The following is a 65,141-nucleotide window of genomic DNA, read 5'->3' as shown; positions in this document are numbered from 1 at the left end:
CTACGGTTTAATGCCAAGGTGAAGCTGGAGAGCTACAGTCGAGGTCCGTCCGTAGGGAACGGGCGTTTGCGATGGTGTGTAAACGAATTAGGGGTTCACTCGAGCAGATACTTTTACGAAATAGAAAATTTATAGGTAAAATACGATGTGAAGCCCTACATTTTTCGTGAAGGAATGAAAGAGTAAATATAAATAATTACCAACAATGGCAGCATATTGAAATGATTTAAGTGATAATGAAAGTATTGTATGTGTAAGTGTGCTCTTCCACTATCCTCGTATATACGTGTACCCCCATCGCTGACGCGCCTTCTCCCTATGGACGCACCCGCTCACTATCACTCGGAGTCGCCTGATGCGCTCCTACCATAACTCAGTTAGGTAGCATTCGTGCTTTTAGCCACATAGCACAGATTGATTCGTATCTTATGTACTGTAGTTTTTATGTTATACGCCCACACTGTATTTATACTGAGCCTTCCTGAAGTTAATCTGCAGGTAGTAATGGAGCTCTTCATACAGACATACTTTGCTAAAAGAAATACAAAGCTCTAACCTAACCTGAAAATGTAAGAAATGTGTCAAAATTTGATAGAACTGTTTAATCGAATAATGATCAAATTAGTATAAAAAATATGCATCTATCTGTAGTAGGTGGTCACTAGAACCTAGTTTTCCATTATAATTGCATAATTATGAGCCATACTTCTTAACAGTTTCCATAATCACGTGAACCGATGCATACTTTGAGCAATTACAGCGCGTCGATACAGGAGTTCGATGATTTCCACTTGTCTTTCCTTATACGCATATCACCAACACTAATGTGCCTGCTTCCGCGGACAAAATCATGCGTGATCCCTCAAATTGTGCCCAGCTTGGAATCGGAATAAATGCAAACTTATCCTGTGCTGGACATGGTTTTTCGCACTTATTTATTTATAATATATAAGTTTGCAAGCATATTATAAATGTGTACGCAGCTGGTGGTCAGGTAAGAAACCAAGAATGCAGAAGACGTTAGATCATTAGTGAAAAAAAAAGGGAAGTTAGCGCTCCTCAAGTTTACCTATGCTAACTGAGAAATGTAGGAAAACACCAACAGGGAGAAGGATGTAAAACACATTAGAATAACATTTTCAAGATGAAATATGTGTAACTATTGAGTCAATTTTTCCCATCAGTGATGATTCCTTTTTTTTTTTTTTTTTTTTTGGCGATTTCAATATACTGCGGATGAAATGTATTAGTAACGAAAATACTGAGAATTCACATTGAGCACGATAGGCTATGTGGTCCTGAGGGAATGTCATGGTTCTCGGGGAGAAATTTCTTCCCCTCCCCCGGCCGATCCTTGAAATCACCACTGGACCCCTAGAATCAATTCTGAAGCTATTCTACAATCGAATCTAAAATTTACTTCAGTACCAATACTGTAACAACAAGTATCTCTCGTTTATTTTATTTCAGGTAGAAGTTGTTAGTCCATTCTATGACCTTGTATTCAATATTTGTACGAGCGAAAGCAAAATATCCTGTAATCTTCTTTCAGGAATTGGTATATATTTTTAAACTGGTTGGCATCAAAATATGTCATTTATTATAGCTTAATCAACTCAACGAATTCGGTAAACTCATTAACATACTCAAACATTTTGTCAGCACGGAGCATATGCATTTTATACAGCAACAGAAACTGCTACGGGCTAGCAAAGGGTGCGTTGAAGCCACTGTTGCCAACTCGCCAGTGTGAAATGTCGCTAGTTTAGTACTCTAAAGTCGCTAGAAGTCACTAAACGCCTCCTGCCAAGTCGCTAAAAAAAGTCGCTATATAATTTTACAAAGGAATTAAAATAATTTAAATATTTTTCATGTACAATGGAAGACTAGAGTATTTTTTCTTTAAAAAATGACCATCTTGACAAAACCACTGCACTATGCGCTTTCAAGAATACAAAATTAATAAGTATAGCGTTAAAAGTTTGCAAGAAATACTTAAAATTTTGGATCACTTTTTCCCATTCCTTCTTATAGAGTACGATTATATTTTCTGGAGGGGTTGGGAAATTCATGTTGCTTTCGTATTGGAACAATTCACCGAACTTACCCCACGAAATTTCTGTATAATTTATATTAAGAACAACCGCAGTCAAATTAATGTATAAATCACACGCACTACACTGAACTAGAAAAGCACAACGTTCTCCAACGTCACTGCCACTGTAAGCACTTTGTAATGCAAGAGGTTACCAGCTATTAAGCAACTAGTTAGATACGGGAAATTCCCAGATTTCCGAACCGCAGTGAAGAAGGGCATAATCTTCATAGCAGCGATGAATCCAAGTCGCTCATAGCAGTAGTGCAACCGAGTGTGTAAAAGTAATTATTAGTATCACAACTGCAAAATTTTGGAAACTTTAATATAATGTAATGAAACCATGAACTGAGAATTTAAAAAATCATTTTTTCATAAAAATTATAATGGCAATTTGGTAGGTGAAGATGGAACTAAGTTTTCTGTAATATTTTAACTTTTGGATACATGCATTACATTATTTTTAAAACTCACAAGGACAGTACTTGTAATCAAAAAATCGTTGGAAGCAGAAGCAAAATAGTCAAGAATCACCTGTAGTCAAATAACATTGCTTGTCAGTAGTAATTAACAATTCGGATAAAATCACGAAAAAGATGAAAGCAAACCTCAGGGTAAATTAAAATTCAAAAATACTTATTTTTACATCATTAGAGAACAACAATATTTTGTCAGAAAATGTAATTAGGACTTTCCTAAGATTTTGTAAATTTTTATATTGGCTTTTGGCGAAGTTAAAAGGAAAAATAATTAAAGTAAACAAGGACAATAGTCCATATAAAATGACCAAGTTTGCAAGTAAAAAATCATTCTGCATTCTGGGTCCTGAATCCAGAATCGCAATGGAATGGTCTATACGAAATTACAAATGCCGCAAGAAAGACCATTGTCCAGTCAAGACCAAGCGAAATATGCAATAAGGTAATGTATGACTACAGGGAATTTTAACTGTCTATTTTGCATGTGACATGAAATTAGGAGGTCTCTGAAAGTGACAGGCAGATTTGGATGTTTAAATATTTAGCTTATTTCCGTTTGGTTAAGCATTGAGTAAAATTATAATGATCTGTTATACAATTAATCTGACATACTATGTCTGGTTGTGAATTCAGTACTCTAGGATGCTCACTGTTAAATAATTTATATTGTTACAAAAATATCCACTATACTACCATTGTAAGTCAGTTGTTTCATCAATAAAATATTGTCATTTCATGACAATGAGAGATTGCAACGAAAAGTTTAATTTTCACTCTTTTGATTTGATTCAAGAATTTATTGTTCCTTTAGTCATTGACTTGATATAATTTTATTTTGATTTTTATTTCTTTAATATTTAAATTTTTTTGACTTACGGTACAATAAATATAGAACAAAATATTTAAATTCCTAAATGTCGCTAGATTTGTCGCTAGGCGCTAAATAAAAATTTTTGTCGTTAGACACTTCCAAAAGTCGTTAGTTCTAGCGACAAAGCCGCTAAATTGGCAACACTGGTTGAAGCACCCCTAGCCTTTCCCTTGACTTACGGGGAGGTTGCGGGCTTGTTTGACCCTGCGGGAGAACTCTGCAACGCAAATTATCACATGTCCCGTACGTAGCCCCTAAGTAGCCCGCAGAATAACTATGCATATGGCCCTCAGACGGTATGACTCATGTGTCTCCATCATATATCTAATGCGGGAAAATCCCGAAGAAAGGGATTTTTGGATAAAAATATCTCTTTTTCAACCCTTTGCCCCTCTGGATCCCCCCCCCCTGTTTTAGCTCAGAAATCTAAAAAAATCAGGTAAATACTACTTGGTGGACTGAATGTTTGTGCAAAATTTCAATCTTCTACGTGCAAAAATAAGCCCGCCAAAAAATAATGAACATAGGCTTAATAAATGAAAATATAGATTTTAGAATTATGACGTCATCACCTCTGTCTCGACGCAGGAAGGTGTGAAACCATACGTAAGGTCTTCTACAATGCCTCTGGACTTGATAAACAAAATAACCCGGACGAAAAAGCTCAAATAGGAGAGTTATAACGCAATGTACCATGAACCACCCGTATGGTACAAATTGTACCATAAAATCCCGAAAGGGTTAAAAGTCCATCGCTCCAAAATTGTGGGACCTACCATAGTCGGATCAAGACTTTATTTAGGAACTAATATGTGAACTAGTATGTGCCCTATCTAAATATCAATGTTTCAGAATCCTGCGGCACTTACGCAACAATTTTTATAGAGGCATTTAGACTACGAGCATATAGCTTGAAGTATTCACTAACTACCTCTCTAAAAATTGTTGCGTGAGTACCTCTGAAACATGGTAGAGGATTTTGAAACATGGATTTTTCGAAAGAGCACATATTAGTTCCTATGTGAAGCAGTAGCGTCTTCTCTGGGTGTGCAAGTCGTGTGTTAACGCCCAACGAAAAATGAAGAAAAGAGTATTTTAATTTAATTAAATGCATCGTCAGAACTTGGGATTTTTTATTTTCAACGAGACAGAATCAACTGTTGAAGTGCAAAAAAACAGAGAAGTGCTGTGCGGTCCCCGTCATGTTTTGAGGAGGCAACTCTGCGAGTAAGTCGTTGGCAACAGTATGGCTGAAGTTTCACTGTTTTAGAAGACCCCTATTGTGCATCCGCTTCGTATTCCTCACCTCGTGCTTGTCTGATCCAAGGCGTTGGTTAGGAAATCAACGTCTTCAGTTTTCTGCTTCTCTCAAGCGTTGCCAACTCTGTAGATTTATTTGTGAATGTACAGATATTTTATAGCAATACGAAAAACATATTTGGGGGGGGGGGGGGGGCAGAGGAGCTATGATCTACGCACTTTTTTATTGATAAACATATCATTTAATTCAAAAGTTAATGGTGCAATCGAGTTCTTCCTAAAATACGTGTAAGGAGTACGGTGAAAAGAAACATTTTCTCTCGATCCAAGTTGTTGGAAGTATCAGTTGATGAAAAAAAAAAGCCTGGACGTTAAGCTACAGAACGGTTTTCCATTCTGCCTTTTTATTTCCCTAATTTCATTTACTTTGTTGTTCGTGAATCATCCTCAAGACTTACGGTTTAGGGCCCCTATTACTGTTTCTAAAGCAGTAATCCAGAGGTTTCTACACAAAGAAAGACGACTTGAGCTGAAATTCACGTAATTGTAAGTAAATAATTGCTTGGATTTTCAGTTTCATATTCTGAGGGTATATTATTTATACTATAATTATTATAATTAAATGTATTCCTTACGTAATAACATCCTCCTTGACTGCTCTTTATAATTTCCAGACTAAATTCTTGCAAGTAAATTGCTATTTATAGGTTGGCGTAAATAGGACATTATGCAGTGACGATCATGGTTCCTTACTTTCGAAAATTGCGAGAACTTCCAGGTACAGACTATATTCAGGAAATCGATGGTTGGGCAAAGTATAGTCACTGTTAAATAATCGTATGCTGAATGCGAATGCCACTAAAATAGTTATGCGTAAATTGAGGTAAATTTATCGCAATATTTTCGATCAGTAAAAAAATGTGGGTGGGGCCACCTTTGCTCCTGGGAAGAGGGGTTCCCCCTCTAGTATCGCCTATGGTTGTGAGGGTTAATATATTTTTCCTTTCTTGACAACGCCCTAACATCCACGTCAGGAGACGCTACTGATGTGAAGTCATGACCCGATTACGGTAGGTCCCATATTTTAGGAACTATGGACCTTTAAAATTCATTTTTTCATGTTTTCGGCAGCCTTTAACTCCGAAAGGAAGCATTTGTGCACCCAGGTTGGTCTATAGTTTTTGTCTTATCTTGATGTAAGGAATCACCTCCCAAACGTTGTCAGTGTTGTTTTGAAATACCCTATATATATATATAGGGTTACCAGACGTCCCGGTTTTCAATGAAAGAATTAACTGCCCCGAAAAAGGCTTTCTGGACGCATGTTTGTTCCGGTTTTCGCTCTTGACGGGAAAAAAACTGCAAGAACTAGTATGTCAGCTAAAAACAGGTTTGTGTAGTCAATTAATTTTACTAACCAAACAAGGAGTTTGAAAATCTCATCCATTCTTTCGTCATATGGTTTGTTTAGCTTCCAGACGGGGAAAAAAGGATTCTAAAATATATTCAAGAGGGGATATATCCTATGATAACATTTTCTTTCATATCACTATCAATAGAAAAGAACGTCTTTTTCCCGGTGACGGGCTTTAAAGAAATTTACTTTTTGTTTGTCGTTCTGAATTTAACGTAAATATAGTTTTTCTTGGTAAATGCTAAATTTATATTACTTTTAGGGTAGCGTTTCTGATTCAGATGATGACAGAACAAAGAAAAAAGTATTATTTCGATCATAAATGGAAGAGTTTGCCGTAATTGGCGTAATATTTACGACCTGTTAAACACAACAAATCTAAATCCGGAATAAAGGACGACAAGCAGCTTTTCTTATGTTACTTTTGCACATTCTTCACATCTCTTGTGGAACTGTATATAGAATGAACTGGAAAATTCTGAGTAGTAACCTGAAAAATAAAGGTAATTAATTGATTCTGACCAAATCACTAGGAACCCTGACTATATATGGCCTGAAATTGGGGTCCTGGTTTATATATATATATATATATATATATATATATATATATATATATATATATATATATATATATATATATATATATATACAGTGGCGTATTTACGATTTTCTTTCGGGGGGGGCTTTGCTAACTTTCGGGGAGGGCTATGCCTGAAAATGTGAAAATTCTGCAAGATATTTCATATACTTTACTATAGTAAGTAAGATTTCGGGGGGGGCTTAAGCCCGGAAGCCCCCCCCCTAAATACGCCACTGTATATATATATATGCGTCACCTTTAGACTTTCAAAAATTTTTCCCGACCTCAGTTTTCAAAATAAAAGAATGAAATTTTGCACACGTATTATGTATGCCTACATAACATTTTTTAAAAAATCAGATCCCTATGTGAGCCCAATTGCAGGCCAAATAGGCATAAAAATTTCTATTTTTTTCGAAAAATCTGTTTTTTCTTTTTGAATTTCCCGTTTCTGGTGTGTAATAACGTACTATACAAGTGAGTAGTACCGTTGGACCGTATGATCTATCTTGAAAAAAACGAGGTATGATCCATGATCCTACGATGAAAACTAAGGAAGGAGTAGCTGTTTGAGTGAAAGTCTAAAATTTACCCAAAAAGTGGAAATCATAAAAGGATTAAAGCACAGTACAATAACCTGCATATATCGATACGATAATTATTTTCATGTAATTTTGGCAGTTAGAAATTTTATCTCGACTCACCTGGTACCACTGTTAACAAAAGGAATGAATCGCGTTGCGAGTTGTTTATGTGAAATGGACTTTGGCCTAATTTTATTATTCTCTTAATAAATCGTCATTATAAGAAATGGAAACATATTCTTGATGTTTTAAAGATTATTATTCATGGTTCTTAAATTTGTGAGGTGTATGTTATGAAGACAAAATGAGTTCTGAAGCCATATTAACATACTTGCATTCGTGGATAACTTTATTTACATGAACAAAATATAGAATGTGATGGCCGTGATGGAAAGAAATATAACTCGTCGAATGGAAAATTTGTGTCGTTTCTGTCTTCGGTCCCTGGTGACTGATGCAAAACTTTATTTGTTTCGTAAGGAAGGTCATTATAGAAATGTATTGCAGAAAGTATTAAGCTGTCTCTCTCTTATTGTAAGTATAAATATTATGGTAGTGATGGGTTACATGTAATCGTAAGGTTTAACTATAGATCTGTGCAAGCTAATACGATTATAGATGATAATTATAAAGATGTTCTTTCTTTTTTTAAAAAAAAGAAAACAATATCTTAGTGGTTTCAAATAAATGTGTTGGGCTTAAGCTGTACCTATCTTAACCTATTGGCGAAGGTGGATGCTGGGTCAGCTGTTAACCGAAGCCACTGTGCCTTTTTGAAATGTGACGTTTGGGTAAGGTAACTCAGTACTAGTACAAGAATACGGAGGCTTTAAGTTACAGGTAAGATCTGTTAATTAACAAAGGGGGAGGTTCTAGGACATAGGTCCCCCCATATAGGTTAGTAACAAGATTGGTTCCTTTCTGGGATATAGTATACATGAAGCTGCATCAGTCCCCGAAGGAGCAGGACCCTCATACTTTTAGGGATTATTCATTGAGTATGTACGAACTTCAAAAGGGGGTTAAAAAGTTACTTTTATTTAGTTATCGACTGATATGAAAACAAAAAAGAACGTGCCTGTACTTTATGCATGTGTAGTGCCCTTGTACTTTATGACTATGTGTGTGTGGGGGTGGAATTTAACGCATATCGCATGTCTTGTGCACATGGATACTTCTTACTATTGCACTACGTAGAAAATTTATAATATTTCATGTAGAAGTGGTAATAGAACACAGAAGAAACGCAGATCAGGGGATTCCCATGTATACTAGTACCTAAATGTAGGAGAAGATCATATAAGTCACCTATGAACGTAGAAACCACGTTCAAAAGTATCCTTTGTTGCCATGCAGAAAATACAAACAAATGTGAATTTAGATTCCACAGGTGTGAGCCAACTAACAAATTGCGTAAAAATGTAATTTCTTATCTTTGGTATTCTTATATAGTTACGTTATAATATGCCCTGGGTTCCATCCGTACAGTTTGACTTTAGGAGAACTTAACTGTTGTGTGTATAAATACAATGTACGAACATACACCTTAAGAACTACAATGGAAAACTGGGTGTCTATCGGTCATGAAATCGGAAAGCGGTCATGAAAGTCAAGAAATTTAGCTTTTGGGTCACGATTTATTTTATTTGTACAAAAATAAGTCCAGATTGGAAAATTTTGTTCTATAAAACGTCAAAATTCCCACCAAAAATGTCTATGGTCGGCTTTAGACACTACCAAATCGCAAGCAAAGCACACTTCTATCGCATGGATGAAAATTCGCTCTTGAGAATGTAACGAAATTTTATGTTTGGTAAAGAAATGATCACGAAATTTCATTTTGGAATTTTAGTAGACACCCTGGAAAAAGAATGTGCTAGGTTTGCCACTAAAAAGCGCGAATTATATCTAACCAAGTCAGCGCAGGGGCATATCAGGTGGGCCTGCGCGGTAGCCCGATGGCAAAACTTTCTTTGTCTTTCTGCGATGAGCTTTTGTAAGTCAAAAATTTTCTGCAGAAGAAACACTTCTGATTGTTAACCCTTAACGAGTTTTCGTAACCATTTGGTTACACATGTTTTGATCTTGCCTATTGCGTTTGAAGACTATTATTTTTAGGTATTGTTCTTTGTGGTTATTTGTGTACATGCTTTCCGCGATCCAGAGAAGCTATTGCTTCCTGGTGACAACTCTGGTAAATTTTACGCGGAAGGTAGTCTGTGGATATATTGTTTTGCAAGCAGTGCCGGAAACAGACAGAAAATATAGTGAACCGTTAAGGGTTAAAATACGCTGTATGCGAGATAAAAAACAGTTCAAATTATATTTATGCCTCATCCGTGCATGTAAGACATCTACACATAGCAGGCATGTTTTATACTTTTCTGTGACTATTTTCTTTTTCCTCTGGCAATTTTTCTGCATCGGCGCAGCAAATTTTCTGCAATCACAACGCAGATCATGGCAAGTTCTACTATGGGGCACGGTATAATTCAAAACTTTTTTTTTTTTTTTAAATTCCCTGAACCGAAACATACACAATGTAAGCTTTTAGTGACCATCTACCACAAATGAATTCATGTTTTGTCATGAATAATCGTTTTAATGTCATATAAGTTTGCAGGTATAATATAAATCTATGCAAATCGTGGGCAGATGCCAAGAAAATATGTCTAGATGGCATTAATGGATACGGTGATTTGGAAACAGTTTTAACTTTTCCGCTGAATTATATCTGTCTCAAGCATGGTATCGGTACCGGTATGCTCTAACAAAAGAAGAGTGTAAGAACGAAAGTTGATTGACTTAAATAAAGTTTGCTTAAAACAATTAAAATTCAATATTTCTGATCGTTCTCAGACACTAATCGAATGTCAGTCTTAAATTAACATCTTAATCCGTAGTATGTGATGATAGAATCAACAAGCTACCAGGCTAACTTTCCTTTCAGCATTGACATTTACAGTGTGTGTTAGGTAGTTAAACCGCCTATAATTAGGTGTCGTAGATTTTCGTTTATTTGGAAGAAAATATGCGGTGGTTGTTGAAATTAAAATTTGTAAACCTTGTTACGGTTGTGCTCTGCTAAGGAGGAGTTCAACAGATTCGAACATGTCACGCTGAGAGAAGGGGTTGTTTTAAAGTGTATACCAAAAATAGAGGATCTCACGAGTTTCTCAATTTCCAAAGCTGAAATTTCGCTTATATATTCTACTGTTTATGAAAAATAAATGGACACGTGCCTTAGAATTCCATTTAGAAAATTCCACTTAGGTGATGGGGGAGGCAAAATCTATAATGTTTTTTTCTTATTATATTAAAATATCGCCGTCCTCTCTCATCACGGGAAAACAGCCGAAGTGCTTGGAATTAATATTGGAAGTAGACTTGAGCCGAGCTTTTATCATGTCATTTTCATTAAAATGTGTATTCTTAAGGGCGAAGGGGAATTAAACGGGCACGCCAAAAATTAACTATCTCAAGCTCCTCTAGTGTTTGGAAGATGGAGCTTGATATATAAGCTCTTCATTTAAAATAAATTATCGCCTGCAGTAAAAACAGTTAAACCGTTTAAAGGGAATTCAAAATCGACATGGTTAACACTTGGGCTGACGTTAGTTGTATTCTTTGATTGAAATGCACACCTAAAGCAAGGAGAGGTACGATAAATTTTTCGCAAACAATAATGGACACACCATTGGAAATGAATTTTTGAAGATTTGGTTGAGCTGAATTTTTATTATTTGATTACAATTCAAGGGGGGGGGGTGTTCAAATATACCTTCCATTTATTTACAGTAAACCTGTTCTCCCCGTGCTAAGAATGGAATTTCAGCTAGTTATTAATAAATAAAGTGATTGCTGATTAGAAACACCTTACTGCTAAATTAACTTGGATTTTGCGCTATTACCTTTGTTAAACTGAGTGCATGCAACTTGATATAATTTTTTTTATATTCATGTAGAATTCATGCTAATGTGCAAGTTTTCCTGGAATAATTTTACAATTTTAAAGAAAGATATATTGATATTCTATTCATGATTATCTTTCTTTCGTCCAATCATTGTGAAGTGAATTCGCAAGATCACTGTGACTGCACCTGCTCTTACATGGTCGGTGAACATACTGTACTGCTACTGAGTAAATATTATGTATGAGAAACACATTGCAGGAAACAACTTAACTATCGATAAATTCCTGTTTTCAATTTCATTCTAACATCTCTTAATAAAGAAACCCGAATTTCCTGTAGTTTACCAATTAAGAAAAGGAACATCATTTAAATTTTATTCTTTGATTTAAAAAGACAAAAAGAAAAGCAAGTACAAGTGATTTAAATAAAAACAATAAACAAAAATATTTTTTTAACCCTGATAAAAACCACTAGTATAATATTTCCATGATGAAATGTCAGTTTTTCTGTTATATTAATTGGACTCTGTATTCTTAATCCGTACATGGAGTATTTTGTATTGTTGATTGCAATAGGGAAAATGCCTGGAGCATCATTTATTAGAGAGTTTTAATACTAGATTCTAGATTCATTTATTAATCAGTTTTAATTCTAGATTCATTTATTAATCAGTTTTAATACTAGATTCTAGATTCATTTATTAATCAATTTTCATACTAGATTCTAGATTCGTTTATTAATCAGTTTTAATACTAGATTCTAGATTCATTTATTAATCAATTTTCATACTAGATTCTAGATTCGTTTATTAATCAATTTTAACTCTAGATTCTGAAACTCCTTGAGTGTTTATACTTGTATCACAAATTTGCTGAACCTAGTTCTAGTGATTAAGCAAACGAATAGATATCAGCTAAGTTTAATCAAGCAAAGCATTGTGAAACCAGGAAATTTTTTATAAAATCGTATTAAGTTATTTATTTTACTTCCTAGGTGATGATGATTATTATTATCAGTGCTGTAAGTAATTTAATCTCACCTCGGCGCCATTTCAGAAAGCGACACGGCACAATAATAGAAATCCAATTTGATACATAGACCTACATGTTTTGGTACTTATATTATAGTTTAAACATGTAAATTAAATTAATTAAATGTATTTGAGATTTAAGATAAATCGGAAAATTGAGCTTTATGGTTTTTGGTCCATCGAAGCACATAAAAATCAGAACGATTGGCAGTAAAAAGTTTGGAATTCTAACATCAAAAAACAAAGTGCTAGAGTCCTATATGCAGTCGCCTTAGTGCACTGACATCTGGGATTTTTATAATTATTTATCCATTATCATCTTTCTCTTGTTGCTGTATATGATTCTGATGGGATACATAATGTTGCTTTTGCTTCATGCTGTTCACAGCACTGAATTAAAGATTATTATTGTAACCGAGACATGTACGTGAATATTTAATGTTTTCACTTTACAGTCAGCAGGCTGCAGTTTCAAGTTCAGAGATCTGTTAGGGTTTTTCGTCAGTTTTACTGGTAAATACTGGAATTAACTCTTTAATTAAAACAAGCCTGGCCGACTTCTATATTCTTCATTGTGTTTTATTGTAAGTTGTTAGCACTGTAAAGTAGCTTCACAACTCTTTAACGAAGTCTGAGTTCAGTAGATTTTGCTGGCAAATAATTGAATGCACTCATTTGCTCTGAAAATAAACATTTTTCATTTGTGCTGTGTAGAAGCTTAAAGAATGACTGAATGTTAATTTATCAAGTAAGAACAATTTGCCTTATACCTAGAATTTTTGTGATTTACTCATACGGTTTTACTGTGCTCTGTGACACCCTCTTCAGTGGCGTCCAAAAGTTGCTAAACTGGACATATTGTTCTGGTTACAGAAAAAGGGACGAATTTTAACTTAGCTTAGGAGGTTTAGCAAGTTTTTAGACATCACCGAAAAAAGTGTCAGGAAAGGCTAAAACCACGAACAAGTCACAAAAATTCAAGGTACCAGGCAAAACTGTTCTTATTTGAACTTCATAGCCTGTGTCATATATCAGAAAATATGTTGATTTTACTACCCGTACTTATCATAAAGTATAAGTAGAAACGATTAGTTTCACTTTGAAAAGAAAAAAGTAACTTAAAAATGTTAGAAGAAAGTTATGTATTGCTTGGCGAACTCAAAGCGGGTATCCACTTCTTTTAGTTCATAAGCAAGACATTGTTGGGTTTTTGTATTATTTTTCCCTATTCTCTCTTTGTAGGTTTCAGAAGACGACAGTCTTCCAAAATACATCTGTTTTCCATGTGCAGATAAGTTAGACGACTTCCAAGAGTTTCGAGATACTTGCCATAAATCGGAGAATTTACTGAATAGCTTAGTATCTTTGCAGGAAATATCCATTGAAGATGCTGTACCAAAGGTAAAAAAGAAAAATTACATGAGTTACACTAAGCATTGTAGGATGTTTATTTGTTTGGGGTGAACGAGGGTGATTTAGAAAGTAATACCTCCAAGGTGATACCTTTATTTGTGTTTGACAGATAGCACTGATACAGATATCAGTGGAAAGCTTGCAATGTCAGCTACAAATGGTGGCATCATTTTTAACATAGTCCCCATTACGGGCAACGTACTTACGCCAACACGAAACAAGGTTTTTCATGCCGTCGGCGAAGAATTGTGGTGCCTATTGGCGACACCATTACCAAACTGCTGCTTCCACCTCCGCGTCACAACTGTAGCGTTGACCTTTTACGGGATGAGCCCAAAATCGCAGGGTACAAGATCCGGACTATGGGCAGGATGAGGCAGAATGTCACCAGCACTTTGCCAGCAGATGGAACAACTTTGATTTTTTTCGGAGAAGAAAACGTGAGGCGGTGCTCCGTCGATTGACGCTTCGTTTCCGAGTCGTAATGGTGTATCCACAACTTGTCGCCAGCGATGAATGTTCCTAGGGACACAACCTTCCGCAGTCAGAAATTCAATGACAGCCCGTTGTTTTAACCGGACGTCACCAATGGATGCATGGATTCCTCCATTACTCTGGAACGAGAAGAGATAGGGAGGTGAAGCGAGTGACATTCTGTAGCTTAAACATCAATGCATTAATGGTAAACAGTTCAGAATGTTTTCAGTACTATTCACCAATTAGTGGCTTGGAGGCACTACTTTCTGAATCACCCTCGTATAAAGTGTGGATTTCCAGCATAAGGCTCTTCGTTAAGTTCACACTCACGTTTTTGATCTTCTGTGAATAACCTAAAAGGCCATGAAGAATATTTAAAAAGAAGAAAGAAAAACGTAGCAACTGAGCCAGATAGCGTTTACGAAATGTTATTTAAAAAATGATAATTGTTTCCAAACCTTTTCTCATGGACCGAAATAAATTTGGGTGCATAGATTATGACATCATAATTGTCGAACACCCAAATTTATACATTATACAAAAGACTTTGGAACTATTATTAATTTATATAATGGGATAGGCACAGTGGGCGGTATTCAGAATTTGTTAATCAAGTGTTAGTCACGCGATTAGTTAGTGTCGTATTAACTGTACTAAGGAGGGTGTAATGTTTAGTATTCAAAGTACTTGGAGTTCTGATTTGAGAATGACTAACTAATATAATCCCAATACTTCGAATGAGGAAACTAAATATGGCAAAACGTGCGCATGCGTAGTCTGTAAAAGTGAAACTATATGAAATTCGAAATGTTTTCTTTGTGGTGTGACATCACAACAACTTATAAATAGTTATAATTAATAATAATAATAATTTTTATTGGTATCAGGAAATTACAGACTCTCGTTCCAATTACAATTCCCAAGAATAGTACAAAAATTACAAAACAAACATGCATATAATAATATTAACACATATTAAATAAAACATTACTGAAATTACAATCAAATTATAAAAAATCAACCATGCAAGGACAATGATAAGATAACTAGGAACCAGTGTAATTAAAACATGCAAAAAAAGAAGAGTTGTAATATGTGGTAGGTTATAAACTTCCTTTGAATTGAAGGAAAATCAGGAGTTAAGACATCAATAATACAGGGTCTGTCCTGAATGAAATCAGACTAAGGCTGTGGAACTGGATGTATTGAAAGTAACATAAACTACAACTAATAATCTTCAAAATAACACCCACCGGCATCTACACAGCGCTTCCAGCGATTCTGCCACTGTAGATAAGCTCCCTGGAACTCCTCTTGTGAAGTGCTGTTCAGAGTCCTTGTAACGGCAACTTGAACAGCTTCGATAAACTCGAATCGACGTCCTTTGAGGTCTCGTTTTAGCCGGGGGACGAAGAAAAAGTCACACGGGGACAGATCAGGGCTGTAGGGAGGTTGTGGAAGCGTAGAAATATTTTTCTTGTCCAAAAACTCCTGCACAATCCTTGCCGCGTGACTGGGTGCGTTGTCGTGGTGCAGGGTCCAGTTGTTGGCGATGTCTCTTCGAACGCAGGCGACCCGTCTGCGGAGTCTTTCACGAACCTGGACGTAGAAAGTTGCGTTCATGGTCGCTCCTTGTGGACGACGCCTTAAGCGTCGTGGAAAACGATGAGCACTCGCATAACGTCTCATTCAACACTCGATTCACACCGAACCACTGCTCGCAGCAGACTGAACACTTGTGCGTGGTGTTGCTATGGCCCCCCACTACCTCTCCCGGCAGTTAGTTTCACTGAGCGACGCGAGAGGGCGCCACATCAGAGCTAGTCTGGTTTCATGCAGGACAGACCCTGTATGTAAATAATTGTTATCATTTTACAAACATTTATATATCGGAGCGTCACTAAAAATCGAATCATATTTCAAAACTCTAAAATTTCTTCTTCACCTGTTAGAGACACCAAGTCAAACAGCCTCAATTAATGGTAATTTGCCAGTCAGAACCAGGGTGGATTGATTTAAATCAGTCTGATTTTTTAAATAAAAATCGTTGATTTAAATCGAATTCCGAAATAAATTAATTTAAAGAAAAAATAAGTAAAATCCCGTTTCTAATCTGTTGTTTCGATTATGGAAGTTAATAATCATAATACAATGAGACTCAAATGTACAGTATAGTATGAAAACAAGTGTCATGCAGAGTATGATTAGGGAAAATCCCGTTTTGAACAGGTAACGGAGTTATCCTGCCTTCTTTTCGTAACATTGGGTTTGGGTTTCAAAATCGTTAACTATTCCAACGGGGAAATCACCATCGACATTTAAAACGGAAATTCGTTTTTGTGCGTGTCTGTTTGTTTGTTCCCAGATAATAGGGCGTATTTAGAGGGGTCCTATCCCCTCTCCAAATTTTTTTGTTAATTTTATAACTTTAGGCGAAATTTATGTATTTCATGTCGCAAGCTAGTTCTGAGTTTTTTAAAAAATAGGCCCCTGCCAAATATCAGTAACTTTTGTGAAAGAGAGTGTCATTTTGATAAACGTTGCTGTACTTTTTCCTTAATGCTTAACCTTTTAAATTATATAACCTATTTTTAGGTGGTAGGATAGAATCTTCATTATTCGATTAAAAAAGTACTAATAAGGCTTTTTACTTCGTTTTCTTCAAGACTGGAGGCATTTTAGAACACGTTACATATGCTTTCACGCCTTTCTGCGTTGAGGCATAGTGTGTGATGACGTCATAAATTTAAAAAGGTATTTTTTGTTATGCGTTTTATTATTATTATTATTTGGCGGGTTACATTTTCATTCAGAAGACTGAAAATTTGCACACTCGTTCAGTGTACCCCTTAATAATTTTCAGATGTTTTCAGATCTCTGCGTGGAAACAGCCAGGTCCAGAAGGGCAAAAATGTTTTTAAAAAGGATATTTTTCGTGATTTTCCCGCCTCAGATGGAGATATATGAATGGTACCGTTTGAAAGGCTGTTCTATTCTGAAGAAAATCATGTACATACTATGCTCCTAGGATAAATAGGGATGTCTCAGGAAACTATTACCTGAGATCCTGTTTTATACGGGAATCTGGGGTATTTGGGGAATATTATTTTTCGCGGGCTTACTTTTGCACCTACAAAATTGAAATTTGCACATTTACTAAGTGGACCCCTCAGTATTTTTCAGATTTGTTTCAGATCTCTGCCTTAAAACAGGAGGAGGGGTCCACAGAGGTAAAAATTTAAAAAAAAAAAAAAAAAAAAAAAAGATTTTTAACAGAAAATTCCTTTTTCCGTGATTCACCCGCCCCATATACATGATGGAGACATTTGAAGGGTACCGTTTGAAACTTTGTTTTATTCTGAAGAGAATAATGTACAAATCATGATTCTAGGGTAAATAGGGATGTCTGAGGAAATTTTTATATTACATCCGGGTCATCTGGGGCATTGTGGGAATGTTCTTAGCTCATTGTTAAATAGTTTCCTCACTCTTACTACTTAAGATAGAAGCTTGAAATTTTGTACACACATTTAGTACACCCCTTATTCCCAGTTGTTTATTCCCATTTGTTTTTGAGATATGTGCGTTAACAGGGGAATCCAGAGGGGATCAAATTTTTAAAAAAAGTTTTAAAAAGTAACGATTACTTTCAAAATTACCCGCTTCAGGGACATGATAGGGAAATGTGAATGTTACCGTTTCAAAAGATATTCTATTCTAAAGAGAGTGATGTATGTACCATGATCCTAGAATAACTAGGGATGATGCTGTAGCTGCTTGACTGAAAGTCTATAATTTACCTTTAAAAGGAACCATAATTTAAAAGGGTTAAGAAACATTGTTTGGAATTGATATAGGTTAACGATTTGGGATAATTCAAAATTTAACCCCAATACTTTCACTTAAATGGCATAATTAGCATTTAATACTAATTCCTAATGCTTTTTCTTCAGTTCGCGACTTGTATTGTTCGAGGAGAAAGATTTGATTTAAATCAAAAAAATCGATTTAAATCAAAAAAATCAACAAAAATGATTTTTTTAAAAAAAATCATGATTTTTTTCCACCCTGGTCAGAACGTATGGAGTAATTTAATATCAAGTAAAGTTCTTCGTTCAGATAGTTTAAGTAGATCAAGAAGGTGCTTAATTTCATCCTAAGTTTTCTCTGATAAAAATTTGAATTTCCATCTTAACCATGATAGAAACAAGTTTTGAACTAATTCGATATCTTGGGAATAATAATAATAATAATAATAATAAATAGAATAAGAAAGAAAAAATCGGAAAATGTTTACTGTTTCAATCGCTCTCATAAAAGCAAGACTACAATAACTAAAATAGCGTTAACCCTCAAAAACCCAACTAAAATTTTTAGTGAGCCCTAAATGTTCTCTAAAAACTGAGTATTCCGAATACCGAGCAAGGTAGTATATTTTTCACTATACAAACGATTACCGCTACGCACTAAATAGAGATGTGTTACATGAGAGTGTCTGATGTGTAAGCGCCCTATAATCATAGAGGTACATAAAACAAAACAGTAAAAATGTAACTGTTAATTCCCGTCTTATATAGCCTCGGTATAAGCCTAAAAGAGCATAATAGTGGAACGTTAAAATGAAAGTTTTTGTATTATTTGCAGGAAATGGTCGTGGATTATATATATATTTTCTGGTATCCTCTGTGATCCAAAATAACTGAAAACCCTAAAATCAGAAATTTTGATACGGTAGAACCAGAATGTTTGAAACTTCTTGGTTCGTAACAACGGGGCAATACAGACTGAACATATAAGAGTTTCGTTATCATGTGTTTTGTTGTGCATTTAGTATTGGCGTCGATCATATTTCTTGTGTGACGTAAGACAGAAAAGAACCTGTTTACATGCGTAGTGGGCCTGGGATGAAAGAAACTTTCTTTAATTAAAAAAATATGTTTAAAATATCATAGTTGTAGCAATAAGTGACTAAGTGTATGTTGCCAGTTAATGATGCACCTAGAAATAGTTACCAAGTATGAAACTGCAGTTATTAGATGGAAATCAGTTATTCCTGTTGTTTGCATTATATTTTGTTTATTTTTTTTATTTGTTTAGTGAAAAATAGATTTTCCCAATTCCAAACCTCATATCTATACAGTGTGTTGCAAAAGTTTGTCGTAATATTTTGGGATAGAGTTCACACATCAAAATATGGAAAAAAAAAGAAATTTATATGGACCTGTGGTCGGAAGTGCATGGTTTCGTAGTTATAGGGTTCCGAAAATGTGTAAAAGTGGACTTTAAAGGTCCATAGTTCACTACTATAGGACCGATCGTAGTCGGGTCAAGACATCACTGAGAAAGTAGTATGTGAACTATCCAAAATCCATCTTTCAGAACCTCTGGTACTTGCACAATCATTTTTAGAGAGGCTAATTAGGAGTACTTGATCACTCTCCACCTACCTCTCTGAAAATTGATGTGCAAGTACTGGCGCATTCTTAAACATGGATATTTGGGGAGTTCACACACCAGTTCCTCAGTGATGTCTTGACCCGACTATGATAGGTCTCATAGTAGTGGAGCTATGAATTCTTACAAAGTTCATTTGTTTCACGTATTCGGCACCTTATAATTCCCAAACTATCCACTTCTGATCACAGGTCCATATGAACTTTTTCTCTTATTTTGATGTGAGAAACCTGTTCCCAAAATATTGTGACACATTTTTGTATGAGGTATTTTGTTCCTTCTAAAGATCAGACAGGCTGTAGACTATTTATAAAATTTGCCCAGCGCATCATATTACAAATTATATATGAATATGTTCTTGTTTTCAGGCTGCTCGAAAATCGCGGGATGCTACTTATGATTCTGAACAGACTAATCAACTTCAATCAAAAAACAATGAAAGCAATCTCAGAATCAAAATGGAAAAATATAGTGGAAGTGAATTTGTGGATGATAACTCATATATGGATAGTGATGCAAATGCAACGGAACCTTATCCGACTGAAAGTGTCTGTGTATCGAGTATTAAAATGGAACAGAGTAGTTATTCTAAAACGTCAGATATATCTAACTGCTACACTGAGGACGAAGCTTCTCAACAAAGGAGACTGCCAATTCCCAAAGCTCAAGATTCAATAATTGACATTATAAAGAACCGGAAAGAGCTAAATATAAGTCGAGTTACTTCTAAGAACAAAAAGCATTTACCAAAAACTGATTCGTCTCAGTTTGGGTTCAAACAAGAAACAATCAGTAGTGATTTTCTTCCAGAAGAAAGTGAGCCTGTAGATGAAATTTCAAACTACAGCAATGAAGACTCAGGTGATGTGGTTGTGCTTTCGGATGAATCAGACAATGAAAGGGACTTTAAAGATACTCTTAGAATCAAAAGTGTCGTGGGAAATTACGAACGAGGTCCTTCTATAGATGAAGGCGTAGAAGATAGGTAAGTAAAATTTTAAATACAACAGTGTCACTATTTTTTTTTTTTTTTTTTTTTTTTTTCTGATAGTTCTATACTACTTAATACCAAAGGTCGGTTCATGGTTATGGTAGCATTTTTGATAGTCTTTGGGAGGTTGAAATCGTCGAAGGCTGCTATTCCACGAAGTCATATTATTACGTATTCTCCTTTTGGCAGGTCCTGGAACTAATGAGGATTTTCTTCTTCTTCTTCGTAATTTTCAGTTTGGGTGTGGAAATGTTTCTTCCCTGTTTCTCGATTTTTAGCTTCCTCTTTTAACAACCAGTATTTTCTTTTATTTTTCAAATCATCGATCAGTTGTGTTCTTCTTCGTATTCCTCGCTTTCCTTCCATCTTTTCTTCTATGGCGATATGAAGAAGACAATTTTTTCGCAAGATGTGTCCAATCCAATTGGCCTTTCTACGAAGGATGGTGGCTAGAAGCGCCCTCTTCTCTCCTATCCGTTTTAAAATATATTTTATTTGTTACTCTTTCTGTCTATTTTATTTTCTCCATCTTCCTCCAACACCACATTTTGAAGCTCTCTAAATATTTCTTCTCTAACTTCTGTAATGTCCAAGTCTTTGAATCATAAAGTCCAATACTCCATATATAGCATTTGACCAATTTCCTCCTTAGTGCAATATTAAGCTTGCTAGTTAAGAGTGATCTCTTCCTGTTGAATGCTTATATGGCTATGGCAATTCTTGACCCGATATCTTTGGTGCAGTAAGCGTCTCTCGTCAAAATAATTCATAGATAGGGTAAATGTGCCAGTCCTCGACCACCTAACTCATTTTCTTATGGTCCTTAATCGTTTTTCACTCAATGGAACAACTTAGGAGGATGCAAGTAGCTCACATGTGTTACTAAAGTTATATTTTATGTATACTTTATCTAAAACTGAGATAACTTATACCATTTATGTAATATTAGTCAGAGAAACACCAGTAACCGATTTCTTTTAGTGTTCGACCATTTTTCGTTAATGTTCGACCACCTACTGTTTAGTCATGGACCACTACTCGGTTAATGTGCCTTTAATTACAGTATGAAGGCTAAAGCATAACTTTACAAAATAATAGCATCTGTAGATGTTACATCATTAGTTTTTCAGGTATCACTTCACAGTTTCGCACAATAGTCGCTAAGATTAAGTAATTTTGTGATAGTTTTGTCAAGAAAGGGACTACCAAATTCATTTAAGGCTCAGTGGAATGCAGCACCAAACATGCTTCGTCTTTCTCGGTTGAAGGGGTATAAACCCCATCTTCTAAATTCGTTTTTAATTACTAATTGTGTTGGTACCTTGTATATCACTCTTTTAATTAGTGGTGCAGAAATAACACTGTAACATTTTACTCAGTTTCCATGTAGAACTCTCGAAAACGATTTGAACACTGATACGTCGCAGGGTTGAAGAATGTGTGTACTGTTTGGTAGAAGGCAGTACAGTACTATAGCATGGCTGGCTGGAACAAAATTCGCTGACTTCCATTGCCAAGTGAGTCTTGTGGCCGTCGATTAGCAGAAGGACTGGTTTCTTAATAGAGGGATCATTCACCCATTTTAGGGAGCTGTTGTTTGCTATCCATTCGTAGAACGTTTCACTTCGCATTCAGCCATTATCTTACCTGCCTATAAAAATCTCTGAAGAAACTGCACTGATGACGTCCTTTGGAAAATGTCTTACATACAGATATACGACCATCGGGGATACAATTTCTCCTGCTGCGGAAAAAGTGCAAAGCAGTGTTAATGTTTCTTTCTCATTGCCCTTCACCTTGTACATATTTTTCCACGCTTTGGAGCCCAACGCCTTTCCTGCTTTGTGACACATTTGAAAGCTGGATACATCAGCATTAAATATTCGCTCAGAATCATTGAGAATATCAGATTGCCCCGTTTGTTTCTAGTATTTCTCAAGGTCCTAAAACCACAAGCGAATGTTTCCCCCGGTTACAGCGTATCGCGCCTTGTTCAAAGTTTAGGGGCACGGTTTGTGGGTGACCCTCAAGTAAGTGTACTACCAGCTCGATTGTCTTTGAACGGCGTTTTTCTGAATCGACAATTTTTTAACACTGTTCAGAATATCGTATTTCTTCTGTAGAAAGCCCTTTTGCTCACATTAAGAAGCTAGTTTGCTAATCCCTCTTCTTTCTGTGTTACGTATGATTCTTGATCTATTTTTCGCTTTTTAAGACTGCGACCATGAAATTTATCCATCAGCGTTATCCGAGGAATTCCATAGATTACTGATGCCTTTCGTATGGAGCGCTTTTTTTTTTTTTTTTTTTCGACAAGCCTCCAGAGCTTTTTGTAGATCCTCATTTGAATAAGCTGGCAGTTTAAGCTTAGGTCTACTCACTCATTATCTCTGAAAGAAACAAAAATTCTTAAGAACATGCAAGAAAAACAGATGTATTCCAGACGTAAGCTGATAGTAGCTATTCCGCTAACAATATTTGAATGCGTTCCACGACGAAGCGAATTAGACCAAATATAATAAATTTATTATTCAAATTAAATGTCATACCCTAACAGTGCCGTTAATTATCCATGAAAATGTTGGGAAACTACGTGAATATTTAGTTACTTGAATTTGGATTTATTTTATGGACTTTAGGCATCTACGGTTCCGACCAGGATAGGGTGGGGGAGAGGATGTTGGAAGTTAGAGCCCAGAGCCTATTTTCAAGATACCATCCCTGGTGTGACTGAGGAAAAACCCGAAAGAACTCAGTCAAGATGGTCGACCGCTGGGATCGAACCGAGGACCTTCCGAATGCTAAGCCAACGCTTTATTTTTTTCAAAGTTCGTCTCAGTCGAGACATTAAGCCTGAATAATGTTCCTCGAACCAATTTGAGGTAATCCAATCCTGAGAGAGACACAAACACAGAAATATCGAGGACAATTAAAAATACCCTTGCTCTTGAGAGGGATTCGAACCCTCAGTGGATTGCCTCTTCACCAATACCACTGAGCCACGGCCATTCGGTGAATATTCATGTACTAACGGTAAGACTCAGCAGATGATTATACAAATGTAAATTGATCACTGAATTAGTGTTTGAATCAAGAAATTCTGCGAGAAAATACAAACACAAAGCATGGTCGGACACTGAGAATGAAACAGCTAATCTTCGACCAGTACAAATGTATTACGAAAAGTAGTGGTCGAACACTAGTAAATGTTTTCGTATTCCATTATTCTTCAGAATTGGTAACTAGGCTCTCATTTCATGCAGATGAATCGAACGTTAGTCGTTATTGATATTTCTACAATTTTTCAGTGCTCGCCACCTGTGGTTGAACACTAGTTAACAAAGAATATTTCATAAGTCATTGCCCGACCACTACATTTTATTGATTTATTCTTCATACCTTACAGTTATCGCTAAAATTTAATTACTAAAATGTGCTCTACAGTTCCATGTAACAGAATAATATGTGCATTTCTTACCTGGTGAGATAAAACTATGGAAAAGCACGAAAAACAGGGCGCTGCCGTTCCCATTTGCAAGAGATTAAAGTTGTCGAAAACTCAGAGCATCTTCCGTAGGCATACATTTGATTGGTTATTACCGAATGCATGTGAAATATATTTTAACAGTATCTTTGTGATTGGTTCAGAATAAGCTGGAATTCAATTATAACGGAAAAGCATGTTTTTTTTTATTATTATTATTATTATTATTATTATTATTATTATTATTATTATTATTATTATTATTATTATCGGAAAATAAGCCTAATATATGGTTTTAAAGTGAAAAGTGGTCGGCAACTAGGGGGTGGTCGAAGACTGGCACAACCACCCTACTTAAAATGATCGACCTCTTCAAGTATTCTTTGTTCTACTCTGACCCGTAAGGATGCATTTCCATGGGATAATCTCATGATTTTCGATTTTTCGATATTGATTTACATTCCGTATAGTTTCCCAGTGTTAACTATTTTGTCAATCATCTCCTGTAGTCTTTCTTCGGTTCTAGCTATAATAACCGTGTCATGTGCATCCTGATCTTGTTAATGATCTCCCCTCGAACTTCAAATTTCCAGTTCCCATTAATGCTTTCTTCTCTAAACATTCACTGTAAATGTTGAATAATTGTGACGACATACTACATCCTTGTCTGATGGTTTCTCCTTCATTCAAGTACAACTTGACGAAATCATATAGGTCATAAAAATGTAATAAGTGGAGGTGAGTTTAAGATAATGCTAATCATCAGTAAGTGGCAGCATGTTTTCCCCCTCTCTCCAACATATTGTAATATGGAGCGACATTATTCGCAACAACTCAATCAGAATTAAGAAATGGATTTCGAAACTTTGCCTGAAAACAAAATGAATCAATAACCGGAGAATAATTCGTGCACTTTTTTCATATCTTGTTTTTTTTCAAATCTTGTTTCAATATTTAGTTTTATTTTGTTCTCTTATTTGCTGTGGACATCCGAGGCTGGTTTCTGAGAATTTCATTGAGCTACATGTATGTACACCCTTCTGTCCTATAGTATACCTCTGTTTTGTAGAAACATCAAATGAGCAATTGTATAGCTGTCAATTGTTATCAATTTCTATTGCTACAAACAAGTATATGTGCAATGGTGCAAAGTCAGAAGGAGGTAAATAGATGTAGTTCTCTGGAATCTAAGGAACTAGAATGAATATGTCCACAGCAAGTATGAGGATGAAATATGGTTAAGTATGTACAAAAGTAAAGATCAAGCTAAATAAGAATTTTATTGCATCAATGTATGCATACTACGCTCTAATTTATATAAAAGACAGCAAATGTTGTTACATGTGTGGTACTCTTAAGGTATAACTAATTGTTCTACAGTATTTTGCAAATCTCACTGTTTGCGAAATCAGGATTAAATTTCTGAGCTTTTGGCATCTATGACTATGTTAGCCCTTCGCGTATGAGGGATGACGTCCCTCGACGATCTCACTGTCCGAGGAATTGGGGGGGGGGGGGGCAGTAAGGAAGCGACCTGGTACCATTATGTGAGATATCCCAGTATTTGCCTGGTATGAATGAGGAAATCTCAGGAAAACTTTACTCAGGACAGCGGGCCTCTCTTTGCGTAGGTTTTCTTTTTCTGTTTAAGCATGAGTTTTTTTTCTGATGAGCAAAACCTGTTACTATGTTTAAGTAGATATCGTAGCGGAAAAAGATACAGTGATAAAGAGGCCAAAGGTGCCCTGAAACTATTTGTGTTAATGTACGTATTCAGGATATAAGGTATAAAATCATTTTTTCTCCTATAAATGTTCATAAAATTGTTACCTGTAGAATTCGTGATATTGAAGTTAAGTCAAGAAATAGAAAGAAATGTAAGCAAAAGGCTAGTACTCACCTCAAAAAACGAAGTATTCTTTTAGGTAGCGCTTTCGGAAGATCATGCTCCCATCTTCAGCCCAGAAACAATTTGAAGATGATATTTCTGGGCATTCGGCATCTATAGTTTTTTTAAATGCATCAGGTATGAGGGATGTGGCCCTCGCCGATCAAACTTCCGAGGGAAGTGGGGAAGGTAGGAAGTGGCATGAGACAGTTTTGTTCGATACCATTCCGATATTTTCCAGGTGTGAATGAGGAAAACTTAAGGGAAATATAACTCAGAATCGCTGGTCTGAAAACACCTTTTGAACTGAGCTTCCCCATCCAGAATCGAACCAAGGTCCACTCGCACCAGTAGCGGGAGCATGTGAATATTAATAGAAAGGATTTATGTTAATATGTATTGGGTGAAAAGTGTAGGGAAGAAAGGTAAAAGTGAAATACATATTTAACCAGAATACCTCGACGAAGGATCTTGTATTACTCGAAAAGTTTTGATTACTTACTTCTTTATGATACGTCCTTTAGAAGCAGACTCTAAATATAAGTTTATGAATAGTTACATGTTGAATATGAAAATTTTATACAGTTTCTGACAAAATATATTAAGTAAGATTATCAGAAATGAAGCTATTCATTTATAAGCCGTCATTAGAAGGTTTATTTCAGTAATTTGCGAATGAATAGTATCAAATATATGTCATTCTTGACATTGAAACAAATTAATTAATAAATCACAAATATCTCTGTAGCATATGAAGAACAACAGTATTCTCAAGTAATGAGAAGTTAGCTCTTATTAAAGAATGAAAGTACTTTCAATGCAAAAAAACTGAATTGTATGAAAGAAAGAATAGTTATACTGAAATTCGACTGTTACAAGAGCCATTCCTTGATTGAGATTATAATAATTTGTAATACGGTTTCTCTACAGTAGGTAAAGTTTTTCTTAATGATTATGTATATATATCTTAAGCCATTTTGCTTTTAAGTGGTCTCCTTTACCGTCCATGGCAGTTAAGCTATTTCAGTTTATTTTATTTTCTTCCATAGAGTGGAATGGATTTATGTTGTTTTTCTTGGGGGGTTATTTTGGAAAATTTGGTCACTAACTTTTGTTTTTTTCATGCCTGTTGGCTTCAGTTTTAAAAACATGTTTGCTTTCTATTTTCATTTTGCAAGGTTAATGAGATTTGATGTCTTATTTCTTTTCTTTTCAAGGTTTCTGTCAAAAACATTAATAGTTTAGACCAGTGGTTCTCAATCGATATGTCGCGACCCCCTAAGGTGTGTCGCGAAGTTTTAGAATTTAAAAATCCTGAAGAATTTAATAATATAATTAGTTAAAAATCGAGACAGACTGTACCAGTCAACACTTCCAGTGGTAGAAATAATGCTCAGTGCTATATAAAATCATTATAAAAACTAATAAGTTTCACTATTATTATTGTTATTATTATTATTATTATTATTATTATTATTATTATTATTATTATTATTATTGATGATCATGAAGAAGAAGAAATATCGAACGAGTGTGTCGTGATGTCTTGGATGTTCAGTAAAAGTGTGCCGTCAGTCAAAAAAAAGTTGAAAACCACTAGTTTACACACACTATTTTTGCTGCTGTTTGCCTCTGTCAAATATTTGAAGTGTAATGTTTATTATTATTATTTTAGTTCTGTCACTTAACGCAGTATTCTGCTGTTAATATTAGATATGTTTATTTATTTCCAGTTCACTGCCAACTGTGCCGACTACAATCAATGGATTCAAGGGATTAGAAGAGAATGGTAGCACTCATTTCATGGTACAAGACGAAACGGAAGAACAATTCATGATTTATAATAATGAGTCAGGGATTATTACGGGAGTAGATACTACAGACACCAGTGATGGTTTTCAGTGTGATGGTTGCCACGAAAATTTTGTAGATTCGTTTTACTTAGACATACACAAGAGAGAGTGTCGGCACCATAACGCACAGAAGCGACCGTATGTGTGTAACATATGTGAGGCAAGGTTTACTTTGAGTTCTGTGTTGCGGGCACATGTTAGGACTCACAGTGGCGAGAAACCGTATTTTTGTAAAATATGTTCGAAAAATTTTAGTCAACGAGGGACACTGAATCGTCATATGAAACTTCACACAGGAGAAAAACCACATGAGTGCCACATTTGTCATGAACGATTTTTTCGTCGATATGTGTTAGAAAAGCACATAATTAATAGTCATTAGTCATTTATAACATTAGTCCCCATTAGGGTGTATCGCATTTAGAGATGGAAGGGCCCTGGCGGCTTTTTTGCCTTAGAAATTTTGAGGCTTTTTAGATACAGTGGAGTCTCGTTAATTCGAACTTGGATAATTCGAAATATTGGATAATTCGAACAGAAGTCCATTCCCCTTGAAAACTGTATTGAAAACAATAGTAAAAAATCGTGGATAAATCGAACTGTTGAACCTATGTTTTGGATAATTCGAAGTAAATAGAGTTGAAAAATTTTAATATTGGACGGATGTAAAGAGATAAATAGAGTTTTAACGTGTTTTCAGTTATCCAGATGCAGCCATAGGGAAGAGTAATACAAAAAAATAAATAGAAAATCTATGTAATGATGAAGATGAGTTGGGGAAGAAGTAAAGATAGAGAACGTGTGCCAATCTCATCTTGTTTCAGAATTGATTGAAAATTTAAGATAAATTATTAATAAATTCAACCAAATGTTATTAATATCGTATTCCACGCAATACATGAAGTTCAAGATTTATTGACCGTACAAAAACAATCAAATTTAAGCAAATGAGGTTTACGACTTCTCAAAAGTGAGAACAGATTATTCAAATTGTTACTAGTTTGGGCTATTGTTTGGGCTATTCAATGTATGTTGTAGTGTTGTACGTTAATATATTTTCCATTGTACACGTTGAGTTGAGTTGATTTTGAGTTTAACGTCCCGTTCAGCATCGAGGCTATATGAGACGTGGACCTACTGATTAACGTGGAATCCGAGACACATGAGCTCCCGCCGGGGATCGAACCGGGGTCTCCCACGCCACAGGCGCGTATGCTCCATTGTACACGTTTTAATTATGTGGACTCAATGTCGTTTGTTAGTTTGCGGTATTCGATCACGCAAATAATAAGCTGCTTTAAAGGTAACGTATACACCATATGAATATGTTTTTGATGCACAGTGCTTTGGTTTGTTTGTTTTTATATATGTGAAAATGAATGTTGTTGGATAATTCGAATTTTGGATAATTCGAAGTTTTTTCATGTCCCCTTGGACTTCGAATTAAAAAGAATCCACTGTATTTCAATTTTAATGAAGAAATAACAATACATTCCACCTTACTTTTCCCATTATAACTCGAAAAAGCATTTAATTCCTGCATTCTGAAGGAAAAAAAAACATGAAGTTCACTAACCGCTTGACTACCACTACGTACCACTGGTTCCAACGGCTGAAGAGGAAATACTCTTGCGTGGTAAGCATGCGAATGATTTTGGTCGATAAGGACCGAAGTCTACGCGTTGCTGTGACATCATTAGAGTACATGACGTTTGCAAGCAATGAGCAAAGCATGATCGTTATGCCATCTGTTGCTGAGACATGAGACATGTGTTTTTGTTCTAGAATAAGGAGGAAGAGGAGGGTTATACTTCCTCAGGTTATGTTTCAAAAAGTCCAACGCTCTGACTATTAGATTACAGGGGACCATAATGTTAATTACAGTAATTTTAAAACAATTATGCTATTAGTAACCAATGTGATTGATGATTTGTTTGTACTGTTTGTGTCTAATGCTCTCCGTTTAGCATGGTCGGTTAAGCAGGGTGACTCAAATGGGTTTTCTAGTTCGAACGAATTGTTTGTGGAGCTGTTAGAATAATGTTCCACGACAGAAATGTTATATTGAAAAGTTAATAGTGATATCAATAATCGCTCTGAAAATGTACTAGCTAAGACTTAATGGAACAAAATTACCATTTAGAGGTTATGCGTAAACCAAAATCAGTTTATATATATTTATATATAAAATAAAATTGAATATGTATAGCTAAGTACACGTTTTTTGCATAGGGTTATGCAGAACAATCCTAGCATTTGTGCGGAACAACCTTAGCATTCTATATACGTAGCATGTATTGAAGCCGTTAAAACTAGAACGGGAGAAGATTATAAACGCTATACCGAAGTTCCCTGTGTCAAATATATTAATACGATATAAACAAAGAAAGAATAAATTATGGAAATCTTGAACCTTTGCTACGATTAAACTAACATCATACCCGAAACGGCCATTTATATCTTGAAAACTGAACTTGCATTAAATTCTAATAGAATGTCAAGCCTACAATAAAGTATTTCCCGAACGGAGAACGAGATGTAGCCGAAATTCTGTACCGAAACAAATATGGGTTTGCGTGCCTGTTGCTTGATTTATATTTTTTTTTTTCTTGTCTGCCAGTTTGAATTTAAGCAATCTGTACAAAGCACATGACAAAATTTATACATTAAAGAAACTTGATAGTGGTTAGGCAACCAGCATAACCGTTGTGATGTTGAATTGCATAACTTACACTTGTCGGCCACCAGTGAAATGCCAGTTCGAAAACAAATACAGATATTCAGCCAAGCTCGAACGAAACATAGGACATAAGTAATGAATGTTATCTTTATTTTAAATTGTAAAATCTACTACAGGAAAACGAAGAAGATCCTTGAATAAGAAAAATCATATAAATTCAAAAAAGCTTTAAAATAGGGGTAAAAATTCTCCATCCCCCCAAAAGAGTCGGATTTGTTTGCATCTCCAATCACATTTCATGTTATTTACTGCACGAGCATTAAAAAAGTTTCCTAGTGGAATGCTAATAGTAAGTTTAAGCCAAAAAAATAAGTTTTGACTGAGACATACGAACTTTGAATTTTTCCACTTTTTAATTGGAAAATAGCTTTTTTTTTTTTTTTTCACAGATTTTCTCTCGATGCAGACTGTAACATCTAATATGGGTTCAATTTACACGTATAAACCATATCGTTATTGTAGGTTGCATTAACTTAGAACTCACAACGGGGAAAGGGTATTATTTTCTGTTTCGAATCACTTTAAGAGAAGTACTGTATTTAGTTTTCCTTTTAGAGGAAAATAATTTTTCTTTCTTCGAGACTCCGATTTATTTACTTCATGTCCACGAAGGCCTCTGTCATTCTCAGAATGTCTGTAGTCTTTCCGTTGCCTATTAATGACGCGGAAAAAGACAAAAATAAATAAATTATATATATATACGTATATTTATTTATTTACTTACTTGGGACAGTCCTCTTACATAACATTTTGCGTAGTCTTATTATTGAATCTTGGACGTAGCTAAAGTTATTGTGCTAGTACAGTGGTTCCACAAGTCAGCACTTTTACATTTCCTTCTCTATATCTTGACAGACAGTTGAAAGACTTGTCAGATTAATGACAGAAATATCTGTAAATGTTCGTGCATATGAAGCAACAAAAAACGATCTAAGCTTTAACAAAGAAATTTAAAAAGAAACAGTTTTCCTTTAAAGCAGAAAATGACTATTTCTTTAGAGACAAAAAGACAGTGAACCAAAAAGAGCATAGGGATTGGCTGGGATGACTTCATTGGAATCGATCTCCCTGTAGTGAGTTGGAGGTTAATTTAGCGCTTACTATCTGTTTGTGTGTGTATATATAGGTAGATGCACTACTAAACCGGACTCGAATCAAATCCGTGATCTTCGGTGTACCGTACCGATGCGTTAAATATTACGGTACCCAGTTCGCTCTGAACAGCCATTTATTCCTTCACTCTTGAAGACTGTGTTCATTCACTCAGACCACCTGGAATTCGCACTATAGAGGCATTAGTGTGCTAAAAATCAATTGTTTCCTCTATTAATTAATATAATACTGATTCAACATACCCAGATCAGATTATGTTAGTGTCGCCGAATAATGAAAGTATTTTCTAATCAGATTAGTGCAAAACTAAAGTGATAGTTTGCTTAGTTTTTTTTTTTAATTTAAAGGTCATTATTTGGATTTATAAAGAACATTATTAATGCTATCAGAATTTGATTTTAAAAAAATCCCAAATGCGATACACCCTAGAGTCCATCGTCGCCAGGTTGTGATTGACAAATGGAGGTATTTGAAATTAAGCTCCCTGAAGTTAAAGCTCCAAAAATTTATGGCTGTCTAGATGACTTTCAGTTGAGAGGTACGATGTGTGACCAATATACCGGCTCCCATTGTCATTATTTCCTGGCTTTCTAGACCGTCATTTCGCTGCCCAATCGCCTCGCGATACTGGGTCAACACTGAACTTAAAGGATCTGTATAACGAAGGATAAACTACTGTACAGGTTGTTGCTAAAATGTCTGTAACAAAGAGTGTGTACTGAGCTTCTAGGTTTATAAGCGAATTAAAAAATCATGAATTAATTTTACCTTTCTGCACTTAGCAGTATAGCTTCTTCGAACTATCCTTTCATTGGTTACTGCAAAGATATTTGGTGTGTAGTTTTGCAAGATATCCGGAGAATAAATTATCCGTTTCGGAAGAATCATGATATCGAGTGATAAATATCCGTTTTCTTTTATGAATAATACAATAAGAACTGAAGCTTTTCTGGTGTCGTGATGAATCTAGTTGTTCTCGGGCAATCAACCAGGTGAATTCTACGTCGTCTAACATTTGAAGAACCGACATTGTTTTCGTTTCAGGGTAAATACGTGGAGATTTATGAACATGAACCACGACCTACTACCTATTGTATATTATCCTGCTGCTGTTATGATTTTTCTCTTCTTTTTTTTTTTTTTTTTTAAAAATAAAGATATATTTCTGAGCTTTCCTCTCTCCTTAAAATGGGCCGCGGTGGCTCAGTGGTAGAGCGTTCACCTCTGGTGCATGGGAAAGCTTTTTCGTGGCTAAGTAATTAGTATACGCGCCTTTGGCGTGTGAGGCCCAGGTTCGTTTCCTGGCGGGAGATCATGTGGTTCGGATTCCACGTTAATCAGTAGGCCCACGTCTCGTACAGCCTCACTGCTGAAAGGGACGTTAAACTCAAAATCAACTCTGGTGCATGGGGTTCTTGGTTCGATCCCAACTCTCAATAAGTGAGCTTTGTGGTGAACAAACACCGTGTGCGTGAGTTTTCTCGTTCTCCCGTTTCTTCCCACTTTCATTATTCCACCATTTTATTCATTTCTCATCACCATCTCCTTTAGCATAATCGGCATAATCGTGTGACGTAAAACTTAGATTTCATTTCATTTCATTTCTCTCCCTTATACATTTGTAAATCTGTTCCTGGTTTGAATTGTAATGTTCCTCCTCAGTTTTCGTAACATCCTGAAGTTAGTTACATAGTATTTTTTGTGATTGTAGCGCTGTGGAAAAAGATATGTCGATTTCCTATCTTTTCTCTTCTTCCAGTTCTATCCTAGCTAATTTCTTGAATACAATATACCTAGATATATCATTTTGTTTTTTACTATTTTGTTGGCTATTTCTTCTATTTTCCTGCAGATCAACATTGATTTTACATTTAATGTTCTCAGTGTCAGGTCCTTATTTGTTTTCGTTTCGCCTTCGATCTTCCATCTTTCCAAGACAGAAATTGCAAAAATTATTTTACAATTTAGAGTTGTTAGTGTTGCGCTCATATCCAAACTTAAAAAGAGTCCATGCTTTTATCGGGTCTACTTCCGCTAGACTTTTGTAAATTCCCTGCTAACTGCAAGGCAGCCGTATTCGGTTAATTCACATTAAAAATTTTCAGCACTCCATCTCACCGTCCACTACGTGGGGAGACAACAAGTGGTAGTATAGCATCTACCGTAGGCTCGACTAGTTTGTTAATTTTCGTTCGAATAACTGTAATTACTTCGCGATTCTTGTTCATCATAACGCAGGACCTACGCTCATTAACTAACACGTATATGTTTGTAGTATTTTGCAAACACTTGCTGAAAAAAAAAAAAACTTTCGGTGTTTGTTCCTTGGTATGAATGTAGTCAACACCATAAGTTGGAGGCGGATCTCAATGATTTTCTACCCCTAGTTTGCTTAAAATAAATAAATAAAACTGTGGAGCCAGTTTCTTGGCAACTCCAATAAGGTAGCAACATTAACTTATGATCGTACTGTTTGCTCCTTCCAGTGTGAGTGTAGGTGAATATATAAGTAAAAAAAAAAAATACAGTTTCATAAACAAGATTTATAAAATAAAATCTACTAAAGCTTTAGAATATCAGGGACCTTGAAATATTAGCACTGTCTGAATTTACACGTAGGGTTCCAGAAGCAAATTCCAACAATTCCAGTTTGTGTTTGGATTCTCATGTAATTTTACTGTAGACTGGTATTTAAATTATTTTATATGCACTGTGTAGGCAGGACAATGATGAATTAATGTAGAAAGAATCTGACTTCTAGACTGGTAGGATCACGAAACAACTCACTTTCCGAGCGGTTGTTCTGCCTTTTGAAATAGCGATACTAACCGTGTATCTCTGGTTAGGCACTTTCTTCCCCTAACCCTACTGGACAGCCAACTGTAAGTAATTTGTACAAGATAATCTAACAACAGTCTATGTTTAGTTGAGAGAGGAATAACAGACAACTGCTCAGTAAGTGAGAGATCCAGTTTCAAGTTCCGTCAGTACAGAGGCAAGATTTTTAATTATTTTTTAAATTTCTATTTTTTAATTCCATAATTCATTAAGTGCAAACGATTTCGTAATTTTCACTATTAGATTAGTCTATATGATTAGTGACAAATAGCGTGTACTTTGATTTTTTGGTACCAAAGCGATGTAGGAATTAGTATATATTATTTATATATTTAATATATTTTAAAAAATGTATCTGAATATCATGACTACAAATACATTTATTTATTTATTGTATGCTATAGTTATTTATTTTCCCTTTTCCTAATTTAGACGCGTACTACGAGGGTGATTCAAAAAGCAATGCCTCCAAGGTGATACATTTATTTATGTTTGACAGATAGCACCTATACAGATAACAGTGGAAAGCTTGCAATGTCAGCTACAAATGGTGGCATCATTTATCAACATAATCCTCATTACGGGCAAGACACTTGCGCCAACGCGAAACAAGGTTTTTTATGTTGTCGGCAAAGAATTGTGATGGCTGCTGGCGACACCATTGCCGTAGTGCTGCTTCCACCTCCGCGTCACGACTTAAGTTTAGATCCTTAATCTGGCCCGCAGTTGCTTTGGGGTGTCAGGTTAGACATCTGAATGCCCGCAGTCAGAAATTTAATGACAGCTCCTGTTTCAAACGGACGTCAGCACTGGATGCCATGGATTGTTCCACTCGTCCGGAACGAGAAGAGATAAGAAAGTGAAATAAGTGACATTCTATAGCTTAAACATCAGTGCATTAATTAAAAACAGTTCAGAATGTTTGCAGTACTATTGGCCAACTAATGGGCTTGGAGGCATTACTTTCTGAATTACTCACGATTTATATATATATATATATATATATATATATAAAAGACCAGCCACGACTTTTCCACAGGATTGTCCAAACATATTAGGAGAAATCAAGTTAGGATGAATAATTCTCTCTTACCTCGGTTACTTCTAATGTGCTTGGATAACTCTTTAAAATAGCCGTGGCGGACATTTTTCAATATAAATCGTAAATAACATCAAGTCTCACGAAATACGGAAATTGGCATCAAACGTTAGTCAAACTTTCAACACGACGTTAAAAACTATTCTGCATTGAGCCCATTATACGGGGGCTGTCCAGAAAGTAACATACTTTTTAAAATATAAAAAAGTAACAGAATGAACAAACCAAGTGGTAATATACATTTGAAAGGTACACTCTTAAGCTATTTTTCCAAATAATCACCATTCAAATTATGGCACTTATTATACCGTGGTACGAGTTTTTTCTATGCCGTCGCGGTAGAAATCTGCCACTTGCGATTTCAACCACTGGCTTACACGGCATGAGTTCGGTGTCAGTATCAAAGCTTTGTATAGTGAGCCATTTCTTCATTGCTCGGAAGACGTGATAGTCGCTCGGCGCTAAATCCGGGCTGTATGGTGGGTGATCGAACACCTTCCATCCAAGAGCTCTCAGGTACGCTTGGCCATGTGTGGACGTGCGTTGTCGTGAAAAAAAAACACCTTCGTGCTAAGTTATCCCATGTCCGTACACTTCACACAGTTGGCGATAGATTTAAATTAGCTTGTGGTTTTTTGGGGAAAAGAAAACTAATCACAGAACACACCTCAAAAGAGGTGGGATTTTTTTTATTGCAGCACGCACTGTAACATATCGCAGAAAGAACAGTAAGAGCGTCACAGTCCTCAAGATACCACAGCTGGATGCGTACTGAGTGTGGCAACGTTCTGACACCTAGGTGGCGACTCTAGTCCCGCTCACTGCCGCGATAGGGTCAGAACGTCTGGGACTTCGTGGACAGCCCTCGTAATATCTTTGTCTCTTAGAATTTATTATTATTATTAAAGACGATGAACAAAGTAACACAATGTTCTATAATTTTAAATTAAAATACAAATTGGGTGCAACGTTTCATTTCAACAGTCATTGTCAATTGAAAGCAGGATATTTCAACTGTATGTGTTATTCAGGTGATAAAAGAAATCGAAAACTATATTTTAATGGACACCATAGTAAACCTTTTTATATCAGAAGCGCAGGTACTAAATTCGTCGTTGCATAGTGTATTGCTCCTAAACGAACTGTTGTCACGTATTGTCTTTCACCAAAACTGCGGAAATTCAGATTACAGCCTTTCTTCTTCCGTTAAGTATATCTCTGGAAGTTGTATGTTCACGTTTCATGCCAAATTACGACCTTAAGTGTGTGTTTCAGTCTTTCGAGAGTGTCTTTTTGAACTTTTTTTTAAACTTTAAAAAACATTTGCTTTAGAAAGGAGTCTATTTTGTAATCTGAAATCGAGAAAGTACTATGAGTATATTGTAAGATAAGATTGGTTATGTAGGTATGTCCTGGGGCTACAGTGGCTCAGTAGTAAAACACACACAGGGGTGCCTGGTTCAATCCCAGCTCGCGTCAAGTGAACTTTGTGAAGGACAAACATGGGTTGTCCCTTTTTCCTCCACTTCCGGCATTCCGCTATTTTTTCATTATCATCATCATCGTCTCCGTTAGCATAATCACGGGACGTTAAACAAAATAAATAAAAATGTATTCTAAACTGGTGTAAGAAATAAAACCATCACATCAAATGCACATATACATACATACTTCATGTTTGTGGTTTTGAAACTAAGCTAAAGAAAGCAAAGATTGCACTTTTTTCTACGTTGTGAAACTCGATTGAAATTCTACAAACTGGATACAGATGGATTTCCTAAGGATGTGTTGAAGATTATTTACATATGAAGGATACAGGGAAAAAAACACAAGTCACATTTTGTAGATTTTTCAGGACAGAAAATAAATCATGGACAGAACAAGTTCTTCCCCTTTATGGAATTTCTTTAATCGTTTATAAAATGGGACCAAGCTGTTACTTTCTCAGTATTATTACAGTATTGGAAAGATGTCCCCTTTAGCTGTCTGAAGGGACAAATATCTCAAAATCATGTAATTTGGACTTAACTTGTTTATCCCCTGTATCGTTCATATACAATATATGCAGAATATATATATGTAATTTCTTATAATGTTCTACAACTTTTGGAAGCCTAATTTCCATTTGAAGGTACCTATTTTAAGCACTTTCGAACTTCAAACCTACAATTCCACAGTCTATTGATCACATATCATAAAATGACTTATGTTATATAAGTGGCCAAAGATGGTTGTACTCCATGATAATTTATCATATAAATATCTTTTGAAGAACAATTTGGTTTTATAGTAGTTATTCCTGTATTAAAGTAGAGTATAAATTGCAAAAACGTTGAACTTACATTGGCCTATTCATTCCAAATTTATCAAAATAAAAAACATTTTTAAAAAAATAGGTTCTTTGGGTAGTTGCATATGAGATCATGTTCATGCATCATGCAATATTCAGATTTCTGATGTTAAGGTGGATCACCACCCAGAAGTCAGTACATATTTTAACTCATTCCCTTAACTACTACGCAATGAAACGTTGCATATTATAAATATTGTACTATATGATAAAGTTATGAAAATGAAATGAAATGAAATCTTTAGTTTTACGTCCCACGGTTATGCCGGTTAGGCTAAAGGAGACGATGATGATGAGAAATGAATGAAATGGGGGAATAAAGAAAGTGGGAGGAAACGGGAGAACCCCGAGAAAACCCACGAGCACGGTGTTTGTCCACCACAAAGTCCACACGGCGCAAGCTGGGACCCCAAGCACCGGAGGTGAACGCTCTACCACTGAGCCACCGCGATGATAAAGTTATGTTTCAGCTACTACACAAGACACTGATTCATTTGGTTGTGTCTTCTGATATCGAGAAAGGTAACAAATAAAAGAAAATATTCGATTCGTTCTACAATGAGCACACAAGCTCACTTGCTGTTAGATCTTACTAGAAGTGCTTGATTTTATGAAATGTTTATTTGAATGTGTGAAGTACATTAAAGTAACGAACTTATTACAAAATAGATATATTGTTTGACCATTTTTCGTGTTATGTTTCTCATTTTATTTAAATATTAATTTACATTTAAGGAACTAGATTTTGAGAAGAAACTTGCGCAGAACGCGATAATGCGTTGTTGCCAAATTTGTACGTTTAATTCCTGGATTCTAGCATTGCAGTTCGAGAAGCAGAACTTTGCTGTGAATTGCGGTATGAGTGGAAAACTAATTTGTCCAGTAAGTATGCAAGCAGAATTCCATGATTACTTCCTTTATTATCTGGCACCAGTAAGCACTCGACACTACCTGGCAATGCAGCACTATTCAAGCAGCGTTTAGCATAGTACCGATAACAGCTAGTGATCCACCTTAATGAGAAGCGATTACCGTAACCAAGTTGATGCTGAAAGAAACACAAAGATGTTGATCACTGTTAATGTATGAAAGGAATTCTATGTGAAAGTCGGACGAACTGCTTGAATTTTAAGCAACAATGAAAAGTAAATACAATGTTTATCGAAAAATGTTCTTCAAACTGATATTAACCAAATTATTCCACTACACAATATTAAGTACTTGTGCTAAAGAGATCGAGATCTTCTACATATGGAATTTGGTCAAAATCGAACGAAACCCTGAAGCTCTAGTACGATTTATACGAGGTGCATTCAATCATTTATTATATCACTTTCAATTTTTTTCTCAGGATTGATAACAGATAGAAACGTGCTGTTTGTTTTAAAATACGCAAGCAATCATTTAGAATACTAACAGAGATGGCAACACTGTACGACACACACAACTCTAGCGGCAGCGGTGAGAGCGATGACTGTTTTTGACACGATACTTGTAAAATGATGACTTCATAACAAGAACAGTATGTAATCATTCATTTTCTCCATTGGCGTGGTGTGACATCGCTTGAAATTCATCGCCAGTTCAGTGACACATGTGATGGGTCATGGATGTCTAATGTGCGTTCGTGGGTGCGACAGTGCAACGAAGGCAGAACGTCAGATGACAACAAACCAAGATAATCTCGGCCTCGCCCAAGCCGGTCTGACGACTGATCGAACGAGGAGGATCGCCAAATGAGTGTGAAACACATCGCCTCACCACTTACCACGTAGCACGAATGCTGACGGACGACCACAAGGGTCGCGCGTGGTATATTGTCAGGTAATGGCCGCACATTCATTAGCCTTGCTGCTATTACATTTGCGATTTTCCAGTGATCAAAACACACTTGAAGAAGCGCTCGCTGAGGCCATGGAATCATGACGTCGACGTTGAGAAAAATGTGTACGGCTGCAGGAAGATAACGTTGAGAAGTGAAACAAGTTTCAGTTTTCGTATGGTTAGTTAGTGGGGAAAAAATATTAGGTGTTATAATTTGAATGCACCTCGTACTACTCCTTTTGCAAAATCCGAAGTTGGATTTCCATAACTTTCAAACCAAGAGTCCCCCGCATTATGTAATATTATGATTTATAACAAATTGTTCGAAACTCGAGCATTTCAGCATTTTATATTTTTATTATGCAGGATAAGATCTACTTTATGCAAATTTCGTCGAGAATAGGCTGTCTGAAAAACGTGTACAATTTATACAAGTCCAGTGAACACCCATAACATTATAAACAAAATAATCCACTTCATTTTTGGTCAAGAATCGGATGAAAAAGTTCATACACTGCCCTCTTAAAAGCCCAAAACGTAAAATCTAGATCCTCATAAGTTTGAAACCAATAGGATCGTCCACCGCATTACACTGTATTTATCTAGGTGGTATGCTAAGTGGTAGGACGCTCACTTTTGATGAGAGGAGTCTAAGCCATGTAACTTTGTGGTAGACATAGTCATGTTCGTAGGTTTTCTCCGATTTCTCCTGCTTCCTCCCGAATTCTCATTCCACCAGTTCTTTCATAGTCATCCACTTTAATTAACCTTTATTTTACGGCTTGTCAGCCAGAATAGTAAATCCGTTCTTTCCCGCGTGTCACTGTACTGACACAGGCGAAAGGTCTACTTTGACCCACGAGCACACCGGTTGAGAACCAACGTTTTTGGTTCCTTTCACTATGGACTATCTCTTCATACAATAAGGCACATCATTTTTAAAAAAAATATGTGTGCTCGCGGGTCAAAGTAAACCTTTCGCCTGTGTCAGTACAGTGACGCGCGGGAAAGAACGGATTTACTATTCTGGCAGTGTAGTGACAAGCCGTAAAATAAAGGTTAATCAGTCATCTCCTTAGCCTAAAGGACATAATAACAACAGGACGATTTTTGTATTAATAAGCTTAATATTAACTTATTAGTCCTATTTAGTCCAGAATTCGATGGGTCCTTGAAAGGCAATGATTTATACTGATCCTTTCATTGATTAGAAAAATCAATTGAAGGACAAAAAATCTTTTCTCAGAAAATCGACAAAATTAGTGAAGTACCTTTACAAATAACATATAACCGATCCACGGTTCCATGATTTTTACCCGAATATATAATATATTCTAACCAGCATTTATTTGTTTATAACATTTTGCATGTTGTGTAAGAAACACACTAGGTAAAACATTCTGAAGTCATTAATTTTCATTTTTCCTTTTCGCAACAAACAGCTTTTTATTCAAGAGACCATCTAGGTGCTTTTTCAGACGTTTGTCGCCAGTAAACTATTGATAAGACACAAAATGTGCATGGTAACAATAACATTTGTGAATCCCAAAGCGTAACTGGGCAAAAAGTCAAACGAACAATAACACATTTAGAATTGCCAACATATTATTGTTTTTCGAACTTTTTTTTTTTTTTTTTTTTGTGTGTGTGTGTGTGTGTGTGTGTGTGTGTGTGTGTGTGTGTGTGTGTGTATCGTTAACCTAAAACATTTATCAATTCCTTACATTTCCCATTGTAGTCAGTTGGAAATATTTATGAGAGATTGTGAATCGTGAGAAATACTTATTGAACATATTCTCAAGGAGGTAAAAGCGCATACTGACTTTCAGTGTAGCTCGAACCGAGCTTATCCACCTAAAAGCGATTACCATACATTCATATATATAGATTTTCATACGTCAACTAGTAATATCGTAAGGAGGTTACTACCAACACCAGGATTTTCCAGTTTTACTTATGATGCCCAAACCCAACGCTGAGAAACTTTGTATTTCTCAGGGACAGTGTATCCTTGTAGTTCGTCGATACAGCAATATCAATAGGTCAGTCTTCATGTATACCTATTGAATATAGCGCAGTGGCATCCTTTGTTTCGTATACATATAAATAGTGAAAATGCGCTAAAATGGGAGTTAATGGTTTTCCATTGCGGGAGAGGTTGAATCATTTCCTGCATTGTTCACCGGCTGCGTGGTGTCAAATCGCTGTAGAGCAGTTAAGATGACTGTAGTAGTCCAGCAACCCATCTTCAAAACGCTTGGAGGGCTATTGGAATCATCGTGGTAAGGAGTAGAATTCATCGCAGTCTTGGATAATCACCAATAACCCTACGCCAGTGACCCCCTAAATTATACGCCCTCCCACTTGTGATGTAAATATCTGAGTATTCAAGTGAGTCGGGGTGTTGAGAATACCAACGAAAGACCATCATACTAGGAGCTCATTCGTGGCTAAGTAGTTAGCGTACGCGCCTTTGGCGCGGTTGATCTGGGTTCGATTCCCGGTGGAACTTGTGGTTCGGATTTCACATCAATCAGTAGGTACCGTCTCATAGCCTCGCTGCTAAAAGGGACGTTAAACTCAAAAATCAATCAATCAGGGCATCATAATAGTGACATATCTAATTTTCAACATGGATTTTCTCCACGGAGATCGACTGTTACTAATTTATTTATATTTATGCAGTCTATTGCAGATTTCCTTAATAATGCTTCTTCTGTGGATGTAATTTATACAGATTTTGTGAAGGCCTTTGATAAGCTAGATCATGCTATATTACTTGGAAAATTATCTAGTTATGGCTTTTCAAAGCAATTATTATTACTTTCTTCTTAACTAAAGGGTCGAAAACAATATATACGTAGTGTATAATAATCACAATTCTTCATTGCTTGAAGTTAATTCAGGTATACCGCAAGGCTCTAAATCTTGGACCAGATTTTTTTTTTTTTTTTTTTTTTTTTTTGTTTGTTTGTTTGTTGATTTACCATCTGTACTTGAGCACTCACACATTTTATTATATGCAGATGATATGAAGTTATATAAGCAAATAAGAGAAGTTGACGATGTCTTGAAACTTCAGAAAGATCTGAAAAATTGCCATTTGTGGAGTGTTAAAAATAAGTTATATTTTAATATAAATAAATGTAATGTAATCTGAAAATAGAAAAGCTGTACATTATAATTATACTTTAACAAACACTATTCTTAATATAGTTCAGAAAGTAGATGATTTGGGTGTCATTATAAATACCGATTTTTTTTTAATGCTCATATAGAAAAGGTTGTCAATGAAGCTTAAGTACTAGAGATTTTAATAATCCAATATTGATATTATTACGTTATTTAATTTTCCAGTACGAAACAAATTTGATTATGTAAGTATAGTTTGGACACCGAATTATAAGCAGTAGATTGCAAAAATTGAACGGATTCAAAATAAGTTTATCAGATACTTATATTACAAAACTTATAGAATAAACTCTTATGAAGATAAAATATCATAAGCAACTATTCTAAGGTTATTTAATGTCGGAACATTATCTGCTAGAAGGAAGTATTTTCAACTTATATTTTTTGAGGAAAAGATTACCATTTATTTGTAAAATATCCAAAACAATTACACATTTTAATGCAACTTTGATAAGTATATGTAGATTGTTAAACAAGTTAATACAAAATAACATTGAAATTGATTTTGCTATGCCATTCGTTACCTATGTAAGATCAGTTACAACAATATTACCATCTCTAGATGATCTATACTATAAATATTTCAATTGATAAGTATTGAATTACGATATTTGCAATGTTATGCCTTATTTATATATATAAAATTGAAAATCACTGTGACTCTAAATCTCCTGAACCGCCCGACCAATCTCGATCAAATTTGTAACATGAATGAGGTTCGAGGCTGGGCTGGTTTTAGGCTATTCACTTTGATTGTTGAACTGAAGGATGGGGGAGGAGCAGGGATATAAAAATAAATAGAACTTAATAACTCGTGAACCATTCTACCGATCTTGACCAAATTTCAACATAGATGAGGTTCAGGCCTGGAATAGTTTTTAAGATTTAAATTTGACGGAGCAACGTAGGGGTGGAGGAGGGGGAGATATGTAAAAATCAATTTATATAAGACTGAAAGTGACTATTTTTGTAACTTAATAAGTCTTGAACTATCCGTCCGATCTCAAATTTTCAAGATGCATGAGGTTCGGATCTGGAAACATTTTTGTAAATTCACTTTAACGGTAGATCCTAGGGGAGGGGGGCGTATAAATAAAAACTAATAAAATCTAATAACTTTTGAACCACCCAACCAATCTCGATCAAATTTTCACCATATATGAGGGTTGGGCTTGGGTGTTTTTTTATCGTTTCACGTTGACGAACCAACCTAGGGAAGGGGGAGGGGAAGATATGTGTAAAAAAATTAAAATAAAAATTACTTTCTTTGTGACTTCATCACTCTTGAACCACCCGACTGATCTCAATCAAATTTTCAACATACATGAGTTTAGGGGCAGGGATTACTTTAGGCTATTCACTTTGATGATGCAACGTAGGGGAGGGGGAGGGGGAGAAATTTAAAAATGATCAAAAATGACCGATATTAGTGTTGAATCCATAGTTTTCGGAGGTCAATGAGAGAAACAGTGACACTTCTGATGCTGTTTCAATCCAAGTTCAGCCCTGATAGTTGGGGAGATTTTGAATCCGTTCAATTTTTGCAATGTACTGCTTATAATTCGGTGTACAACGTAGAGAAGACGGATAAACATTTTAAAATGATTGAAAATGACTAAAATTAGTGTCGAATCAATAATTTTAGAAGTAGCTGAGATTAACAGTGACAATTCTGATGCCGTGTGCCGCAGCACGGAGAAGGGGGAGGGGAGCTATATATAATAATGATCGAAAATGTCCAATATTAGTGTCTAATCCATAGTTTTCGGGATCATTCAGATGAACAGTGACATTTCCGATCCGGTTTAAAGCCAAAATCAGTCCTGCCACTTGGAAGAGGGGGAGAAAGTAATATATAAAAATGATTGAAAATGGTCACTATTAGTGTCGAATTTATAGTTTTCTGGGTCACTTAGGTGAGCAGTGATACTTTCGATCCCGTTTAAATTCAAATCCAACCCTGGAACTTGGGGGAGGGGAGGAAGAGATATTTAAAAATTATCGAAAATGACCGATATTAGTGTTGAATCTATAGTTCTTGGGGTCGCCGAGATGAACAATGACACTTCTGATGCTGTTTAAATCCAAATTCAGCCCCTCATCTTGGGGGAAGGGAAAGGGAAATACATAAAACTTGTCAAGAATAACCCATATTAGTGTCGAATCCATAGTTTCCGGGGTCGCTGAAATGACCGGTGACACTTCCGATCCCGTTTAAAACCAAATTCAGTCCCGCAACTTGGGAGGGGGGAAATAATAAAATAATCGAAAATACCCAATATTAATGTCGAATCCATGGTTTTCGGGGTCGCCGAGATGGTCAATTATTTTTCCGATGCTGTTCAAATCGATGCCATTAAAAACGAAAACAGCATATTTCACGTGTACTAAACACATGAGATACGGAGTTGTGCATTTAAATTTTCATTTCAACCCAGCGAAGCGGGTAGTACATGCTAGTGTATTATATAAGGCAATTTAATTGTAATATCATAACAATGTAAGTTATAGCGGGAGACCTGGGTTCGATTCCCAGCGAGTGCTCATGTGGTTCGGATTCCACGTTAATCAGTACGTCCACGTCTCATATTGCCTCGCTGCTGAAAGGGACGTTAAACTCAAAATCAACTCAACTCAACTCAATGTAAGTTATAATATTTCACCAATCCTTCTAATGTTATTTTGAATTTGCCTAGTAACAATATTGTATCTATTAATAATTATTTTTGTTGAGTTAGTTCATGGATTCTGTTATGCCTCTTTATTAAGAGATCGTTTCACAAAATTACTTTAGAAGTATCTTACTGTTCCTATATTCATAAAAACATTGGTTAGACATTGCATGTCTTTATTTTTTCTTCTTTTTCTTTTATTGTTATTAGATAGAATATTAATCTTGTAAGCCTGTTTTAATTGGGATAAACTCCTGTAATAGGCAGTAATAATAAATAAATAAAAAGATAAAAAATTAAGTATGCAATCGCGCTTAATGCATACAACTGTTCGTGTTATATTTTTATATATCTTTTTTTCTGGAAATATACAATAAATATTCAGTATTCAGGTAACGTATTCAAATTTCTTTTACATGATTGTTCTCATTTCATGCACCTTCTACATCTTTGCATGTATGGCATTTACCAGTTCGGAGAGAAAAGAATCTTAGCCTCTCCATATTTAAATTTACATCTATAGCCTTTCCCTACGATTACGAGTACTGAAAATATCCAATTCTCCGACCACTCAGGGTATTCTTTGATTTTTTTTTATCTTTCTTTTTAATATACTAGGTTCTCGAACAGAGATTACCTTGACCAAAGTATGTAATAGTTACTACTCTTCCAGGCCAGATCGCAATTTGAGTGTTCGATTCCTGGTGGGGGGTACAGTTGAACGACGACCGAAGTGGTTCGGATTCCACTATAATCAGTAGGTCCACGTCTCCTTTACCCTAGCAGGCATAATCGTGAGACGTTAATCTAAATCAAACCAAACCCAATTTGAGTGTTACTCTTGGTTCTGAGTTCGACGCAACGTGGAAGTAGTAAACGATTACAAACTCCAGATGGAACTGAGATAGGGAAGTGTAGCGTAAAGGAACTTCAACATTCCAGCAGACTGTACGTATTTCTATGCTTTCCCAATTTTTACTAATGACTGAAATCAATGTCATCAGTCAGAATATCACTTCTTAATTTTATGATGGTTAGTAACTTACCAACATTACCACGCTGACGTTGATGGGTTCTGTGATTAGCAATAGGCTGTTAATGAAGGTTATTAAATGATATAAGGCATGTTTCGGAACGTATATATTTATTTATTGGAAACTACAGAAATACAAGTGACAGAATCCCAAATACAATTTAGTTTTGTGTTTTACCCATTAGTTTAACTAGATAAACCCAATGTATTCATCGGTTTTCTTTCACATTTGAATATATAGTTACATCTCGTACACACTACAGATCTATTATGTATTAGTTTTTTTCTTTTTCGCAATAAAAGATTGATTTTTGTCTAATTTCACTTATTCCGTAAAAAATAAAATACTCCCAATAGAAAATGGTTTAAGAAATACAGAAATGTTTCTATTAGGAAATGGTTGTATTGCAATTTCAATTGATAAGTAAGTGCAAAAATAAAGAATAATTATATAAAAAAATATAGAAATCTCTATTTTTATTGTAAAAAATTACAAGCCCGATATAGATTTAATGCTAAAAGTGATTTAAGAGTATTAGAAAGAAAACTGAAACTGTTATTATAGAAATAAGAAAATATTTAAGAAATACCAAACATACTTGTCATCAAGACAAAGGAATCGAAAAAAAATACTGAAATACAAAAAGTACTACTTTTGAGTCAGAATGGCCAATCTTTTCAATTTCAGGTTTGAAAATGTATCCATAGGGCGTGAATATAGGATGGACAAGACGTGCTGCATTTAAGATCCTCCGTTTTTAGTAGATTATTTAGAATAAATGCAATAGAAAACAACAAAATAACTAGTGAACTATATGACATTTGACTCTTGTGTCTATATTGATTTTACGAGGTAGCTTGTAGTGTGGATATCATGTATGTTTGAATGCTATTAGCAAGTTATTAAGGAGGGAAATGTGGAAATAGAAAGTAAAACTATTTATGGATTAGTTCACATTTTTTTAACAATTTGGATGTTGAATGTATTCATAGTATTAGCTTATAAAACCATACATATAATAAAGTGCACTGCAAGTTACAAATTTTTCAGATCATATGGCCTTTTGGTCGGATGTTTATAAAGATTTTAGGCAAAAATATGTTGGGTAGAAAGTACAGTGGAATAAGGTTTTACACTAAAACAGACAATAAAATTAAAATTACAGTAAAAGACATGCAAATGATAGCATTTATTTACAATATGTGGATTTTTGCAAATGATGGCATTTATTTACAATATGTAGATTTTAAGTTCCTCAGCTTCGCTGCTTTCTACCCAACACATTTTAAAGATAACCCTTTCATACAAACACTTCCTCAAGTTTTTCTCATTTTCGAGTAATATTACGTCTCTTTTAATATCCACATTTCAACTGCTTTATAGAATTTATTTTCCAACAAGGAAATCTGTATTGCGTCGATAGGAGTTTTAAGAATGATAGAACTTCATGTTAGTGTGATTTCTTCAAAGTAAACACTATTTACCGTTGATTCTATTTCACTCAATTTTTTAGATAGTTAGTTACCTAGCGAATCTAAGAAATTTTATACATAAACCATCGTAAGCTTATCACTAGAAAGAATCATAAATCAGATAACTTTAGGCCGTGGACGTTGCAAATTCGCTTGTCATTTGTATTTGAAGAATATATTGAAAACAGAGGTGACAAAATGAATTAAGTCGTATTTATAGTCACCTAAGGATGTTAAAAGACATTAAGTATTTTGTATTCTTTTAAATAAATGTCCCTTATATGACAATACGCTGCGTTGTATATTATCAAAGTTGAAAAATAAAGACTGTTTATTCTTCAATCTTTATCAAGAGGAAAAGGACGCGGAAAAAAGTTTTAAAGTACCTTGAAAGGATTTTTCTTATTATATTAAACACTATCTTAAGTTTGTGTTGGAGCTGGAATTGATTTTAAACAAATAAGTAAATACAATTTTTCATAGAATTCTCTGTTTCTAAAAGTTGATTTCCATATTCTTTCACAATCGAAAACCTGCTGTATATAAGCATACTTGCCGATAAAAGCTATAACGTACAGAATTCAAAATAACAACAGTCTTACTTTGTGTGTAGAATTTTTGTGATTCACTCATATAGCTTCAGTCTCCGACACTTTCTTTTCGGTGAATAGCTCCCTTGTGGCTATATGGTTAGTGTACGCGTCTTTAGAGAACCAGATTCGATTTCTAGCGGAAGCTCATGTGGTTTGGAGCTGTAGGGCCACGTTAAGCTGTAGGGCCACGTCTCATATAGCCTCGTTGCTGAAAGTGACGATAAAACTCTAATCCATCTATCTAACTTTCTTCAGTGTCGTCTAAACATGGCTAAACCGGCTGCTTTGTTAAGGTTCCTTCCTTCCTGTAAAACTCTCCTGAGAAAAACCTCATTCTTCAATTTTATTTTTTATTTATTTACTTATTTATTTATTTTGAAAATAAATGTGTGTTGTACTGTTATTAATATTAATAATTAGTTATAGATCTTTATTCTTGGTATGGAAAAAAACATTAACGAAATTCCAGACAACTATTGATCACTTTCCACTACTTAAACGATACAAGCTTGTTTGAAATAATATGATGCACAGATTAAAATGCTTTCTTGATTTTTTATCTTTCACTCAGGTTTGAGTGTGCTCTGACACTTTTTAATTTCCTCACACAATAAGGAAAACGTAAATTGAATAGCTGGTATTAATTTTTTTGTACTCACAGGAAGGATAAAGATCTAAAACTAGTGATGAACGTTATTAGCTGTGCATGTTTTCCCGAAGAGAAAAAAAAAAAAAACTGTAGTTTTTGAGGAGTGAGATTATCTACATTTTTCTCAGAAGAGATCCACAGGCACGAGGGAATCTTAACACTGTGTCCAGATTAACAAGTTCCAGACGTTACTGAAGAAAGAAAGTGTCAAAGAACTCTAAAACTGTAAGAGTAAATTACAAAAATTCGGGTGCAAAGTAAGACTGTTTTTATGATGAATAAGCAGTTGAAATATTTGCGATTTTTTTTTTCAATCCGCAGAATTATATTATTTAATTTTATATGTCACTTTCCTCACATAAGACTCTGTATTATCTTACTAAAATTATTTTGCTTTTGACATTACAATCAAACTTACACAACTTTCCACTGGGTATTATGTTAATGTAATTAAGGACAGTAACAAAATAACTATTCTACAATTGTATGTTTTCTAGCATGAATTACATATTTAAATATAACATTTTTTTTTTCTTATTGATATGATGATTTTCTACACGACATATTATCATTAAAAGAGAAACATTTCTGTTTAAATACCAAATGACACAAAGAAATGTTTTATTGTTCTCAATGCGGTTTAAAATCTTCAGTGCATGTGGATATTATTGTTCAAAACTAAACTCTAGAATAAAATGTTAAATTCACTAATATTTAACTAGGAGATATTAAAATTATATTAAGAAAATTATTATTTAACTAGGAGGTATTAAAATTATATTAAGAAAATTATTACGTTCCTTTTAAAGACAAAGACAAAGAAAAAATAACAAATATTATGGGTCTTACACTCTTTCTTAATTCTATCTTTTTAGTAGTTTATTTCTGTGTTTTAAAATACAGCTTGGGACGTAAGTCGTTTGACACTACCAGTTATTTAGTTCTAAATTCATAGTGTAGTTGATAGAAGTAAACAATACGCTTATGGTGTTGATCGTGACAATAGGTGGTTCACTGGGGATTTTTCGACAAATATACAGAGTGTATCAAAAATGATTTTACAACTTGGGAAACTCGTATTGATTTATTCATTTATCTTACAGACATGGTGTTGGTGTCATTTTACAGGAAAATACATCAAGTTTTGACTCGCGTAGTACACTATTTCAGAAACAAGCCACCACAAGCGCTGGCGGCAGTTACAGCAAAGATCCCTGCCTTTACTGGTCCCGAGCGTGCTAGCTGTTTTCGTTTGAAGAATCCAAGTCTGCGACAATTGTGCAACGTAATTTTCGTACAACGTATGGTACAGATCCTCCCAGTAGGCCTACTATTAATCAGTGGCGTAAGTGTTTTATTGAAACTGGATGTTCGGTAAGACACAAAATCTTCAGGTCGTCCCCGTACGTCTTAAGACGACGTAGAATAAGTGAAACTTTAGATAGAATGTTTGCCTCATCACCATTGGAAGCCACATTAAACCTCTTTACGTATAAGGTAAAAACAATTTGATATATTTTGCTACAAAATGACACCATGTCTATAAGCTAAATAAATAGATCAACGTGAGTTTTCAAAATTGTAAAGTTCTTTTTGATATACTCTTATATTTAACACACTGTTCCTTCTGAAAATTACCGAACATTTGAAATGTTATATGAGGTGATAACTAAACTGCTGGAAACCAATTGTGAATTTGAACAACTGCAACAAGTTCGTGAAAATATATGGCAACAAGATAGTGCAACTCATCACTCTGGAAATGTTGTGACATACTTTTTAAATGACAATTTTAAAGAATGGTTCGGTGGACGAGATACCACTGAATGGCTAGCGCTTTCACTGGATCTCAGACCAATGACTGTTCTGCGTGGGGAGTTTGGGAATGATGAAAATTTCTATATATATAGCACATATATAGCACATTAAATATATAGCACATGTATATATATAGCACATTAAAAGAGCGTATTACTTCTGAATTTAATAAATCATCATTCTACTACGTTAGTCATGGATATTCTTCAGTACTTAAAAGATGTAATTTGTACATTGAAAATTATATGAGATATTTTCAACGCTTGATTAAGGTAACTTAACTTAATCTTGTAATACAACTTGTAGTAATTCCATAGTTTCGTAGCTGACAAATAATTTTAAACGCATTTTTGTCAAGTGACTTACAGCCCAACCTGTATATGAAATGATGCACTATGACATGCAAAGAACACATACAGTAGAACGTCGTTTATCCGCACACTAAAAAGGGGGGAAAAAAAGGGCGACCAAATCTGGTTAAAAAAATACTTTTCTACATAAATAACAAGTACTAAAATTTAGGCACATATATTTCAAGGTTTTTTATATTATTTTCTTTTTTTCTCTTATATATTTATAAGTATGTACAGTACTATATGCAGTATATATAGTAATGAACAGTAATTTCTTTATATAAAGTACAGTGTATGGTAAGAAAAATAGATCTTTACTATACATGCTTTTCTTTGATTATCCGCACAACTTTTGGTTCCAATTAATGCAAGAGACGACTTTCTACTATATTATAAACTTATCTATATATAAAAACCACTATAAACTTATCTATCTACATATGCAAATGTTTATTTTATTCCCTGATGGTTTTATTTTAATTCCTATCATTAGTAATAATTTCTGTGACCTTTTCTTCTGTCACCTTTATCAGCGCAATTACAAAGAATAGATTATATTTTGCAGCTCCTATTAGATTCTAACATATCGTTTCTAATGCTCTATAACAGTTCGGAAAATATCACAGAAATTATGAACAGTGAAATAGAACACTGCATAGGTATAATTACTGACATTATGCTCTAGAATGCATCTTTCTAAATAAACTCTTACCCTACACCACGAACGTTGCTTCTATTTTATGATTCCATTTTCACGATATTTCGGTCACCTCTGAAATCATGATCCCGTGTGAATGCGAGATAAGTGGAAACTATCACTTTAATTCAACTGACATATTATGTTCGTTGTTCTGACTGCTATAAAAACTACATAATTATTCTAAGTGAATGTAAAACAATGCTTAGGAATTCTATCAATCTATTTACAGATTTCTGTAATTACTGAATATTACTTGTATTTCAGAGCTTTCGATTCTCCCTGGAGTCTTGGTCACGGGCAATAAAAACAAGAAGAAAAATAACATCATCAGGAAATAAAACTGAACGAACATACCAAAGGAAGTACGGTGCTAGAACACACTTTATCAAGTTCCGTGATCACACGTCACACATTTTGACGTGTGATCATTGGATTTGACAAAGTGTATTCCAGCACCACTCTTCCCATCCCTTGGTAAGTCCGTTTCATTTTATTCCCTGATGGTTTTATTTTAATTCCTATCCTTATCCTCCATAACCAAGACTCCAGTGAGAGTTGAAAGTTCTAAAATACAAGTGATATTGAGGAATTATTCTAAGTGAATTTTCGGGCAAATGATATTGAAACTCTTTCGGTAACTTCTCACGAAAAGGAATTTTAGTTTAAGGAAGTGGTTGGGTTTGAAAGCGTTGAATTCAACTGAAAAAATGTGTGGTTCTGGAATACTTGGGTCTCTCTTTCTTTACAGAATAAAGAACATAATATTTCAATTGAATCAAAATTATAGTTTCCGTTTACATCCCATACGCATGAGATCTTGAACACAGAGATGATCGATATATCGTGAAAATACAATAATTAAAAAGTAGAATTCATGGTGCAGGGTAAGAGTTTATTTACTGCATAGGTAGGCTATAATATATGGTATGACAGTTGAAATTAAACATTTCAATATGTTGAAAATAAATTTAAAAAAAAAAAAAAAAAAAAAAAACAATTAAGTAGACAGTAGCTCGAACCAATTATCCTCGTTTCGTTTAGACTAAGGCATGCGTTTAACATAAAATAAGTACATACTATCATTTTCTAAACCTTTAATATAAATTATAGCACTACTATCAAAATTACAATGACTAGCATTAAATTAGAACACTTATCGAGTTTGTACTCTTCTTTTCTACTGTTATTTACGGAAAACAATTAAATGTATCTTCTACTATTTTATAAGAAATTTAAAAGTTAATAATTACTCATTAAACCAAAAACAAACAAATTACTTTCTGATTTAGTTTTATTACTATTTACTTTATTATTGCTAATAAAAACGTAATTTTTCCATTACAAAAATTTTCATAACCAAAGAAATTGTACAATATTTCAGCCTGTTTTTTTTCGAAATACTGAAGAAAATATGTTGAACTGGAACTTCTATAATTGGTGCTGATTTATTTGAACTTTTCTTTGTTGAGCTGTAATAATACAAAAAAGAGAAAAATGTAATTCCATCATTGTGATGATTGAATTTACATGAATAATATTTTTAAATTAGAATCACTTCTCAAATCACACAGAAATATTTAGAATTAAATCCACTTTTGAAAATGAAATTAATTATTAATTTCAGAAGTACAGTATAATCAAAAAGATTTTAGAAAACTGGTAGGCCATTCGTAAAAATAATCGTAAAGTTCTTAATGAAACTCTATATTTTGGCTATAGTTATCAATAAAAATTTCCAGTTAAAAAGGTTTCTAATAGAAATTGAGAAAGATGTTCTATATAAAAACATTCAGATACTGTTTATTATAATTATTTTTTTCATGTAACACATTAATAATACGAGAGTGATTCAGAAAGTAATGCATCCAAGGTGATACCTTTATTTGTGTTTGACAGATAGCGCTGATACAGATATCGGTGGAAAGCTTGCAATATCAGCTACAAATGATGGCTTCATTTTTCAACATAGTCCTCATTACGGGCAAGACACTTGCGCCAACACGAAACAAGGTTTTTCATGCCGTCGGCGGAGAATTGTGGTGCCTGCTGGCGACACCATTACCGAACTGTTGCTTCCACCTCCGCGTCACAACTGTAGCGTTGACCCTTAAGGTGATCCTTAAGTTTGGAGAAGAGCCAAAAGTCGCAGGGTACAAGATCTGGACTATAGGCAGGCTGAGGAAGAATGTCAACAACACTTTGTCAGCAAATGGAAGAACTTTGAATTGTTTGGCAGAGGAGAAGACGTCTGGCGGTACTTATCGACTGACGCTTCGCTTCCGGGTCGTAATGGGGTATCCACAACTCGTTGCTGGCGGCATTTTCGCGGATCCCAAGAGTTTCAGATATTCTCTGATTTTATTGGCCGATACACATAAGACATCAAGAGTCATCACCTATATATAACGGAAAGTAAGGGACAACTGCTGTTGGCCCTCGCAGCCGAGCGTGCTCGTGCAACAGGCTAGTAATGAAAACCGCTTTTGGCGTGGGTTCAAACCCTGGCCAAAGAAGCTTTTTTTTTTAATTTTTTTTTAATTTTCATAACTTTTTTTTCATTAAAATAAGATTGTAAACAGTACTCAAAGAAGTGATTTATCGATTATTTTTTAAAATTTTCATAATGCTTTTTTCATTAAAATAAACATGTAGTTTTACTATACGGATCCATAGTAAAAGTAGTAGTAGTAGTAGTAAAAGTAGTGGTGGTAGTAGTAGTAGAAGTAATAATAATAATAATAATAATAATAATAATAATAATAATAATAATAATAATAATAATAATAATAATAATAATAATAATAAGAGTAGGAACGGGTTAGAAGCCCCGCAGGGGTTGGTTAGGTTCTGTTCTCTTGCCCAAATTTTTCTGTACATTTTACATGACCAACTTCAAACAGTGGCTAGGGTAGCGCACAAAAAGTAATACAGGATAGCGCGCGAATACTGAAACTCTGGGGATCGGCGTAAATGCTCGCTGGCGATGAACATTCCTGGGCGTACAACTTTCCGCAGTCATAAATTCAGTGACAGTCTGTTGTTTCAACCGGACGTCACCACTGGATACCATGGATTGTGCCATTACTCTGAAACGAGAAGAGATAGAAAGGCGAAACAAGTGACATTCTATAGCTTAAACATCAGTGCATTAATGATAAATAGTTCAGAATGTTTGCAGTACTATTGGCCAAGTAGTGGCTTGGATGCATAACTTTCTGAATCACCCTTGTATATATTAAGTTATATGGGAGTACCGGAAAACTTAATATTTATTGATACTGAAACTTGCTTGCTATCAGAACTTTTAAGATAAATTATTTCATGAGGCTGCAGTAGCTCAGTAGTAGAGCGCTCACCTATGGTGTGTTCGATCCCAGCTCCGGTCAAGTGAATTTTGTGGTAGACAAACACCGTGTGCTTTTGTTTTTATTTCTCCCGTTTCCTCCTACTTTCGTCATTCCACCATTATCATCCATCTCTTTATCACCGTCTTTCTTACCCTCGATGCGTAAGCATGGGCCGTTAATTAAAAAAAAAATCATTTTATGTACAGTCCTTTTTCTTCCATATAGCCTTTTCTATTGTGTTTCTTTGTTCTTAATATATACTGCAAAACAGTAAATTTTTAAGACCACTAAAGCTTAATATTCTGTTAGTCATTCGCTTAGAGTTAGTGATTTATGTAAGCTATTTCGTTATAATAGTATTAATAAAACACTACAAAATCATAAGGCTTAGTATCAGCAAACTCTATCAAAGCAGTTGTGGAAAAACTTGCGAGGTTGGCACAAAAATGACTTGGTGTCGCGGAGAGTTTCTCCAACCAATTATGTCGTCTCTTTCCTTGTGAAATTTCGTACGACTGCGTTAAGAAGTTTAATATTAACAAACTGATAGACAGTAAAAAGGATCACGCACTAGAAGTTTCAATTTCGTCCGGATATGAACCGCTATGGCAATTTCGTCCGGATATGGCAATAGATGTCAACCGCTGTGGGATATGCTGCCATCTAACGGTGAGGTCTGGGGTGTGTAACTTCCACTGCCTTTGCTTCAATAGTGGAAAATAGGATTGGACAGCTACCGTTAAAGTCACCGTTATCAGATGAGATATTAACGGATATACTTCTTTAACGAACTTGGACGTGACAATCGCTCTAGACATGGCAACATTGATAAAATCTGGTTAACTACCTTTTGTGTATATTTTGGATCTGGCAGTAGTGATGTAAGATAGACATCACACTTCCTTCAATTCAGCTCATTCTTTCGCACTGAGCTCTGCTCGTGGTATTTTAGCATCCTTTATGTTATATTTATTCTTGATATGTATTCATTTTTCCACACCTTTTTTGTCTCATCCGTTTTTATCCTTGTTACCTTACCAGTGAAGACGGAACTAGCTTGTTTTGATACGTGTGGAGAGTAGTTAGTTTCCCCACGGGAGGATTTATTGGTAAGTAACCAATTTTTGTTAATTTGAATCATACTCTCATGCGCTTACAAAATAATTTTAATTCTGTAGAATACTCCTTTTTTCTACAACCATTTCCAATACATTCTCATTTGGTACCTTGCTGCCCACCTAATTTTCAACATTCTTCTATAGCACCACATTTCAAAGACTCGCATTCTCTTTCCCCTCTTTTTTGGGGTCCATGTCTCACTTTTCAATGTGGAAACTCTTACATATGTACGACCAAGAGGAGAGGATCAAAACTATATAAGAGACTCTGAAGATAAATATTCGGCGGTTTCAGGTCTTTTAAAGCATCTAAGAATGTCCAACTATACTTTTAAAGAGGTTAAAATTATTAGGAAAACTTCATCACATATTGAAAGGAATGCATTTGTATCGTATTATACAGTATGGCGCTAAATTCGTTGTACAAAAGCAGAGGAGTGATTCCTGAGAGTAAAACAAACAAAAAAGTTCCAATAAACATAGGGCGAAAACCCCATCCTTTACGTGTTATAGGCTGCCGAAATCATGAAAAAATGAATTTTAAAGGTTCATAGCTCCAAAACTATGGGACCTACATTGGTCAAGTCAAGACTTGACTTAGGAACTAGTATGTGCTCTATCCAAAAATGCGTGTTTAAGAATCCTAAGGTACTCACGCAACAATTTTTATGGAGGTAGTTGGAGTCTACTTTATATCATAGGCCCGTAGTCAAACTCCCTCTATAAAAATTGTTGTAGAAGCACCTCAGGATTCTTAAACACGCATTTTTGAATAGAGCACATACTAGTTCCTAAGTTAAGTCTTGACCCGATTACAGTAGGTCCCATAGTTTTAGAGCTATGGACCTTTAAAATTCATTTTTTCATGTTTTCGGCAGCCTATAACACGTAAACAATGGGGTTTTCGCCCTATGTTTATAAGAACTTTTTTGTTTGTTTTACTCTCAGGAATCACTCCTCTGCTTTTGTACAACGAATTTAGCGCCTTACTGTATACGAACGAAGAATCCCAAGTTAAATTTGGATGGAGATAAATTTTACAAGAATTGAAATTGTATTAGCAATGGTTCCATTCTTAAAATATTTAAGGTTGATCAAATATGAACTTACTTATGTATAACTTCAGGGGCGTGATAATGAATCAAAAAACGAAATGAAATGAAATCTTTCAGTTTAACGTCCTACGATTATGTCCTTTATGCCAAGGAAGACGATGATCATAGCAAGTGATTGATGATGGAAGAATTGGTGGAAATGGGAGTACCCCGAGAAAACCCACAAACATGATGTTGTCCACCACAAACTTACTTGACCGAGGATTAAACTAGGAACCCTATGCACCAAAGGAAAGTGTTCTACCACTGAGCCACCCTGCTCCCCGTGATAGTGGAGCAGTTGGTCATAGGATTTTAAAAAAGGTAAAAACTTCATGCGTTACATTCTGTGAAGTGATGGTTTGATAGTGGATAAACTACAAACTGTCTTTCACCTATTTACTTTTTAAGTTGGCCAACATATAATACTTTACGTTTTATTTAATGTTAATTAAGGACTCATAAATAATGTGAGTTAATGTATTAATCGTTTCTTGCACTTGGAGCGACTGAGAATGAAAACAGCAGCGGCTCTCGAAACTATTTTCACTAGCATAAATACATTGGCACTGTACAATAAGTATTAGTGGTTATGATTTTGTTTAAAGCATTATTCACAAAGAAACTGTCTTATTATGATTATGATAGAAGACATAGCAAAAGGTAAAGAGGAAGAAAAAAATAATATTAGTGGAGAATACTGAAAAAGGTGCGTCAAAATATAGAAATCGGTGAGGAATCAAACTCATTGAAGCTTCCCAATTCACAATATCAGATTTGCTAGTGATCTGCAAAATACTAAGTTATGAACTCCTTGAACTGCAAAATACTAAGTTATGAACTCCTTGCTGGAAGATCGTGCGTTTTGGATCCCACATTAAGCTGCTACAGGTCATAAGCATCGGTGCTGAGCAGGGGGCTCTAAGCTTGAAAACCATCCACCCAACTAAAGACACTACATTTGGATAACATATTATAGTGGCTTCACAAAAATTAAATCAGAAATTTTGTTTCTTTATTAATGTTTAGCGTCTCTTTCCGGCACCGACGCTATTGTGGCATAAGACAGAAATATTCAGTAGTTTAAAATATGAATTATCTCCCAATCTGAATAATCTTCCTTCCAATATGATTTCTTTTTCTCTGATATTTCAAATGCACTGCTCGGGTATTTATCATCAGGGCCACAAGAATTAGGTTGTTATTTTAGGAAGAGTCTTCACACTTCTTGTATTTTCAACAGTTCATAATAAAATATATTACACAGTATATTTATCTGTACTATATTTTTCTATCTGTCTCAGTAGGTATTAGAATGAGCATTGTTTAGGTTAGTAATACTGTGTTCCATATTAATTCAGGTTAGTAGTATTCCACATTATTTTAAAATATTTTATTTTAGTACGATTTTCAGGTTAGAATTTTACAATAAACACGGATCCATTTATGCATTTCACAGCGCTCCTTCGTGTTCAAATGACACCTGTTCCCGTACATATCAAAAAATTACCGCTTTGCCACTGGTAAAAGTACCCACGATGGATTTTTTAATTGCGTTTTTTATACTCATTTGGGAAAGCGTAATCCAACGAAACTGATTTGTAGACGGAATTACGAGGAAAATGACCTCAAAGTTCGAATATAAATGTGTTTATTTTTCAGGTATTACTGATCATAAAGAAGAGATTTCTTGAATATATCGTATCATAAACACTACTTAATCTCTATATTGTCACGGACGCTCATCGATATCTCGTTAAACTTTGTCCGTGATTGTACTGTTAGTTCAATATTCTTCAAAGGACATTCAACGAACAGCGAAAGGAAATGATGGATATTTCAAAACTAAATTGTGATTAATTAATGAATTCTTTATCTGTAAAACTGCTATGTAATTCCGTCTTTGAAATCGTTGCCATGCACTGAAGTCAGTTAGCTTTCACAATTCAACGTGTAAGATCCATGCATTGACAAATATGATGACACAAGTGAATTTCAGAGGTTAACGTCTTTACGTATTTCACCACGAGTACAGGAAGTTCCATAACCTCGTCTCGAGTCGAGTAACAAAATTACTTGGCTTTTCCAAAGTCAGGAGTAGTAGCTTCGAAGACCTATCAGGAGGAACACCTAGTTACTAGTGTAGATCATATTGTTCTACTAGACATCAATAAACAAAAGGTATGTACCTGTTTCATATTTGTCAATGCCTAGTCATAAGTCAGTGCTTGGGAAGTTTTAACTAGACACTACTGATCAAAATTACACACATTAAAAACATTCTACACAGATCCTATTCTTTTATTTCAACCGAAAAGATTAATCACGAATTTATTGGTGTACAAAATTATCGATGTCTAGATTATTAAGAAAGTTTGGTTATTGCTATGACACCTCTTGCATACGTCCCGTTCTATGTAGATCATAGATAACTCATAACATAACCGCAATATTTCAAAACTCACTTGTAATTAATTAATAAATTCTTTATATGCAAACAAAAAGAGACTGCTATGTAATTCTGTCTTTAAATTTGTTTCCAATACCCTGTAAAGTCATTTACCTTATTACACAAGTCAAGTCATCGTGTAAGTTCATGCAGACTTTTTAAAATGTATATTCGTAGGTACATATAGTTACTATTTCTCCAAAAGTACAATAAGTGCATGACTTCAACACTAGTCAAAAATCAAAATTACTTTGCTTTTTTAAGTCGAGACTAGTTACAACTTTTTTTTTTTAAAAAAAAAGAAAAACTCCAAATCAATTTGTAGAGCCAATCTCAACATTGAAAAACACAAAAATGTATCATTTTACTAAACCTGTACTCTTTACACATCTATATTTTACATCATAAAGTCTAAGATATGTACTTGTTTCATATTTGTCAATGCCTAATCATGATTCGATACTTGGGAAGTTTCAAACACAAATAAACATAAAATTACACGCATTAAAATCATTCCCCCAAAATTCTAATATTTCATTTCACCATAAACAAAATGTTCATAAATATTGATATAAAAATTATCAATGTCTAAATTTCTTTTTTTAAAAAAAGTAGGTTATTGCTATAACTACAATACCTCTCGCGTATGTCCCGCTTTATGTTAATCATAAATAACACATATCATAAATGTAATGTGAAAGAAGTCAAGAGTGACTGAGTGACTGACTGACCAACGCTTACGCCTGTGCCTAGGCCAGTCAAACTTGAAATTTGGACAGAGCATAGGGTTTGTTCGTAGAAGCGAGGCATAGGGGTGGCAGTTATTAGATTAAAATGTCTGTATCTCCAAATTCCTGAAATGAAATTAAATGAAAGTTTAGTTTAACGTTCCACGAATATGTCCTTTGGACTAATGCAAACGGATGATTAATGAAAGTGAACGATTTGTGAAGTGAAATTAACTTTTTTTGCTCTCCCACCGAGAATCGAATCCGGGGCCACGTGCACCAACGGCTCATGTGCTAGTCACTAGACCAGCTGGGAGGTCTTCCAAATTCCTAAAAGTTAGAAACATGGAATTAATAACTCTTGAATCACTTGACCGATCTCGATAAAATTTTCAACGTAGATGATTCGGGCCTCATAAATTCTAGAAATCACAATGATTGTCCAGGTAGCATCCTTTTTACTTAAACATGATCTAATAACAAACGAACAACATGGCTTCTTGAAAGGGATATATATATATATATATATATATATATATATATATATATATATATATATATATATATGCTTTGGAAAGATCAAGGAAGAACCTATACATTTCTCTTTCTTATCTAAACTTGTATGTAGTATTTGTATGAAATTATATATATATATATATATATATATATATATATATAATTTCATACAAATACTACATACAAGTTTAGATAAGAAAGAGAAATGTATAGGTTTTTCCTTGATCTTTCCAAAGCATTAGGCTTAGTTCCATTTGACTTAGCGTCACATAGAAATCTTCTTTCAAAGTTACAGGATTATGGAATAACAGACATTGCATCCAAATAGTTTCAATCATATCTGGAAAAACGGCAGCAAGTAGTAGAAATTACATACAGTAACAGAGTAACAAACCAAACTACATACCACACATCGGAGAAACAAGAAATATGAGGAGTGCCACAAGGATCCGTATTAGGGCCGTTATTATTTATGATATACATTAACGACCTCTCAAGTAAAACTATCCCTTTATACATATGACACTAATATTACAGTAAAAGAGAAAACTAATGAGGATGTTGAAGATAATGCAAATGAGATCCTTTGTAAGCTATCTCGCTGGATTCAAGAAAATAACCTTAAATTAAACGCTACAAAGAGACAGTCAATCAATTTTCGTTACCTGCACAACAAACATGCACAGACTGTGATTATCTTAATTGAAAATAACGAAATAAAGTGTGTGAAATCAACCAAGTTCTTAGGAATTTGGATAGATAAAACTCTTTACTGGCATATGCATATAACTAAGCTTAGTAAAAAATTAAAATCAGATTTATTTCGCAACTAAAGTACTTAAAAACGTGTTAAAAATTATACTTTCAAAACAACTTACTTTGGATTATTCCAGTCGGATTTAACATATATCATTATATTTTGGGGAAATACGCATAAAGCCAAAGTAATTTTTTCAATACAGACAAGAATAATAAGAATGATGGCGTCTTTGTCTGAAATGACAAGTTCGTACCATTGGTGTTCTTATAGCAACCTTTGTAAGAATAGCCTTCTTGTCTGTATTTCATTTGGATGTTACACATATTATGGTTAGCTGGAATAATATAGTGTAGCTTTTTGTATCTGTAATTGTGCGAATCTTTTCAAATCGCTCTTGAAGGAGGGATTCTTCTCCATCATACTCAACGTTAGTTATATCATCAAAGTGACACAATGTAATGTTTATGAAACATCATTCAAACATCTGTTCGGGTGTCATATTCTGAGAATTGGATGAACATTACTGAATAGAACGGGCAGCAAGTTTTATTTATATATATATATATATATATATATATATATATATATAGTAACAGCGATACCATCACATAGTCCTTTGTCATGTGATGTCGCAAAGAAATGCCACTCTGTACAGAAATTGAGATCACTCTGATGATAACATATGATCGCAAAATTCTTCCTGTTTTTATACTGAGCTGCAGAACCATGTAACAAGTAATACATATATTTAGATGTTCTATTGAAATGGAATATCATGAAGTTAATCAAATAACGCCTGAAAAGATGAACACCCACAGTGTTATAGTTAACTCATTCTGATATAACAAAGAAAATGTGATCTATTGTAAAGCTTTATGAATTTCTATAATAAACAACAAGTGGACGAACGGTAGCCTACGCATTGTTTCAGTGGAACCCATTGAGTGTGCTTCTGCAAAGTCACATAATATAATGTATTCCAGATTGGCATAGCTTAGTTTCATATTTTGGTGAATGCTGCAAATACATACACTATGGGTACCGCTTGCACCAGCCAAAACACAGTTCTTGGGTCGCAACTGACAAACTTTGAATAATACTGTTTTTAGTTCCGCCTTTGAATGCTTGATACACCTTTAAGGTTTTCTAGAACCAGTCGTTTCTGCTTATGAATCCTGGTCCCATTTTGCCTGACAGAAACCAAATCTTTCTTCTTAACCAAACAAAGGCTTTTCATCTCTGGTGTAGAATGCTATCACAAGGTTCTCAATATGTTCATCTAGTACGCGTCCAGGTCTAGAATTAGGAGTTACTACGATACCACATTCTTTTGCTAATTGTTTTGCTTTTCTCATTAAAATGTTTGAGGCTCTAAATTCGTTCTCATTCCTTCGAATGCTCCCAATTCTTCAGAAGAACTGTTGAATCTTTCCGTTGCTTCTGGTGCAAGTACTGAATTTCTCTTTCAATTGCCTTACAATTTCGAAATCCACATTTGTTTTACCCTTTTCATTTGTATTCAAATGGGTACATTTGTACTTTGAAATACCTGAAAAAGTCTATCATTTTTTAATTTTTTTTCTGTCAGTCTCTTCTTTTTCACTGCAGACTTACCAAGAGATACAAGACTCTCATTTAAACCAACTAAAGCAACATTTGGGGCAAAAGATGTGTCTGAGTCCTCTGATGACAGAGAAATGCAGGAGTTATGCAGTTCTGTGATTACTGTATCTTCGAATGTAGTTGATTCAGCCACTGGTCTTTTCTTGTGTTAGTTTTTTTCCTACATCCATCACATATTTTTTAGTCTGTAGTTATGCCACTGATCATAAGAACCATCCACATTTGCACTTTACATAAATTTTTCTTTTATCTGAGGTGCACATCTTCCCTAAAAGGATTACAGCAATATAACATCTGAAACTCCATCTTGTCGATAGATTCGTCCAGTCACAACTTTTTTTTTTTTTGGGGGGGGGGCTTAAATTTCCTGTGTATTTTCCATCCAAACTGCCATCCAAGCTTTGACAGCAAACCCTTAACGCACAACAATTCCCATCTGGCCTTACGTTGTGATTCCTCAAAATAAGAATGTTGGCCTGTTCACATTGTAAGCTGGTTTTGATTGGCCAGAATAAGAATATTTGCTATTAGCCTGTTCACGTTGCTAACTTACTGTGAGTGGCTATAACAACACAGTCTTTACAGATAACATATTTTTCATTCATTAAGATCCATTTATATGACCTTGTGTTGCATCTTTAAAAACTTCATTGTTTAGTTTGTCAGTTGTAAAGAGTTATCTTTGCTTTTTCAGTGAAAGCACTGCCAACTATATGAGATAATTGGTTAAAGAATTATTCATCCATTGTGGTCATTATTTGCAGTCTAAACACGATTTTTATTGCTTTAATGCATCACATAGCTATACATATTATATGATGACTCCCAATTTCAATGTCATTCCACCTTGACTTTTTTAATATATTATATGGTGTACCATGAAGAAGAAAATACATTTTTTCAGAATTTTTGAAGGTTATATATTTTGAGGTATTGAAGGTCCAAGATCAGGTCAGGTCACGTGACCTTGTCTACAAGTTTTCCCCGAACCTAGGCTTTTTATATAACATTGGAAAGCTTATTCAATTCCTTGTGCTACAAGCTTTATTTCAGCTTAATAAGCCAATTAGGACCAGAGTTATAGGAATTTCAAGATAGGTACATGAGCTCAGAATTGGCATTTTCTGTGAACTTTGACACTGAATAATTTTAAACCTAAAAGAGATGTGGGACTACAAATTCCATGATAACTACACTCATGATTAGAATAAACTCCCCAAATTTCACACAAATCTGAGATGGTCGAGTTGAAAATGGCCTAAGTGTGTTGAT

At 34.9% G+C, this 65,141-nt stretch overlaps 1 protein-coding gene across 1 annotated transcript; it reads left to right on the top strand.

Annotated features, from left to right (window-relative positions):
• Positions 1 to 7,399: 7,399 nt before the first annotated feature.
• On the top strand, positions 7,400 to 31,488 carry LOC145677531 (uncharacterized). Its single transcript, XM_081748006.1, has 4 exons — positions 7,400 to 7,817; positions 13,470 to 13,628; positions 19,940 to 20,556; positions 27,668 to 31,488. Exons 1-4 carry the CDS (start codon positions 7,662 to 7,664, stop codon positions 28,167 to 28,169), a joined length of 1,434 nt encoding a protein of 477 aa, XP_081604132.1. The 5' UTR covers positions 7,400 to 7,661; the 3' UTR covers positions 28,170 to 31,488.
• The last annotated feature ends 33,653 nt before the right edge of the window (positions 31,489 to 65,141 follow it).

This window comes from Thermobia domestica, unplaced genomic scaffold, assembly GCF_964235325.1.
Source record: "Thermobia domestica unplaced genomic scaffold, izTheDome1.hap1.1 HAP1_SCAFFOLD_996, whole genome shotgun sequence".
NCBI lineage: Eukaryota > Metazoa > Arthropoda > Insecta > Zygentoma > Lepismatidae > Thermobia > Thermobia domestica.
The sequence above is the reverse complement of the archived record's forward strand: the minus strand, read 5'-3'. Positions and strand labels throughout refer to the sequence as shown.

Excerpts from the sequence above, each read along its gene's own strand:
- LOC145677531 (XM_081748006.1), top strand. The coding sequence starts at position 7,662 with ATGGCCGTGATGGAAAGAAATATAACTCGTCGAATGGAAAATTTGTGT. Across the intron at positions 13,629-19,939 it reads TTGAAGATGCTGTACCAAAG|GCTGCTCGAAAATCGCGGGA; the intron begins GTAAAAAAGAAA and ends TCTTGTTTTCAG. Across the intron at positions 20,557-27,667 it reads GATGAAGGCGTAGAAGATAG|TTCACTGCCAACTGTGCCGA; the intron begins GTAAGTAAAATT and ends ATTTATTTCCAG.